Genomic DNA, 71855 nt, shown 5'->3' on the forward strand with positions numbered 1-71855 from the left:
ATAATACAAATATAAAATATCCAATCAATGCTTTTAAATGCTCTATCTTTTAAATTATTTTAAAATTATATATCTAATTTATGATCTTATATTTATTTAGTTAAATAAACTACTGATGTCTATGGTCCTAAATACATCATAACAATGTAGTGGTAGCATGTAATAATTAATATCATAATAGTTTTTTGAATAATTTTACATCATATTTTAGTTTAGGGTGTATGCAATGCTAATTTAAATCTACATATGTGGAAAAAAATGAAAACAACATAATTTAGTTATTGCTAAGTACATATGATTTAATTTCAATTTGTCAAAAAATCACATTTTTTAAGACTATTTGATTGGTATTTGAAAAGTGAGATCATAAATGTTACATAGATGCGAAAAGAATTATCAAAAAAATTTTCAGCTAATGATCTTGCTATAGTACAACCCCTCGATACATCATGATATTTATGGCCATTATGTATGTGTTTTCTTTTCCATATAGTTTTAATAACAAATGAATAATCAAGCAACATGTGTGTAATAATCTACTCATGCATGATATATTTTCTTATGGTTGAGAAATTCTAACATGTCAGGTATAATTGATGGAGGTATGTCATACACCACACTGACGTGGCTATAAGTATACTTCAACTAATTAGTTATTGTAAATAAGTTTGAAAAATAAATGCATCCTTCAAATTAGTAAAAATGTCTCATATGATTATGAACAATAGGTGTAGAAAACAATCCTGACATTGCACTATAGATATTTATAAAAAATATAAACAATAAATGGTGCTTTGGAATCTTGATGATATTTCAAAAAATGACTTTGTCCTGGTTACATATAAATTCCTCTAATTTTGACATAAAATTTGACTCCTCGGATTTATGCGACGGAGGGAGTATAAGCAATATAAGTCTATCTTTAGTTAGATAAAGTAGTCTGCTACATTTTAATGAAAAATAATTTCATTAATATATAATAAATCAATAAAGTCATCTATAGCACACAAGAAAAATGTTAGTCAAATTTTGGAAACTGATACGCTAAATATTCTAAAAAAATCACACATAGTACAAACAAATATGAACCAACTCCATTATTGTGACACAATTTTTTTCATAAATTTAAGGTTGTACGGTTGCCAATAATTTTAGTATAGACTTTATACATTGTAAGGGTAATCAAAAGAAAATCATAACTAATGTCCAAACCAATTATTAGCCAAAACATGTTTAAAATGGAGTAAAAAAAATTTCAACAATGTCATCCTAACATTTATAATAAAAATTAAAGCAATATTAAACAAGGTACCCGTGCATATGCGTAGGCTATCTTCCTACAAACGCTCTCAAATCATCACATGGAACTCCTACAGACGCTCCTAAGTCGCCACTTGACAATATAATAAATTGGTCGACCCATTATCTGTCTATCCATTTGTCGTGTGATTTCTAACAAAAATCACCCAGATTTTTTCTACCTTTAGATTACATCTAACGAACTACAAAAGAAAAAAAATACATATTTACTTACACATTATTTTTTTCAAAATTACAGTGCACTTACATGTCATATCAACTGAATTTATAAATGTAATTTTAGTTATATAGGACTGTAATTTTATATTTCAAAATATAGTTTTAGGTATACAATACTCTAATTTTATATTTTAAAGAAAATAACAAATACATATTTATATATACCAAAATTATAGTACACTTACATGTCATATCAACTGAAATTACAAATGTAATTTTAGCTATATAGGACTGTAATATTATATTTTAAAGAAATAACAAATACATATTTACTTACACATTATTTTTATCAAAATTACAATACACTTACATATCATATCAACTAAATATACAAATATAATTTTAGTTATATAGGATTGTAATTTTATATTTCACGATGACGAGAGGGATGGTGTCGCTTGCCGAATAGCATTGGCCGTACTGCCGGCGGCCGGCTCGCCAGTCAGAGGCCGCGTTGCCACCATGTTTCTCCATCATAGTGAATGCATGGGCTAGCTGACACAGGCCGTGAGCTACCGCTCACATCACAAGTGGTGCATAGCGGCCAAAAAAAATGTCAAATGCCATAGAAAAAATCACACGGGAGATGGACATCAAAATCAATTAAATTTATCAGATTTATCTTTAAAAAAATCCATGGCCCACCTCCCTCTCCTCTTCTTGCACCGGCCCACAGCCCACCCTTCGAATACGTTCCGTACGTAACATACGTACGTGCTCCTCCCTCCCCTTCTATCTGCTCTCCCCTTCTTCCTTTCCTTTAGTTATTAAAATTTTAAATAACCATAATTTCTCAAAAAATGTAGTCATAACTTTTAATTACACATAAATATTTTTACTCTTCTATATTATTGTATCCGTTGCAGTTCATTAACAATTAAAAGGCAATATAACCTGTAATTTAACTTGCGTTTTTATCATATCCATGCCATTAAAATTGTTATATAAAATAGAAAATATGATAATGTATCACTTCACAAAACGTGCATAAATAAGTTAGATCTATGATATGACAAATATAAAAAGAACTTAAATGGCGAGTAACATTAAAAAAAATCCTATCCTAACCTCCTTTTGATATACCATCTCAGTTGTAAAAAGGTTTACGAAGAACATGATAATGTGGATCATATCATCATATATCACTTAAAAATATAATTAGATATTAACTGTAATATCACAAAATAAAATAAATTAATTGTAATAAGCACTCCACTCCCAAAAAAAACACCTCCATTCTAAATATCGGTATATCAAAATAATGTTATCTTTTATGAAACAAAATAATGTTAATTAAATCTACCATGAAAAATATTTTGACATCATTATATGTTTAATATTAAAAGAAATCTATGATATTGTAAAATAAAAATATTTTAATTGCGATTAGCATTTCAAAAAAAATATTACCATCATTCTAAAATATCCATATATCCAAACAATATTAATTAGATTTGTCATGACAAATATTTGGATATGATTTTAATAATTAAAGTGAATTCATTATAAAAAGAAATCATCAAATGTTTTCTTCAAAACTTTATCGATATATCTTAATTAGGCAGAATATGGAGCATGTATGTCAGTATTTTCCTCTTCATTCTTTGGAGTTTAAGCCTTATTAATCTAATCTTTGTATAAAGTATATAACATCTAGCGTACTCGACCCATATATGGCTTACCTTACGTACTAATTTTGTATGACACTCAAACCCATTTTATCAATTCTACTTACAAACCGCTATTCTCCAATAAGTCAAGTATATTGATAAGCTTATTGTGTATCAAAATGACTATGTGAGATCCGATGAACAGCTATGCTATCATGTAGTGTAGGAGAAGGGCAACTGGCAATATAGATTATAAGAGATATAATTGTATATCAGTTCATAAACATAAATAATTATATTAGGTGTACAATCTCATGGTATAAAATTAAAACTATGTCTTCATGACTTTTCTTTAAATTGGAAAAAATACATGTATAAAACAAAATGATAAACAAAAATTGAAAAACCTCAATAATATACACCCTACATACAATTAAAAACGCAAGGCTAATCTATGTGGCATATAATCTATGTATTTATTGGTCGATTAACACATATAATTAAATAGAGAAAGTCTTGAAAACTTTCGTTATGTAAGCACAACATTCTACATGTAACTTATCATTAGTTAAGTGGTCATGTTATTCTTAGATATTGGATTATTTGTACATCTCTATTATGTTAATACATATTATAGCTAAACAAATTAGAAAAAAAATCAAGGAATTTCACAGGTAGTAGTGAACCATCGTAAGGTATTTGGGTTATAGCTAACGAGGAGGAAAAAAAGACTATGATATCCATTATTAATTAAAGGTATATATAGTTTCAAAGAAACCAACTTCATGGCGGCAACACAATATTTCTCATAGGTTCAAAACTGCATGGTTTCACACAATTTTAGTTTACAAATTTTTTTTGCTGCAAGGATAATTAGAAAATCATAGCCAACATTCAAAGTAATCCCAAATAAATTGTAATACAGTAGAAAAGATATTTTAATTAAAGCTCACCAACACAAACATTTGTAATAAAATTTCAAACACATTATACAAGATGCCCGCGCACCTTTCTAGTGAAACTAAAGTCTCAAATACTGTTTCCCAAAAAAAAAAAGCAGTTACCAATTTTTTTTACTGGATAAAAATTTGTTGGTTGGTTGGGATGGATACTTGTAGCACTCCTGATGGCATCCTCTGCAGCAAATGTGTCCTCACTGGTAGCACCAGATGGAACGATAATCGCACTCATGTGCTGGAGGCTTGAAAGGTGCTGCAGACCGAAGTCCAAAACACCACTACTGCAATGAACTTTCAGTAGCTTGAAGGTGAGGTGATACTTCTGTAATTCTTGCATAGCTCCTGGCTCGAACACTGGCCATATCCCAGGAACGAAACATAGAAGATATAATTCCTTGAGAGCTTGAAATCCTCGGTTGTCGATGACTATCCTTCCATGAGGAGCATGCCCTGTAAATACGAGGCGGAGAAAGAGCAGAGTGGAGATTCCTTTGAGTATGTTAATGTCACTCTTCTCCATTCCTGAGATGTACAGTTGCAGGTGTATGAGATTGTCAAATATGCTAATCCACTCTGGCACCCTGGCAAGAGTTTTCCCAATGATAAGTTTCCGGAGACGCTGAGTTGAGAAGCATGAACCCATCGATGAATCTAGAATGAAATTCTCATCTCCTTTGTAATTAATTCAGTGAGAGTGACTGCAGGTTGTGTCAGCCCAATTCAGTAAGGGATGATAGCACTGCTTCCCTGCATCGCAACTTATAACCCTCTGTCCCGACAGGGTCTTCAACAGAAATCGCAAGATCTCTCAGTTTGGTCAGACATTTAAGATCCTCAACGAATCTTATTGAGTTGCTTGAGATGTGGAACAGCTCCTCTAAACTTTGCATAGTTCCAATCCTTTCTGGTAGTCTCGCTTTAGTACTCACATATAGGCACACGAGTTTCTATAATCGAACAATGGTATCTGGAAGGGCTTGTATGGAACATAATGTGACATCTAACATCTCTAAATGTTGCAAGTTCCCAATTTCACCAGGAAGTTCAGTGATAAATTGAGAATGAAGAACCAGATACCTAAGTTGAAGCATACTTCCTAAACATTCAATGTGGTGATTCTGTAACAATGTACAATAACCTAAGTCCAACACTCGCAAAGATTGAAGATTCATAAAATATGGTACTTGCTTAGTAGACCCAAACACACTGATTGAACGGACAGAATTTTTGTTTGTTATGTTGGCTGGGATTACAGCATCTTCAGAATCGTTGAACTGGAGGGACAGTCGATGGATCTTTTCCGGCAAAGAGCTGCACTTTTGTCCATCTATTACTGTGACGAAATTATCTTCTTTCGACATGGAAATGATAATGTTAAGAACCAAGTCATGAACTTGACAAATTTGTATACTGCCATCATATGCAATGCTCACAGGTAAGATCATACTTCTATTGATAAGCTCGTTAAAGTAACTCTCCGCTACTTGGTCCAATCTGTTACACCTGTCTTCAGCAATAAATCCTTCAGCTATCCATTTCCTTATTAACTTTTTGGGGCTAATCTTCTAGTCCTCTGGATATATACTGAGATATAGTAAGCAAGTCTTCAAATGTGGAGGCAAATCATAGAAACTAAGTAATACTCCGTTCATTTCAAAATGTTTGACACCATTGACTTTTTAGCACATGTTTGACCGTTCGTCTTATTAAAAAAATTTGTGAAATATGTAAAACTATATGTGTACATAAAAATATATTTAACAATGAATCAAATTGATATGAAAAGAATAAATAATTACTTAAATTTTTTGAATAAGACAAATGGTCAAACACATATAAAAAAAAGTCAACGGTGTCAAATATTTTAAAACGGAGGGAGTGGTATCTTTTTCAGACCTTGTAGAGTATGGCTATTTTCCAGTGCTGAGCCAATAGAATTTAGCACCAACTCCCACTCTTCCTTTGTGTTAGATTTGGTTGCCAACAAACTAGCAATATGAAGTATGGCCAAAGGCAAACCACCACATTTTCTTAAAACTAGGAAGGAAGCCCGCGCAGATGCGCAGGCAATTTATTTTTGTTTATATAAAAAACTACTGAAAAAAGTCTTATATCATCATATTAACTATAGGAACAATAGATTACCTCGTAACCTTACCATAAAAAGAAGGGAATATTTATATTGTGAAATAGACCATATAATTTGATATAGTAAATGATAGTGTCTATCATATTCAAACAAAAATCACTTTGTTTTGGTTATATGTAAACTTACCATCATCATCCTTTGCAAACATAATATGAGTTTTGATGTTTTTTCTTTTATTATACATCTAATTCACCTATGCATGTTCATGGGTAATGTACAAGGAAATACTCTATATTATCAAAATTATTTTTACTAATTGTTAACACAATTTATATGAGAATGACATAATTAAAAAGGATAAAATATGATTCCATATGACATTTTTGATTGTACATATGTACATAAGTTTTTTTCGAATGGTAGTCTCTCGTATGTTCATTCTTTTTCATGTTTTTTTTGACAAATATTTTTCTCTCAAAGGAGGTAGGGTGTTCATATGTGTATTCATAGTGTGGGTGTGCACACGTTTATATGACCGCGTATAGTTGCCTTTCACATTGCTAGTCAAAAAAAATACTTTCAAGAAAATTGGCGAGGGTGGCAATAAGCGGCGACATGGCAGCGTGGCTTCTTCGTGAACCTCGCAAAGATTGGTCGCTACATATATGCATAATTTGAGGAAAACATTAGGGCCACAAAGAAAGAAATAGAAAACTACAAGATGGGGTGGACCATATACACACACTTCTTCGTTATTTTTGACATCTATTGTATATGTACGTGCATAGAGAGAGATTAGCTAGTTTTAAGGAGCGAGGGCTTATCTGAATAAATCTAATTTAATGGTTGAAGATAATGGATTCACCAGTTTAAGTGCAAATCGATGGCTAGATGTTTTGTTTTTCCCTTATATTTTTTCTAAAATTTCCTCCTATTTATTAGAGCATCACATGACATTTTACAAGTATTTGTAGAAGTATAGGAACGCTATTGCTCATACTCACAATCAACTTGCAGTCAACTATTGGTTGTTGTGATTTTGTGGCATCCTCTATATATCCATCATCTTTTTGTTAATGGGTTCCCACTTAGTATCATCCTAATTATTAAGTGAATTGTGCATGTATGTATCATAAACAATATAACTTGACGATTGTGACACTGGTTTGTATATAGAACTTATTACATACTATAGGATTTATCGGAGACATACGATTGATATATTATACTATTCTTGATTCACAAAGTATATTATGTACTACATATTTAGTTTTAGTGCATAGGTAATAAATTTATGGTTAAGTTCTGAAGTGCTTATCAGAGTGGCTACTTCGTTATTTATCATGACCACGTTTACCAAATTGCTAAATGGTGCGTATTTTACAAAATATTTATTATTATAGATTTTTTTTCTAAAAATACAAATAAACCCATTTTGAAGCTTGTAATATTTAATACTCAATTGATCTTGTGCTAATGACTTGTGTCTTTTCGTGTGCCCTAGATAAGCTACGTCAATGAGCTAGATCGAACGAAGGCTATGTAGGAGGAAAAGGATATTGACATGGTGTTAAATGAATATATTTAAACTTCAATTTTCTAATAATGTATGAAAAGAGTAAACATAATATGTAAAAATATATTTATGATAAATTTAGTAACATCCTTTTCCCATATCAGTATTTTTTACAATAGAGAGTGAGTAATTTTTCAAATTCTACACACACTTGAAGTTGTTTTTATTTTGGAAAATGTAATTTTAATTTAACAATCACATAAACTATGCTTTTTATTTATTTATATTTTTATGGGTGTTTCAATGACATGCGCTTAATTTGAATACAACTCGAAATAGCATATATTTTTACAACTTAAAGTATAGTTAATATTAATTTAAATTATTAGTTTGATTTTCCATCTAATCTAAATGATGATAAGAGAAAAATAAGGATGTGGGACCCGGCATGTGTATGTACTGTACATAGAAATAGTTGCGTACGTACTCTACGTAGGTACTTAAGAAGGAATACCTACAAACCTGTGCATGTATAGGCATTAAGATGTGGGCCTTTTTACAGATAAATATAATAACTAGTTTCTAAGATAGATCTAATAGTTGAAAATAATGGGTCCACCAGATTAAATGAAAACCGATTAATTAGTAGATTTGCTTTTTTTTATATAATTTCTATGATTTATTAGAGTGCTATATGTCGGTCTATGAGCAATTATAGAGTACTATGTGGCGGATTAGAAGCGTTTGTTGAAAGTTTATCCTCTTGATTACTTTTTCTCCCTTTTTCTCTTTATGAAAATATTTACAACAATAATTTATAAATAACCACAACCTTCTAAATTATATATTTATTTGTAACAATATATTTTAATTTGTCATAATTTTTAACTTTTAATTCGTACGTTCAATTTTTTACCTATTTTGGACCATTGTGTTATTTATGATAAAAATCACAATTAGAATTTAAGTGTATGTTATCTACTTCACTCGTAAAATGTATATTCTTCTAAGTTCTATTTACTATCCTTTGTATGTCATTTAAACGGATATGAAAAACTATAAAAAGAAAGTGACTATATATTATTTCATCCAGTACCACTTCACTTGCATGCATAAATAAAAGATCGACTTTTTAAAGCCTCACCAATAAGAAGAATGCCCGCGCAGCTGAAAACATATATTATTTTTTTTATTGTACGTTTTTTACCATATTTGTAGAGTAATAAGTTTTGTTTTTCTACTATAGAAAATACTATTTTAAAAAACTATCTATTTTTGTCTACTAACGCATCGCATACGTACATTTTTTTTTCTAGTGAACCGTACCTTTTTAATAGTTTTTTTTATCGTACGTACGTATGTTCTTTTAAATTTTAAATAATCAGTACCTAAAGTTTTTGTTTTCTTTTCAATTATGTGCTCGTACGTAGATTTTCTGGTATAGACGGTTCCACTCGTGTGCACTTTCCGGTATATACGGTTTCAACGTACAGTGTAGTACTCTTTTTTGGCTTTATAGCTGCACGTATGTTTGTTTGTTCTTTTTAAGCCAACAGTACTTAAGGGTTTATATATCCGATCGAAATATAAGTTAATTGTTCTCGTAAAAATTCTCATGTATAAAGCTTATATGTTACTCCCTCTGGTTCTATATTAATTGACGTTTTGGACAAAGTTAAGGTTAAACTTTTATAGCTTTCACCATCAATAACTTTAAAAATATTTAGTTTAAAGAAACTAGAAAAACATATATAGATTTGTCTTTCAAAACACTATAATAAAAGTAAACATGCATTTATTTATTTATTGTATATATTATAATAGAAAAATAAGGTCAAAGGTATATAGTGTGTCATTGTCCAAAGCGTCAATTAAAATGAAACCGGAGGGAGTAAGGGTGTAGCAATGACTTTTTAAATAGATCTAATCTAATGGTCTAAAATAACGGGCCCACCAATTTAAGTGAAAATCAACGGTTAGATTGGAAAATACCATGTGGCGGCTTAAGAGCGTTTGTAGGAACGCCACATGGCGGCTTAGGAGTATTTGTAGGGAGATTAATGGACTTTTAGTATGTAGTAGATAATAGATAGATAGATAAGAGATAATAGATAGATAGATTGCTTTTGAAAGTTCTACTAGATGTGATGGACAGGAGTGCTCACCATGGAAAATTCTTTTACAAAACAACCTTCTGGAGTCACTTTCACTTAATGGTTCCAGGCGGTAAATACTGCCTTTGAAGGTAGAGCAACATAACGCCGCTATATCAAGAATACGTGTAGTTGTAATTATTCTACTGCCAGAATTATTCTCAGGCAATACACACTTCAAGATTTCCCAAGCTGATAAGCTCCAGATATCATCAATGACAATTAAATACCTATGGCCCAAGTTCATACAATAAGTCCGGATACGAAATAGCAGGAAGAAATAACAGAAAGGTAGTAGAAATAACACAAACCTCTTGTCATGGAGAAATTCTCTGATCTTGTCAATGAGTTGCCTCTCATCATCCCTATTACCAGAAGCCCCAAGTCCAGAAAGCAAATCCAAAAGAATCCTCTTCATGTCTGGCATTTGAGATACAAACACGAAAGCAGCACAATCAAACTGCCATTTGATTTTCTGATAAACTTGTTTGGCAAGAGTAGTTTTCCCCAAACCTCCAAACCCTGCGATAGACACCATCTTAAGTCAATTAACAAATCCACAATCTTCATCAGCTGCATTCTCCCTTAGCAACTTTATAATTTTGTCCCTCGGCCCATCAATCCCAACAAGTCCACCTACCTCGGAATAAAGAGTCTCACTCCGGTGTCTTCTACCTAGAGTAGAAAAAAATCTGAACCGTTGATCTTATTTGATCCAATGGTTCAGATCTATTTCTACTACCACCACACTTAGTGGTAGTAGAATCGTGGAGGGGTACTTTTATCCAGGAAAAATTATCTGCGGAGGGATATTTTCGTCCTTCCCGAATCGCGCATCTGGAGCCGATGCGGAGAGAACCCTGCGGCTCCCATCACCACCTTGACGACCTCGCCTGCTCCACCGCCCTCGACGCCTCCTACTTCCTCGCCTCCGTCGCACTGGCTGCCTCAGCCGCCCTCGACGAGCTCGCATCTCCGTCTGGGATCGCCAGAGCTGCGCCCTCTCTGCCGCTCCCCCGCGTCGGCCCACCTTCCGACGAGTTCGCCTCCCGGATCTCCGCCTCCGACCCAGCACCGTGCCACCGGCCGCCGCCAAGACCTCGTCCACCTCGCTATCCCCTTCCTCGTCGTCGGCCTCCTCCCCCACGCTCGGCTCCAGCCCTGTCCATCTCCGCCCGCCGTTGATCCCACAGCCGCGAGGGCGAGCCCCCAATCCATCGCCTCCCAAGCGGAACCCGCAGCCTCCAGAGCCAATGACCACCAATCTCTCGACCTCCGAATCATCATCCAAGACTCCTCTCGCTGGCTATAGCGCTGCTCTCCAACGGATTAGCTGACATGAGAAGACTCTTTTTCTGCTTTGCAAGTCAGATTTGATTTGTTTTTCTTGCTGCTTGTAGGTTTGCAGCTCGAACATCTGCACTGAATCTTCTTTTTTGTTGGCCTCTAGTTCTCGAATAGTTTTTCTGCTTGTCTACTTAAGTTCTGCAGTTCTTGGTCATAATTTTTCCTCCTAGAAGAAGGGATTCAAGTTGAATGCCAGTAAACTGAATCCGGAGCAAGTGAGCTTGTTCAGAATGGCTGAGCATGACAAGGTGGACAAGCTAATGATCACTACGTCAATCAACGCTTGAGAGATTCCTGGTGTGCTATGTCCTGTAATTCCTGTGAATTCATTATCTCAAGATGGCTTTGGGTGGCTTTGGCTTGTTACTGATGGCCATGTTTTTTTTTCAAAACTATAGCTTATTAACAGCTTGTGGTTTTGAAAGTGCCTATCTGTATATATCATCGTTTTTGTACGTGGTTCAATGTATATTACTTGTTGTAATTGCAATTGTAAAGTCTACGTAAAAAACATACCGGATTATTCTTCCGTTGCCTTGTATCTGTCATTGCTGGATTGGAGTGTTTCGATTTGTCCATCGTGTGTAATATTCAGATATATAACTAATATATTTAAATTTCACATGAAACAATCAAGCTGAATGGAAACCAAATACCTACAGCAAGAAACATCTATGGAACGCGATGCACAAGCGCCGGCGGTGGCCGGACCTCGCGATCTGCTTTTCTTTTTCTTTCCCTGCGCTCTCCTTTTTGATGGAGAGCGACTCTGCTCTTCGATGGAGAGGGATCGAGCGACGCTTGACCATAGGACGCACAAATGAGAAAAAAATTAAGTGTCAGATTTACCCCTATTCGGTTTTAGCACTTTACTAATTTACCCTTTAAAATAAACGGTCGAGATTAATTCTACTTGGAGTAGAATACTGCAAGTAGAGGGCACCGGAGCGTCTCTCCGGAATAAAACGCTGGCAGGCGAGGGTCAATGGATTCACAGCCGGTACCCATGGACACAGATACATCAAGCTTATACCTTTTTCTACGATCGTTCACCTCGAGAACTTGGTTCTTGAGTTTTTCAATCTCTTGAGAAATAGTACAGCTTGAGAGCAGCTCTCTCAGTTTCAGGATATTGTTGATGATAAATCCTCTGATACCTGTAGGCTCATTGGATTTTTCACTCCGAGCCATGAAAGCGTCAATGGTGTCCTCGATGTCGTAGGCCAGCTCCCTTACCTCTTTCATCCAAGCCTTCACTTGCAAGTGGGGCTCACTCAACATCGCGTACTTCTGCATCACGGTGTTCATGCTGCTCAGCTCGTTTCGCAGGAACAGCACATCCTTCTCTACTGTTTTCTTCTTGGCATACTCTTTTTCCAGCATACTGGATAGCTTGCCGAGGAGAGACTCCATGACTCCTGTAGAGGCGCTCACCAGTGCACCCGCCATGAATTGCCTCGGTTTCTTGACAGGAAGGACAATATCAACAGCTAGGAAAGAAGATAATCAAGAAGAGTTGTGTGGAAGAGAAGATAATCCACTACTGGGCTCCCAGGCTATCAAACTTATTATGAAGTCAAGTCAAGTGAACCCATCTCATGGAGACTTGGACTTGTTGTGCCTGCAATTCAATCTATCCACCCAGGTGTTGAATAGAAATCATTTTATTTTAACTGAGCGCGTTTAGTTTGGAAAATATATGGTGGTATATAGTGGAAACATAGAAACTACCATTAGATCGAAAAATAGACTTTCGAGATTCGTTTACGTCATCATAAGTAAAAGTTTTACTTGCAAATACACCCATGAGTAAAAATTTTACTGGTGATATGAACAAATCTCCGATGTTCATTTTTTGATCCAACGGTAGTTTCTAAGTTTCCACTTCATATGTGGTTTACACCACATATTTTCCCCGTTTTGTTTACCAGATCAGCTTGAAGATTGAAATGGACAACTTTATATCTTTAAATTCATAGTTCACTTTCTCTATAACATTGTGGCTACCAATTTCCAAAATCATGTGGTCTAGTCTTGGACGAAAAGATTGTGTGCTCTGAAATATCTCCCATCTTTGACGTTGATGTGTCTCCTGCAATCTCAAATCACAAAACAATCCCTTCTATCTGAATAAATTTCGGTTAGCTTTGATGATTTTTTCTGAACAAATTCAGTTAAGCTTGTTTCTTTTGTTTTCAGTCTCACCAGTGATGTTGCAGTTCCCCCAATAACCATGCTGTTGTAGCCTGTAAAAAAAAATGATCCCTTTTACCTGAACAAAATTCAGCCGTTGAGGAGGGGAGAAAAAAACAAATCAGGAAACATTAGGCGAGTAATAATGGACAAACTTGGTGCAGTTGTGATGCGCAATATTGGGCAGTAAGAATGAGAAACGAAATAAAATCGATGCAATTTAACTGCTGCTATGTGGGATTGGAGGGATTTGGGCATCGAGAAACGAAATAAGAAACCGACGCGATTGTGATGTTGCGGTCACAGATCGGCGGCGGCGGAGAGGAGAAGGGGATGATGTGGACCTCAAGATGGCAAAATTGCGATTACGGCGGCGGCCGGCGATTGGGTTAGGGTGGGGTTTGTGTTGTGTGCTTGGGTGGGTGGGTGGGTGTGGGGGGGGGTGCTGGGCTAGCACATGAGTTCATCAAACATTCTATGCAGACGTTATTGTACATTTGTACTCCCTCCATCTATGTTTATGTTTTTAGGATATGTCACATCCACCTAAAATCCCTTATATTTTAGATCACACCCACCCAAAATTCCATATAGTTTGGGAGGGAGGGAGTAACCAACACTTAGTTCATCACAATATCAAACATTCCAGATTGATTGGATATTCCAACTTCTAGGTAAGATCGAGTTAGCTTGCGTTTCGGATATTCCGGGATGATGAACATTCTGAACTCAATGTGGTAAGTTTCCGATAAAAGTTAAAAGCAAGGGGAAAACTTCAATTTGCCAGAATTGCAGACAATCCAAAACATTGGATATTCCAATATTTCTTGAAAGCTCACAGCAGAGAGTTGGGTTGGCCCTTAAAAAAAGAAGAGGAAATTCCGAATGATAGATACTCCGACAAGATTGTTGGGTATTCCGACCAGAAAAGCAATGGCACTTTAAGAAAATTAGTCATTGAGCACTAGTGTCAAACTCAATTATATATATGTGGCATCCCTTTTAATAGTATAGCATATCCTAACTCTATAAAGATAAAGAGTAAAATGGTTTACCAAGAAGACATGCCTGGATACTTATTTTCGTGCTAACAATTGGACAAAATAAAGCATTAGATAATTCTAGTTGTGTTGTCATTAATTGTCCAAATCAAATAGTGGGGGCTTGCATGCACTTTCGATTATCTTAGTAAGAAAAAGCATTGTTATTTTGGCATTGCATTAGTGATATAGACCTAACCAACTATTTCATCACATCCTTTAATTGAGAACTTGTAGCTAGTTGTGTTGTGGTCATCCACTCAACTTCGCAGCTTCAAATGTCTTTGTGTTGACTTTGTGTTTGGTTGAGTTAGCTTTCCTCCCTTGGGAGATGCTCTATTTTAAGCCCCTAAGGACCTGTTTGGGGGAGTTTTAGATTCTGAGAAGCAGCTGTTTGGCAGCCAGCTTCTGAGAATCTGGAAAAGCTCTGAAACCTAGCTTCTCCAGCTTCTGGCTTCTTAGTTCATTTTTCAAAATCTAAACTGTGGACTGTTTGAGGCAGTTTCTAGCAGAAGCAGCTGGGACAAGCTCCCCTAAACAGGGCCTAAGACTATCTCCAACAGGCTAGGCTAGGCATAGCAGTACCCAAACCCAAAATACGTGCTCCAGGGGCTACTGTAGCAGGAAAAAACATGGTCCAACAGGCTACCATACAAAGGACCTATTTTGCGTGCCAGGCGAGGCGGAACCCAAATATGAGCGTCCTCTCTCCTCGACCGAAACTTCATCGCAAGCCCGCGAAGGAAACTATCTGCATTGCAGGGTTTTCTTTTGCGTTCCCTGTTGGAGAAGGCAAGAAATAGGTGCATGACCTTTTGCCGCAGCGTGACGCATAACGTCCAATGGGTCTCCTGTTAAGGGCAGTATTGTTGGAGATAGTCTAAGTTGCCCTTTGTCTAAATAGACTTTGAGGGGCTAGTTAGGATACAAATCAAACATTTTAATCACCCGATGAACTATTTCTTACTTTTAAGTGAGGGGATTTATTTAGTATTTATTTAGCACATGTTTATAAGTATATCATTGACATTACCCAAATTAAGGATTTATGGATTTCTAATCTACCGCTAAAATAGATATATGGATCATATATATTATTTATATGGTATTTAGAAATACGGTTAATTATATTATTGTAAAACCGATAATTTCTATAAAAAATACGACAAAAGCAGTTGGTACAACATCAAAATCATTCCATTTCGCATATTTCACTATTTTGTTTTTTGTGTTTGTCAGTTATTGTTTCCACATGGTTTAATTAGTATAACATTTTTTTTAAAAAAAGTATAAACGTAGACACTCACAATAAATGCACACTCATCTCGCACCCAAGCACATTCTACCTCTATGACCACATCCGGAAAACTAGACCGACATATCTTGAGATTGATAAAGTCACCACAGACACCTCACTGTTCACGGGTACGTTATTTATCATTAAAAATAATTAGCAGTAAATATAAACACCCGTGTTAAATTTAGAACTTGAACTTGGATGAATTGATTCCACCATAAGTAATCTAGCTGTTAAACTACACTCACTTCGTTAATTAGTAGAATACCAAAAATGACTGTCAGTAGGTTAGGAACTTCTGCTACCATTTTCGGCCCCTTTGATTCAAAGGAAATTCATAGGAATTTTGGTGGATTTCAATCCTATAGGAAAATTTTCTATAAAGCCCTTTGAAACAAAGGATTGAATCATATCCAATCCTTTGAAATTCCTATGGAATGGACAATCCTATAGAAATTTTAGAGAAAATTTAGCAAGAGCTTCAACCTCTTGGTAATTTTTCTTTAAGACTATCTCTCTCATCCAATTCCTGCGTTTTTCCTGCGGTTCAATCAAACGGTAATTCCTGTATTTTTCCTACGTTTTGCAATCCTCCGTTTTATACTTATATTCCTATCGAAATTCTACGTTTTTCCTATTCCTACATTTTCTCAAACCTTCAATTCAAAGAGCCCTTCACCTCTGGATGCAAGGATCGAGGAGGTTGCCCATCTCCGATAAACTTCAGGGGAAAGAAATTTAAGCCTAATGTTAGTGCCTATCGGCTATCATCTTATCATCTATGTGCCTTCAAGTTTAAGACCGGAGTATACTTGTCAACAGTCAACCTTCTTCCTCTTTTGCCGTGTCCTGCTCCTCCACCAAACTCACCTTTTTCATAGCTATAGGTTCGAATCTTCCACTGCAATGATATGGTTAATTAACAATGCATATGGCCAAATATTTGCAACACCCGTTTCTTTTTCTTCTTGTGCACCACGGCACCAAGTCAAGTCAAGGAGGCACACTATCATATAAATAAGGGGACAATTGCGTTTTTTACTCTATTTTAAAGACTAACGGCTAATTTGGCCCCTGTTTTTTCGAGTTTGCTCATTTGATCCTTTTTTAGAAACGAAGATAAGACTTGGCCCTATTCCGTGAAGGCAACATGATGTTGTTAACTCAAGACAAATATTCCATTTGTACCCTTATGAATTTAACCCAATTTCTCAAAGTATTTTATTCAATGCAGTTTTGTGCACTTATTAGTATATATTAAATTGCCTCAAACACAAATACATGGCACAAATTTATGTCTACCAAAAACAAAAATAGGCAAAAAAAAACATGTCAAGTGGCAGGACACCGCGCAGCTGACGATGATCACCTGAGCCCATCCGTGCGGAGCAGCTGCCGCCACCACTCCTCACTCCGCCCACCGGCTCTGCTGCTCCGACCCTCCGCGAGCCACCATGCGCCGCCGCCGCCGGTGCTCCCTCCCTCCCCACAGAACCGCTGTCTCCCCACTAAAGTCCACCACCGCCACGCCGCCTTCGCCGAACCGTCGGAGCAAGATCCATCGCACGCGTGTCTCGGCACTGCGCGCATGCCTCAGCGCCACCGGATCCGTCGTCTCATCACCGAGTCTCCGCCGGATCCACCCTGCCGCCTTCGCCCCTCCTCCTCATCGTCGAGACGCCGCTGTCACTCCTCCGCCTCGTCGAGCCGCCGCCGGCCCTTCTCCTCGTCAAGCCACCGCCGCTCCTCCTCTTCGTCGAGCCACCACCATCCCTCCCATGTCGCCGCCGCTGTCGCTCCTCCGCCTCGGTGAGCCGTCGCTCCTCCTCCTCCTCTTCATCTAGCCACTTCCATCCCTCCCATGCCATCGCCCCGTGGCTGTCATTGCACGAGGAGGGTGGCGGGAGGAAGTTCCTCTCAAGGTCTGGTGAGAGAGAGGAGAGGCAGAGGATAAGGATTTCAAGCTCTGGTGAGAGAGAAGAGAGGGAGAGGATAAGGGAACAATATTGATGTGTACAAAGGGTATTTTGGTCAACTGTGGCTCATAAAAAACTTTTTTTTTTCTATTTTCTAAATGAAACCCTAACTGTTTTATGAATCCACGGTCAGATGGCAACTCAAATTTTAAAAAGTAGGGTCAAACAAGCAAATTTTAAAAAGTATGGTCAAATTAGTAGTTATGCTTCAGAACAGAGTCAAAGAAGCAATTGCCCCAAATATAAATGGAGGGAGTAACTAAGAGTTGTCCTACAATGCCAGTGAGAATAATTCGGCCAAAAGATTCGCGTCTGAAAATAGGTTTTAGAATAATTAAAACTTAATTAATCATATACTAATAGCTTTTCGTTTTAAGTGCGCTAACTTAATCTTCATCTTCGTGAGTTTCAAACACCACTAATTTGTTTCCAAATGAGCTCTCCATTTTTAGTTTAAACAACACACATTTGGGGCTAGAGGTAATCGTTGGGGGTCTGCTTTTCATCACTATCTTGGTTCGTGGATAATCAGGGAGACAGTGAGACCGAGGAGTCGTCTAAACGTTAACGAGGCAAACAAAAAGAGCAAAGTTTAGAAAATCCTAAGCTCCATGATTAAAGTATGAAAAATATTGTAACGTGTGGCACATAATCGCAGGTATCATTTCAGTATATCAAATAGAATTTTGAAAACAATACAAATTTAAACTATCAATCTTAGTGAAGAACTTAATTATGAAAACTCTCATATATACTTATGTTTTTTAATGTTAAGTAAATTCATACTCAAAATAAGTGTCAAGTTCTGTGCATCTTTAAAACTATAATACCTAATGATGTCACACGCCATGCAACATAATGGTTTTACGAATTTAATCACAAAACATAGGTTTTCTGAAATATTACTTCCATCATATAGTAATTGCATTTCTAGACAAATTAACCGCAAACGCAATTTAGCACACTAACCCTAATAATTACACCGCTGTACATTTGAAAGGAATGTTTTTCATATGTAAACTTAATTAAAAAGAAAGATTGGAGTGCACATTCTATTTGTTTGTTGTGTTCCATGTTATCGTAAACTAGATGAATATCCCGCTGCGTTACTGCGATTATTAAAACTAAAACAAATTAATACTTATGAATTTTGAAAATAAAAATAATTAAGAGTGCATGGTGTTATCAGAAAAGAAATAAGAGATAATTTGAACCATAGATTTATCATTCAAAGGCTATAAATAATTGAGGTGATGTGGCTTAATGAGATAAGAGAGAAATGACATTAACTGCACTTAATGAGGATGAACTATATAAGTATTCCCTCCATCTCAAAATATAAGCATTTTTTTTTACTCTGGCACGGTCTCCGAGATGCTACTTTGATTAACCATATCGATGTTCTAATAAAAAAAAGTTATATATTATGATAGTTTGTTTAATGATAAATTTAGAAATATCAATTTTACATGATTTATCTTTTTTATATTTTTGCTATTAATACTTAAAGTTTAAAATGTTTGACTTGTCACTATGCTAAAAATGCTTATATTTAGGGCGAGTATATATGATTTTTTTTGGACAAATTTTGAATGTGCAATCATTATGGGACGCAATTATTACTGAATTAAAAACGAAGACTTTGTCCCCTGAAGTCGTGAAGTCCGGCGTCCCCTGCTCTAGTGCTCTCTAGTTTTATACTCCATCTCGCTCGCTCACTCATGTCACTCGTCAGCCACTTCCGGTGTCCATCCAATTCCCCAGCAACCGCGGCGCCGATCGAGTTCTTGGGCTCCGGCGGCAGCCGGCCGGTGTTGGGCGCGCGACGGAGCCCCGGCCACCTGCAGCTAGCCGTACAGCCGCCGGCGGCCGGTGTATACAGGTATCTCTCTGGATTCTGTTTTTTTTTCTTTTTTTCTTTTTCTTTTGGATCGAATCGGCCCCATCGCTCGCTCCGAGAAGGCGGCGTTGATCCGCGCCAGCGCCACGGTTTCGAGGGGCTGTGTGTGCCCCCGATTTAGCGGAGGAGGGCACGGTGGTTTCGAGGGGTCCCGAGAAATTCGTGAGTTTTTCATCCTGCACTTCACTTTGTTTTCTTGCTTATCGCCGTGTTTGGTGTTGCTAATAGCAGTTATTACTTATTCTTATTACTATTACTATTATTATTATTACTCACTCCGTTTTATAATGTATGTGTTTAGATTTATTAGTATCTAAATTAATGTAGGCAATGTTAGAAAGTCTTACATTGTGAAACGGAGCAGGTATTATTTTTGGAGTAAATTTCAGAAATGGGACAAAGTTATGAAAAACCACGGGTATTAATGACGAGTGGCACATAACCACATATGACATATTTATGGTCTCATTGTTTTCTAAAACCCAACCTTTATTGGAATTTTGATAAATTCCAGCATATCTATGGTTTAGAACTTTAAGTAAATTCACGCTTAAAGTGCATAAGGGTGATATTTTGTGAAACTTTAAAATCATAATACCTGACAGCGGCGGAGCCAAGGCCCGGCCAGCACAGGCAGGCGCCTAGGCTCCGCCACATGCATCCATGCATTAGAGCTAAATATAGCGTTTAGCCATTAGCCTAGCTTCACATACACCATTAGATTAGCACTAATTATCATACTTGGTTATTAGCCAGCGGCCTAATTTCGCTTCTTATTCATGATAAAATGCTATATGTATTTTTGTTTACTTGTTAATTTGTTATCTATCGTTAGGTTTGCCCATGCCTAAAAAAAATTCTAGATCTGCCACTGATACCTGAGGTTGTGTCATGTTATAAAACCTGTGGTTATTTACAACTTCACCAAAAAACACAATGTTTTCTGAAATTTGTTCTTATTTTTATTATAAAGATGCATAGCCACCACTACGGGGTTTCCCAAACCACCGGGGCCGGGGTTACCGCGACCCAGCGGTAAGCACGGTTACCGCGCAGTAACCACGGTAACCGTGAAAAACCGTACAAAACCGTGCAAAATTTATCAAAAATTCAAATTATATTTTAAATTTATTTCAATTTAAGGAGGTTACCGTGGTATTTATATTACCGTACCCCGCGGTAAGCCCGGTAACCGTGGTAACCGCGCGGTTACAGTCGGTAAGTCGAACCCTGCCACTACCCACTGTTCTATATGCACACACCTGTAAGCAAGTCCACTTAATAAACACAAAGTGACGGATGTCAGAAGCAAATTTCCAACCTCACTATAAAATAGTATTAAAAGGGTACTTGTGTGCTTGCAATATTGTAGGTATAAGTATTGATCCCTGGTGTGTGAAGTCATGTATGAAATATTTTGTTATATGCCATTTTCGAAGATGGCATTCAGATGTGCAAGTGCACAAACAAACTATAGTTGTGGTATATTAACCTGTCAAGCTATTAGCTAAACTTGAGGGGAGGGACCTAATGTTTTTCTTTGAACCAAGTGATGGGACCTAACCTTTACAGCCTGTTTGGCAACAATTGGGAGGAGGAATGAGAGTTCAGTTAACCAGTAAAATACTCTCTGTGTATCTTACACTGGTTTTGGGCCAAAATAAAAAGAAAAGAAAAGAAAAGCTTCCAAGCAGGTCCTAGTATGTTTCCGACATTTTCTAGCTTATGTGAGCTAGAAAGTAGACATGTTCAAACGTTATTCTCCTTGTGATCTGAAACTTAAAGACTCTGTGTACTCAATCAAGTAGGATTATAGGAAGCTACTTAGTTTGCTTCACCTTGAGGTCTTGTGAAAATGTTGTTCATCATTTTCTTTTTGTTCACATACATGATGGATGTCCACTATTACTGTTTTCGCATTTTGGATTGAGTTAGCAATTATTCTGAATATTTTGCAAAAAACTCAACATGAATAGAATTCCCCTTACATGGTGAGTGATTAAACAGCTAGATGATGGTGGGAGCAACGGTTTCAGCTTCAGCGGGGGTGATGAACTCTCTGCTTGGGAAGCTCTCCACCTTGCTGGACAAAGAGTATACAAAGCACAAAAATGTGGAAAAGGATGTGATGTTCCTGCAAAGGGAGCTACCCAGCATGGAGGCTGTGCTGCAGAAACATGCAATGCAGGACGAGCTTGATGTTCAATTGAAGGCCTGGGTGAGTGAGTTGAGAGAGCTGGCATATGACATTGAGGACTCCATTGATGCTTTCATGGTGCGCATTGAGCACTATAGTGATGAGTCTGCTGGAATTAAGGGGTTTATGAGTAAGAAAATCCACAAGCTCAAGAAGCTCCGTTGTCACCATAAATTTTCGGCGGTGTTTCTTGAACTAAAAGAGCGTGTCGTTGAAGCAAACGAGCGGCGAAGAAGATATGAGGTTGATGGGTCCACATCTGGAACCACAACCAGTGATTGCTTGTTGATTCCCGGTTGCCAGCACTCTATTCTGGTTTAGATGAGCTTGTAGGAATCAAGGGTCCAAGGGATTGTATAATCAAGTTGCTAACTTATGAAGCTGATAGTGGCCCATCAAGACAGCAACTCAAAGTAGTGTCCATTGTGGGATGTGGAGGTCTGGGCAAGACAACACTTGCCAATCAAGTCTATAAGGAAATCAATGGCCAATTTGATTGTAAGGCTTTTGTGTCTATGTCCCAGAAACCAGACATGAGGAAGATCTTAATGGATCTACTATCTCAAATACTGGGGAATGGTAGCCCCATGTGCTTTGATGAACAGCGACTCATTGACAAGCTTCGGGAGTTCCTAAAAGATAAGAGGTATTAAAACTGAACTTTATTGTTTCATAATTGCAAGATAATAATAAAATTATTGAAAAAAAACTGCAATTTTTAAAAGTATCAGGTGTTAACATTCTGTAAAAAAGTCCAAGTCAAGACAAACAGAGAGAGATATTAAATGTGAACTATACACAATACACATATGTGTATACATCCCTTACATGGTAGAAGAGTCCTTAAAATCTTCATTTGTGCCTTAATCTTTGGACATGTCTGAGACATATTAGATCTGTCTGGTCTATGTAATTTCACCTTATCAATACTTAATTTTCCTTCTTTTTTAAATGACCTATTGGATTAGTGTTAACCATGCCATTTTGTAGTTTCGTATTTTTATACTCTTGTTTCTTCTTTCGATCTTTAAATTTTTTTTTCCGTAGATTCAACTGGATTGTAGTTTTTATTTATAAGCAAGTGACATTGTGACATGGGGATACTGTGAAATAGCTATTGACAATAAATCAAATATTAAAGTCCCTACAAGAGATGATAACAGGAAATTAGGAGTGAACTTTGAACAGTTTTTGAAAATGACTTGGTTTTGCGCCTTATCTAAAGCAATATGAAATATGGTTTTCAACGGAAACGTACACAGCTAGTTGTCATGTGCCATGGAATATTAGGTACAGAGCTTATTTGTATTCCAGTTAAGTATAGGCCCTATACTTTTAGAGTAAGGCGTCTAGTGAAAACGATGGCATCTGCGGAGTCATGTGAAGGAGATTGACTTGAGTTTTTAGCAATTACATTGTTAAGTTCACTATGACAGCCCGGCCAAAAAAAGTTCACTATGACCATTGTATTTGTTTTAAAGCTCCATGGAAGCCCCAATTGATGCAAAAGACAAGGCATTGTGTTCAGTTAGCTGTTTGGGAGGGCAATGTGTGCTTTATTTTGTGTAGAAGGACTGCTATATTTTTTTGTGTTGTCTGCATACTGCTTATTCCCAATTTCAAACAGATGCATCAATAACAATTTTGCGTCTTAAGTCACCTTAGAGAATTTGGTCAGGGCTTCCCCTCATATACAAGTTTCGGTAAACCTTGGGACATTTTGTATGCCATTCAGATATGTCATGAGAAAATCAGACCTACATAAAACAAGTACACACACAGATGCAGTATTATTTTAGTAAAAATATATACATGTAATAAAAACAGTTCTTATAAACTGTTCACAAATTTATGCAAATAGGTTGTGATGTTTATATCATAAGAATAATAATATAGTTTTTAATATTTCAGAAACACCATTGGCACCTTGTAACTGCTGATATATCTCTCAATTCTGCTAAGTTCTACCTAACGCTTGATAAAATGTCACCAAAATCTGTACAGGTACCTGATCGTTATTGATGATATTTGGAGCACATCAGCATGGGAGATTGTGAAGTCTGCATTTCCTGATAATAATCTTCGCAGCAGAATAATTACAACAACGCGCATCATGGATGTAGCTAAATCATGTTCTGCTAATCTCCAGGAATATGTTTACACCATCAAACCACTTAATCATCAAGACTCTAGCAAGCTGTTTGTTAAAAAAATTTTCCCTTCTGGGTGTGGTGTTCCTCAACATCTGAAAGAAGTTTCGAATGCAATACTGAAAAAATGTGGTGGTTTGCCACTGGCTATACTTATTATAGCTGGTTTGTTGGCTAGTAAGTATGATAGGAAGGATGAGTGGGAGGCAGTGCATAATTCTATTGGCTCTGAACTTGGCAAAAATCATACTTTGGAAGGATTCAGAAGGATTTTGATGCTTAGTTTTTATGACCTGCCTCATGATTTGAAAACCTGCTTCTTATATCTAAGTATATTCCCGGAGGATGACCTGATTGTAAGAAAACAATTGGTGTGGAAATGGGTTGCGGAAGGGTTTATTAGAAAAGTGCGTGGTAAAAGACCAGATCAAGTTGCAGAGAGCTACTTTTACGATCTTATCAATAGAAACATGATCCAAGCAGTGGGTGTTCAGTACAAAGGTAACATATATGGTTGTCGAGTTCATGATTTAGTGCTTGACCTTATCAGATCTCTATCAGCACAAATCAACTTTGTTATCGCGATTGATGATAAAGGGTATGAATCTTCTCCTAGGAAGATTCGTCGGCTGTCCTTGCAAGCTAGTAATTTGGAAGATCAAGAAATGCAGAAACTTGTGAGTAATCAATCCCATATCCGCTCACTCATTATGTTCAGGGCCTTTAAGAAAGCACCTGATCTTTTCAAGTTCCATGCTCTGCGTATTTTGGATTTATCCGAGTGCAATTGTTTGGAGGACCACCACATTACATGTATAGTGAATATGTTTCAGCTGAGGTATCTGAGCCTCCCTTGCAGAATCACTGAACTCCCCGAGCAAACCGGGAACTTGCAACATCTAGAGGTACTGAACATCAGGCGTTGCATGATCAAAACATTGCCAGAACCCATTGTTAAACTTGGGAAACTCATGTGCCTACACGTGAAGTCTGGGGTGAAACTGCCGGATGAGATTGGGAGAATGCAAGCTCTCCAGGAGCTGGAGAGTATCTCCATCCCATGTAACTCTGTGAGGTTAATTGAGGAGATTGGTAGGCTGACAAGATTGCGAAGACTTACTGTTGAAACAACAAGCACTACTGAGAAAATGGGAGACCAAGAAGTGAGGTTCAGGGAAATGTTGGTCAGTTCCCTCACCGAGTTGGGCAGAAATGGCCTTGAGTCACTCTGTATCAGCTACCCTCATGGACAGAACTTCATCCTGGATTCATTGTTTGGCTCTGGCTGCTCTCTTCCAAAGTTTCATGAGCTTGACATAAAGAATTACCTTTGTTGGGTTCCAAGGTGGATAACTATGCTTAGTAGCCTTGTGCACTTATGCCTATCCATGTATGATATTGACGAGGAAGATATGCGAGTTCTGAATGGCATCTCCACCCTGCTATTTCTCCATTTAGAATTAAGGAATCCACCTGAAGAGAGGCTAGTCATTGGTTGCGATGGACTCAGACATCTGAACGAGCTACATGTGTTCTGCCAACATTCCACAATGCCATTGACGTTCGCGCCTGGAGCAATGCCAGAGCTCCACCGTTTACGCCTCGAATTCGGGGCGAGGGAGACGTTGCGCATGTATGGTGATTTTGATTTCGGCATCGAGCATCTTTCGGGACTCCGGGATATCAGAGTTGACATTAACTACTACTCTGGTGGCACTGACATGGATGCAGAAGCAGTGGCTGCCAAGGATGCTATCACCACTGCTTCCATCATCCATCCAAACCGCCCCTTACATGATGTCCGAATGCATGTCACCATGATGTTTACCCTGAAGGAGGCTGCTCAGTCGGTTGGGCTCCAAAGCGCCACGAAAGAATTGAATTTAGGGACGGATTTTCAGCGCACTTTCGTCCAAATTGGTAATGAAACCTCTTTGCCAACTTACTACCAATATATGTCTTTCCTGCTTGTTCAGTTTAGTTACAATTCCTTTTGTTTTTAAATCCATCAGAAGACCTTGATAATCCAGAAGTTCTGCGAAAACTACAGCAGCTATTATCACCTGAGTCTTCGACACGGAACCAGTAGCTTGGGACTTGAAGAAACAACGTATGTATCTTCTGGAAATCTGGCCATCAAGATCAGGTGCGAGTATGGCAAATTGATTGAAATTCGTATAAAAATCCAGGAGATTCGCAATGTTAATGTGAGGTATCTAAGAATCTGGCTTGGAAATACTCCCTCCTTTTCATATTATAAGTCATTTTGTCTTTTTTTCCTAGTCAAATTTATTTATATTTGACCAAGTTTCTAGAAAAATTTATCAACATCTACAACACCAAATCAGTTTCATTAAATATAATATTAAATATATTTTGATAATATGTTTGTTTTATGTAAACATGTTACTATATTTTTCTATAAATTTAATTGAACTTAAAGAAGTTCGACTAGGAAAAAAATCAAAACTTATAATATGAAATGGAGGGATTATCTTGATGTGGGATAAAGGCAGGAGCTCTACCATATCAATTGAAGTAGGGCGGAAAAAATGAGTGTCATTTTTCTTTTACAAAATAGAAGTCAAGAGGAGAGCCAAAGTACTTTTTTTTTATAAAGGAAGCTTTTATTAATCGTCTGAGATTACAAAACTATCTTTATCAGTTGTACTTTTACAGAATAGAAGTCACGGTGATTTGAGGTTTCAGCCAATGATGGTTACAAGCGGCCATTATGAGCTCTCCGTAAATTTGCATCCCCATTTAGCTTTTGTGCGCTTTCTAGATTAATGTTCTTTTTTCAAAGTCTTCTAGTATAAACTTGCATGACCATTTATCATCATACAATATTTGTGTATATGGAAAACGATAGGAAATGTGATATTCTGGTCCAATTAGGATACGGCATGTGTGACCCATAAAAGTTGTGTGTGCATGTTAAGTATCATATTGCTAGTTTAGTAAGAGTAAAACCAACTTATAAGGGTTTGTCTCTCCCAACGTAACACTTCTGAGTTAATCTTTTTACACAAAATGAAAACGAAAGTATAAGTGGGGTGGTATATATTGGCCCTCTTTGTTTAGGCTTAGGCTTATTGGCCTAGACTTTTAAGTCAGCTTATTGGCTTATATGATTTATAAGCCAATGGATTTAATGTCCTAAGTTTAGTGGTGGAGTCATACATCTATCTCATATAAGCCAAAAAAGCTTCTCCAACCTAGCTTTTGGCTTAATAGTGTTAGAGTGGCTTATGGCTTCAAAAAAGCCAAATGAAAAAGCTGCTTGTTTGTTTTGACTTAGACTTTTCAACTTATAAGTAGGCTTATAAGCCTAAACAAAGAGGGCCATAAATGAGTCCATCCGTCGGATAGGCTAGACTGTGCGGTTTTGGAGGGTAGGTAGTTACAGGGGTAGGTAGTTACAGGGATTGTGCCGGATAATGTTCTTGTCTTACAATGGACTTGTCACTGCCTTCTGCAAACTGATCCCTAGTCTGATGTTTTCTGGATAATACTAGGGATTGGGTGATCAAAATGTTTTATTTGACCGTCTGAAACATCGAACTTTTTGCATTTGTCTCGTGAAACGAAGAGTTAGTCATTCAAACATTTAAAAGAAATGCGAAACACAGGTGAACGATTTTGCTCTTGCGCATAAGACATTGAATTGTTTATGCATCAGGGGCTCTCCTTTTCTTCTCGATGATTCTCTTCTTCCCTTCAAGCAGCTGTAGGAGCTCCTTAGAAATCAATCTTGATATAATCAGAAAATAAAATACTTAGAACTTGTAAGGAACATTAGATGCATCTCATGAAAAGAGACTTGTTGTGATGGACACATGTTGCTTTCCTCTGAGAAAAAGTCAGTGTCTGCACATTTCCTGTTTATGCATTCCTTGACAAAAACGAAGATGCATCTACATTTCGACAGATCACAAGAGTAAATAACTCGACACATGCGTATAGGAACAAGCTTGGCATCCTGTTCGGCAACTCATTGTCTGGATTTTTTATATTTTGGCTATTTTCAAAAACTTATTTTGTAAATAGATCTAAAAAAAATTATCGTAGGAATAGACCCTTTTCGCGATGCCAGTAACCATGCATCAAGATTCAATATCTAGGCGCCAGCGCCGATATCCTTGTCCCCCAGCAGCTGAGATGTGGAGGGTCGGTGCCAAACATATTGGCACTAAAGATCTATTTGTAAAATATATTTTTTTAAAAAAGGGTTAAAATGTAAAAAGTTTTTCTTACAAATAGGTTCATATCACCAAAGAGACTGAGTGTCTATTTGTAAGAAAAAAATATTTACATTTTGACCCTTTTAAAACTTTTATTTGCAAATAGATCCTTGATACCGATCTCTTTTGCACTAATCCCTTCACATCAGCGACTTAGCTACCAAGGATGGTGAGGACATCACCATCAGTGCCATTGACACTGAGACATTAAACCTGAGCATCAATAACTCTGGCGTCGAGAAGCCTCACCCCTTCTAATTATTTAATATTAGGTCCTTCTCTAATATTCGCGTTTTTTATATCCTCGAATTTTGGTATGGATCATTTTCATACCCTTTTTGTTAGTTGACCATTTAATTCCTATGAAAAGGTCTATTTTGTCCATAGGTACAGAAAAAGCATATAAATTTTGTAGAGTATATTGTTTGAATGTAAAAAATATGTTGTACGAGACTATTAAATTTATAAGTTTGTTATGCGATATATTTATGACAACATTTATTTTTAGATGTGCATAAAAATAATATTTGTTTTTTAATTATTAAAAAAATGTACATATAGCATATTTTCTTACACTAGTACAACAGATTTTCCATCTGTTTTATATTTTATTTAAAAGAAATATTGTACTACAAGGCTAATTGTTTTTAACATTAAAAAAATGCTACACATAATTTTCTTGAATACTATATTAAATTTTCTACATTTAATGTTTTCTCATACAACAAACTTATTATGGATATTACATTCACGCAACAAATCACCATCAGTAGTTTTCTCAAATTTCAAACATTCCATGCATGTCCAAGGGTACAATTGATTTTTTTTAAGAGAGAATCTACTCCATGGCACTAAGTTTACCACAGTTCAACGATTTTCACTAACATTATCTCTTTCTAAAATATACCAGTGACTTTCTCAATTGTTCTACAATATATCATTGGGATAGATTTTTTAATAAAAAAATCCAAAATACCCTTAGATACATACAAGGTTAACAATTAATTTATCTTATTATAAGTTTTAAAAAATATGAAAAAAAATGTAGCCTCCTTACAAAACATGGAAACTTGTATATAAGATTTTCAAGTTTTTTTTGGTATATTTATTTTTTAGAACAAATATTTTTCTGTGGTATAAGAGAGAGAATTTGTTTACACAAAATATAATAGCACAAAAATATCTTATGTACCATATGAAAGATTATTTATATTAAATACACCGACAAAAAATATTTTATATAGCATATAACAGATAAGTGATATTTAAAAAAATAGAAATGCAAAAAACTTGAAACTTAAATACAAAATTCCATGTTGTGTAAGAAGGCTACATGAAAATTTTCATATTTTTTTTGAAACTTCTAATGAGATAAACCAATTGTTAATGTTATATGTCCATACAGATATTTTTGGGTATTTTTGAAAAGAAAACCCGGTTCAATGGCGTATTGTAGAATAATTTGTAAAGTAGCCAATATATTATAGGAAGAGACAAAGTCAATGGTAAATTTTTAAACTCGGACAAACTCAGTGGTATAGAATAGATTCTCTCTTTTTTACTTGTTAAACGGTTAACTAACAAAAAGGATATAGAAAAGATCAAAAGTAAAATTAAAATTCGAGAGTATATAAAAGAATGAGTAAAACTCAACGACATTGACTAATTTAACAATATACAAGGGATTTTCTCTAATTAGAATATCCTAAGAACATTCTAACCAATAGTCTATGCAGCATGGACCCTCTCACTCTCCCTTTCATTTCCAATTTTCTGCCACAAAGTTTTGCAACACAGTTCTATTGTTTCTCTAATAAAAACAAAAGCTATCTACTTCAAATATGGAATATTTACTCTTTCCATCCACTAAATAGTCCTTGATTGGATAACAAAGGTAAATGCTATCTACTGCAATCTGAAAAAGAAAAAAAACACCTAATCATGCTGCACTAGCACGTGAAGCTGCTGAGCTTTTTTTTTTTTTTGAGAACTGCTGCTGAGCCTGAAACTCGGCGAACAATCCTAGAATGCTGGAGCAGCAAAAAAATCAGCCAAGTAGCCAAATGCTGACGAAAATTCAATCTTACACAAACACTAATCCCATCAAGCCACCAAGTTGCCAGCTCTCTGAATGCGTTTTTTTTTTAACAAACACTACAATACAAGTGTAAAAATAAAAACAATTTGCTCTGCGAATCAAATTATGGAAACAATAAGGTTTGATTACTTTTTCCATATATCAAATTCAGAAATATATTTTCCATTTCAACTTATCATCCATTTGTAATTGTTTCATACTTCGATCTACCCAAAAAAAAAATGAGCTCCCAAGTAGTGGGAGAGGAAAGTGATCGTAATGAGCCGATGACTCATAAGCAATGGTTTGGTTAAGAGAGCGTAACCTGTCGGAATTGTAGCGAAAGCGACTCTTAATAGGACAATTTTCACTACTTACGGAGATCCGAACTTAGGTGATTTATCCATGACTAGGATAAAAGTCAGATTGAAACTATCCTGCTTGATGTATGGACATGCTCTTAACTGGGAAAAAAAATCAGGGAGCACATCTAAAAATTAGGAATCATGAACTGATTGTGGCCTAAAATCGTAGCATGCACCTCCCTAAAATGGTCTCCAAGAAAATAAGATGCATGCTGTTGATTTTAGGTGCCCTAAAATCCTTCGATCACGAGCAAATAAAAAGGTCAAATTAACTAGCGAGCACAACAGTACACAACATGCAGATCGGAATGAACCCATTGCAAACGCAGTACCAGGTAACAAATCAACTTCACCTCTCCGGAAAGACTTCTCTCTTTATGGGAAGTAAGGCAGCGTTCGAGAGGGTGAGAGAGTGAGTTTGTTTGTTTCGTTTTCCGCGCGCACATTTCCCAAACTACTGTGTTTTTTTACAAAAATTTTCTATAGAAAAGTTGCTTTAAAAAATCATATTAATCCATTTTTGAAATTTAAAATAGTTAATACTCAATTAATCATGAGCTAATAGCTCACCTCATTTTGCGTATCTTCCTAATCTCCTCAATCCCCTTCTCCTCAAACACACCCTAAACACACCCTAAGACATGTACTAATAATGAGTGTGACTGATTAGTCGCACGTGCAACAAGAAATATAATTATTATATGATTAATTAATAAAAATGAAAAATAAATTTATTTGATTTTTTAAACCAACTTCTACATAAAATTTTTTATACTAAATTAACAATTGGAGAAACATGCTAATAGAAATCGAAATCGAAGAAGTAACCAATCCGTTCACTTTAGAACAGAGTAACAGACTCCCTAAGGAAAGGAGATCAAGAATTCAACAGAGATGGGCCGACCCAAAAATATAGGGTATGTTCACTTTAATATCATTTTTAACCTTACCAAATTTGAGTATTACCAATTTTAGCATAGTTACCAAAATTTTGGCAGGATTTCTTATATAGTTATCAAAATTTGACAGCAAACTAAATGTAACCACTTTTTTGACAATTTTACTAAAATTTGGTAAGGTTGAAAATGGCATCAAAGTGAACATGCCCATATTAGCCTACAAAATTTCAGGTACTGTGTCCTAGTGGATTCCAGATCCGACAAAGAAACAAAAGCTCATATTCGTGCACAAATCTTGAAGAGAAATGGACGGCCACAAAATTCAACTAAAATTTGTGCAGTTCCCAGTCACCTGAACACTAGCAAATACCAAATATATACATGTATAATTCTATCTACTACTAAATAGTACAGTAAGTCCTAAGAATCCGTCTGGCGAGATCATCTGCTCCGCTTTTCTTGTAAATCAGATGCAAATTGAACGCAGCCTCTCTTCGTACATCGCAATACCCTGGCTTGAGATCCTGCTGGGCACAGGAATTCTCCTCGTATGGAAGCCTGGGAATAGGGTAATCTTTCACCTCAACGGCTAAAGCCTTCTCGTAGTAAATTGCTGCCAAGGTGTTGAGGCCAACATGATGATACGCCCGAGCGATGTTGTACAAGGCTTCCTACAAGGCGAAAACATGATTAACAATGTACCTTAATTTATCTGTAACTGCTATTTATTCAACTTGAAGTCCTGTTTAACTGACAAGCTAGTTTTCTGTTTTTTGTGGTTGCAAGAGAACAAAATAACGATATCACCCCAAGCACCTAAACCTCAAATATCCAAAATAAAGGTGTGCTCTACCATCTATTTCCAGACTCCTAGCCAACTAACAACCATGAGATTTGATTATGGATTTGCGGCGTAGCAATGAACACTGAACAAGATGGATGCAAGGTGGCCCATAAGCCCATGTGGATGGGAAGGTTGGGCATTGCGCACATTTCGCAAATTTTGGCAAGCACCCGTGCATGGAACAACACAAGAAGCCAGATTTAAGCAAAGAAAAGAGTAACAGAGTGGATGTAAAACAATTCTGTGTTTCTTATCCCACTTGCATTATATTAACCAAAAATGTCAGAAATGGTAAAAAATGGTAAACTTTGAAAGTAATTGTCCTGAAGGAATAGAAGATCTTTTTGGTGGTACATAGAGAGTTTGGTTAACAATTGATGGTAAATAGGGCATTTGTTTTGTGTAAAGACCAAGTGTAAACAATTCTCTCTTTTTTTTTGTGTGTAAATAGGGCATATCAAGCTTGGTGTAGCAACCAAGAGTGCAAGAAGGATTTAGAATTCCTATGTATGGCCTTATTTCAGTGTGCATTAGTATTGCATACTGAAAATCAAAGGCAAACCCAACCGAAACCAAATGCAGGACCAGACCAGGTCACCTTCCTCGATTCCTCGATTGCTGCTGTAAGCCTTAACACCAGCTTTTAACCATGGGCTCCTATAAGTAGGTCAGCTGAGGTGCTCCCAGTCTGGTGTTATAAATTATTCCACCCAGGCACTGAAGTACGGAAAGCAAGTAACGGATGCATATGCTTCTGCCCTGTGATTTGTTTAATCCTGTGGACCTGACCTGCCTTTTGGGGCGACATGCATCACAAAGCGCTTACAGCCCAGGCCCAAATGATGCAAGTGCTCAGCACTGCAGGCTAACCCCAGCCATTAAATTTGGTAAAAAAGGAAAAAAGCTCGGCCACTAAACCCATAAGGAAACAGTTGAGCCTTACTAGCAGCTTAGATGCTGAAAATACTAGAGCATTATCCATATGGATTATAAGGACAAAACCTGGCTGTTGTCACAAAGACGCAGATATCGAAAGAGGAATGCCAAAGCTTGAACGATGCACTGGTTCTTATTCTGAAGCCTAAAGCCAAGGGCTAAATTAATTAGAGCAGATCCTGCAAATGATTGAACAGCTACAGTTAGTACTCTTATATGTTGATACGTGTTAATGTTAATACTTAATGCCATTGTTTTGGTGGCATACCAACACAGAGATTTATAAATGGATTTTCTGGGTTCAATTTATAAGCTTCCAGATAATCACGAGCAGCTGACTGATGCTGGCTGATAGCCGTAAATCGATGGCCAGATATGATTATAGGAGGCACACAGTCAGTCTTTTCTTCTCTTGTCCGTAGAAGAAATTTATGATGACGTGAGAACCTATCTTCTATTCTGCAAAGAAAATGTGAAATTAGAACAAGTGAACAGCTGCTTTTGATTTCAAAATTTTCATGGTGCAACTCGATATATACAGACTATATTGTTTGAGTATTATCAGAGAGTAGTACAACGGAAACTGGAAACTGAGGAGCCTAGCAGGGCAAGAGCAATGTCATACAACACCAGAAGGGCTATTGGGGAAGTCCTAGTGGATATTGCATATAAAAAAAATAAAAATGTGTTGAACAAAAGCATGTTCTAACGAAAGTGGAGATTAAAGCACTACCTGTTTTTTTTTTGAAAGCAGGGATTGGAAAACTAGGACTGACCAACAATCAGCATTTTAACAAGCCAGGTGAGAGGTTTCAAATTCGGAGTTGATTAGGATTCAACTGAATATGCTAGGTATACCATTTTCAAATACTCTGTCAAAACATGAAGAATTGACAACACAACTCAGCCCTTTTTCATGGTGTTTATGCCAAAAAGTGCAAAAAGGCAAAAACCAATCAGCCAGCTCTAGGATACCTTCACCCAATTCACAGCTGGGTTTTGTGGCTACATAAGATTGTTCAACACTGTTTATCGCTATAATCTAACTGAAACGAAATTACTAATGCTGGCAAAAAAAAAAGTAAAAGGTCTTTCAACCGGACAAAAAGGAACCAAAGGCCTATGCCCCACAAATTGTATACAACATGCAAAATACAGAACATATGTAGTGTGACCAGTATAAATAAATGCAAAAAAAAATCAATCATAATCATTCCAACTAATAAATGCAAAAATTCAATCATAATCATTCCAACTATTACCTTGATGTCACCTTGTAGTATGAGTTCCATGCAGCAAGGGAATATGGATGCTGCTGAACTACATAGCGGACATAATTAAAGCCATGTCTAGGGTCTGGAGCTCTATAAGCTATTTCTGCAAAATTGCAAGAACAATAATATCAAGTCAAACGAACTGTCATAAATATTACCAAATAACCTGTCTCGATTTTCATAATATAATAAGAAATCGATGAAGTGTCAGTGCGTGCTACTCAATCACTCATTAAGAGTGTCAACAAAATGACACTAATATAGTTGCAATTGGCAACCAGATTCACTCATACAATATCACCCTGGTCTCATTCTTTACCATTTCCTGCCCCAGCAGCACCTCTCCATTGGGCCTACCCGCCACTCCTAGGTACAGCCAGAACATAGCACTTACGGCAGAAGGCATGGGAATTCCAATGTGGAGAACTTCAAGACCAGCTCTGTGTCCCACATCAGTTAACTTTTATTATGAGGTGTGAGGTCATTCTGATGGTTGCAAATCACATAATTGAATGGAAGTTCCTAGTTGCAATAGTTGCTTGTTTGGTTTTCCCACACTGCCAAATTCTATATGTTTTTCTCTAGCTGTTTGGTTAATTGCCACAATTCTGACGTGATAGTCTTTTTGCCCTAGAGCCCCCTTTCATACACCTGTATGCCTAAGGTGTGGCCAGCAATTAGTTTTATTTACCAAACCTTTTTTTTAGAACATGCAGGAGATCTGCGATTAACCAAACCTTTGACAACATGTGAAAGGGAAAAAAAATTAGGAAGGTTCAAACCCATCACTTCTTGACATCCGTATGGATGGATGGTGAGCTTACATCAACTGGGCTACTGCACTTAGATGATTAGAAAGGGAGTTAACTTTTTTCAGAACAGAGCAAAGGATTTGATTCTTTTACTGGACCTTTATCTGGGTGAGCCAATCTGTCACATTTCCCAGACTGAAGCAAACCATGTTAATAGACAGTTTGGCCCAATCTGACCAGTGGAAAGGATGATCATCACATGGGGAAAAAAGAGGTTAATCATTTGAAATGAGAATAATGGAAATGTTGGATCAAAAACTGAAATCTATAGTATGTCGTCAGTTACAATGAACTAACTGCATGTAGCATTTTATCAATTGAATAATACATAGAGCTGGGAATAGATCTTACGAGCACCCAAGGATCTGAGCTCCTCTTTGTTCTCATCAGCGAGAGTATCATTTCCAAGTTTAAGAGTACGGTTGATAACTTGTAGAGCCTCCCAGTATCGGTGAAGCAAAGCTAATGTTTGGCAAAGCTACAAAACCAAGGCGAAGTTAATAGCCAGAGTATGATCAGAAAAGCAGCATCAAGAAGTGAGCTATGTCAATGTAGAACAGACATCATGGAAACAATCAAACAGTTGGCCAAAATAACAGGGTACATATAAAACATGCCTGCTATTATGTAGAATCTTATTTTACCATTGCACATTAAGCTATGAGCACTAAAATGTACACCACAACTTAGTGTTTGTGATGTAAGCAGTATGTCTTTGATGGGGCAATCACAATAGGCCTATAATGGTGAACTAAGACACGATTTACTGAGGTCCACAAACTTGCATGGATGTGACATCTAGGTCCTTGTACTCGAATTTAGGTGTGGTGGGTCCCTAAATTTGCATTACAGTAGCACTTAGAACCCCATAGTTGTAGGCATATCAATTTCCAAGTCAACTAATGTTTGTAGTTGACATAACCTTGCAAAGACTACCAATGTGAGCAGCTCATGCATGTACAAAATTAATCACAAGCCGGGAATAATTACATCTCCAATTCCTTCAGTGCAATACCTCAAAAGCTCAGAATCACAGCTTCAAATCAAGTACGAGAGGGGATTTAGAAATACAAAGAGGCAAACATTAGTGGTTAGCACCTAAAACTGAACACAGTACCAGCAAGATATTCGAATATGATTATATGAATAAGGTGCGAGGAACAAATGGAACCGAAACTTATTTAAGACTGAAATTGTGCTGCAAAGGGCCTACAGTCTATTAAGTAGGACTTGCTCAAAATGTTATGAATAAAGCGAAGTGTCAATTGCAAAATAAAACATTAGCAAAAAGGGGTAGGGAAAGGCATCTGCCAGGTACGGACATGTAACACAAGTTGATGGTTCTCTGCATTCGTAAGTAGACCAGATATCGGAGGTATTTGCTTCGACCTTTGCTAAAAATATCAAACAAGGAAGGCATGAGTAATTTGGTTTGGGGAAGAAATACTTCCAAGTAGAAACACCAGCATAGAAGGAAACAGATACCAGATCATCTTTTATCGTATCTTCATTCGAAGCTGCTCTTTTCTCTAGCAACTTCTTTGCTCTGCTTGCCTTTTGTCTAGTAAAAAGTTTAACAAGCGTCAATACAAACACAGAAAAAAGATACGTCAGGCAAAGGTGAGGTCAATAATAAACATGGCCCTAAGTAATTGTTGAATGTAATCAAATCAGAAGGCAGCATGATAACTGATAAAGAACTAAAGACTGGTGAATATAGTACATGAATTCACAGTTGCCACTTTCCTGGCATCTGGGTCAAGTGGAGGTCAAGATATAAGGTCATGGGACCAGGTCACGGGTTGCTAAAAATGTGGGCCATATGGGGGTATTAGTCTTCAGTATTCACGACAGTAGTGCAGGATGCAGGACGTGATCCTCATGAATTAGTGACCGAATTATCAAGCAAGTAGTTACAATATGATCCAAGAAAATTTCTACAAAAAAGACAACAATAGCAAAGGAATAGCTAGGAATAGATTGTTCTAGATTGTGTGCATCATCAGAACTGACATGGAACTCCACCTGCTACCATGCGTGCAAAATACATTTGTGGACTGTGGTTCTGTGTATTCTACCTAAAAGGCCAAAGCCTATTTATGGCTCTCAAACTATTCCCAACTCCTTTTTTCATCCTTAGTTTCTAAAACCACGCAAATAACACCTTACACCCTATTCTGTGGTGGTTTTTGTTGATAAATATTTTCGGTTGCATGGACTTGTGATAAACTAGTCTGATAAAAATAAAAGATAAGTAAATTGCATCGCCGGCACACGAACTTGTCAGGTGGGTGCAATCTAGTGCACGAACTTGTAAAATGCTCGTTTTGGTGCATAAACTTGTCTGGTGCGTGTGGAGGAAGGCGACACGGCTAATCTTATTGATTTAGGGGCTGATTAGGATACGATGTAAACATATATCTGAGAAGGTTGCTAGACATATACCTCTTCAATAAAAAATAGAATAAGATATAGTGATAGTAGAAAAAGATTAAAAAAACTGAGCAATGATATAAGGGTTAGAAATATACGAAATTCATCATTTCCATGATGAATGATAAAGTAGAGACCAAATTTATAAATATTGCATGTCTTATACATACTCACTACTATGCACGTAATATCTTAATAAACATCAACTTCGTAAATAACATTGCCAAGTTATTTTTATCCTCGTTTGGACAAACTAGACAAGTTCGTGTACTGAAACGAGTATTTTACAAGTTTATGTACTAAATTGCACCCACCTAACAAGTTTGTGTACCACTAATGCAATTTACTCAAGATAAGTAAATTATGAAATAATAGCATGCTTACAACTCTGCCGGTGATGCTATTGGCCTTAATCCTTGAAACACGCTTTCTGGACGTTGTTCAGCTAACACTTTGGCTCTTTCATATAGAACATTAGTTGGAAGTTTTTTAGCTTTCCTCACCTGATTGAAATGTCACAGAAAATACATAACATGACCTTAACACATTAAGCTTCATACCCCAAGAGCAAACCATAAACCGCTGGGCATTTAGACATATTGTTATCAAGAAACATAAAAATAACTTGTATATCTCTACCACATATTAAAGGAAGAATAAACAAAGATGTATGAGAGGACCACATCATCCTATCTCTCCACCACCTGTTATTCATCCATTAAGGGCAAATAGAAAAGCACTACATTGCAAATAAAATTATCTAGAAAAGCGTAAAAGTGCACAATAGAAAAGTGTAGGTTCCTGAACCTACCATGGTTGCCATGCCATGTGCCAATGTGTACCCCGTTTGGTCAACCAAAAAAAGCATTACACGTATATAAAATTTACAGAAAAAATAGTTGCTTCATAGTCAACACATGAACAAAATCCTAGTTTACAAAATGTCAACTCAACTATTGCAGTAGTACCCAAAAAAAAAAGTGCCCCAAGTCTCACAGGTCTACACAAATTCTGTATTAAAAAGCAACACAATTTGATCTCATAACAAGAAAAATATTTGGAAGAACAAACAAAATTATTAAAAACTAACACAATATTAAACCCAGCATATGTGCCTTCCTAATCAAATTCCTGGAAAGCCAAGAAACAAATCAAACACATAAAGCTATTTAACAAATTTCAAAGTGATTCAACTTCAATTAATCTTAGTAGAAAGTTGTTGTGCGCCTGGCTAAAAAAGAAAAAGAAAAAGAAAGTTGTTGTGCATGAGTTACACAAAAGCAAGCAGGCTGATTTCATAGCTCATATAATTGATAAGACAGTAAAGGAAAAAAACATCAGGTGGAATACAGATCAGCAAGAACAAAAACAAATACTAACACTGTCCCAAAATATAGCAACTTTTCCACCTACCGCTTCTTCTCAACCAATCACAACTATCCCCCATTCAATTTCCCCTATCTCCTTAATCCCCATGAAAAACTCTAGAAGTGCTTATATCTTGGGACAGAGGGAGTAGATGTGCAATCATTGATCAAGTAAACTAAATGTGAATCAATGTCTCTACCTTTCGATTAGCATACTCAATATTCAGTGTTTCAAGAATGGGTATAAGAATGGTGCCCACAAAGTCCTCGAACATGCCTTTATTGTAATATATGTTCGCAAGGTGCATCTTTACTTTCCCATCAAGCCACCATGGCTTCGGTTGATCTGTAGCAGACTTTGACCCTACAAATGCCATTAAAAAAAACTGAACAACGAAAGCAGCTAATTGCATTGAACAAGCTAGGGATAGTATACCTGAATTGTTAGGAGGAGAAAGCAAAACAATAGCTTCGTCACTCTTATCCACATCAACAAAAAGAGAGGATAAAGTTATTCGCACATCAATGTTGTCCTCCATTCTTTGCAAGGCTATGAAAGAATAAAGAAAACTACATCAAAGATTCAAAATTGATAATAATGGAAAAAACTAACTCAAAAGAAATTAAATAAACAAAACCTCATGCCGAGGATGTTGAATTCCCAGCATTAGGGGTAACCGCTCCTTTACATAGATTCAAACCTCACATATGTTCTAAAAATTCTAAATGAATATACCTTCCAAATTCACAATCTTATATGTTATGGACATTGATTCATGGATAGGATAAGGGTCTGAAACAGGGATAAAGGTGAGATCGCTCTCATCGGTGTTAGCCTTGTCCCGATCATCAGGAGACACTAATACATAAGTTTAGGCCTAGCTTGATCAGAGTCTCCTAGTGATCAGGACGAGCCCAGCACCAACAATAGCAATATTGTTTACATCCCAACTTTGAATAATTGTCATTTCTATTGCACAAATCTCAGAGCAATTCAAATGGATAGTATAGCAGGAGTACATGAAAGTCCAGAAATGTGGACTTACATTTCTCAAAAGAACCTTAGAAATACATGTAACACCCCAGCAACTACAATAAGCCTGAGACGTTACTAAACAACCATGAAACAATGCCAAAACATTGAAATTCTGCAGAATCTTCTCACAAAGAAAAGTATTATGGAAGCATCAATATATATATATATGATATAATCTAGAGCCAACAGCATGCTAACAAGTAAAAACAAACTAAGCAAAGTTAGATAAACCAAGTTTTACGTCTCAAGTGTTCATTTAAACTATTAACTCCATAAGTACATCTATTCTTCATAAATATGATAGCACAACATTTAAAAATTAAATAGGAACATGGCGTGCAAAAGTTTTGGTACTCCCAACCTCTAAAGTAGGCATGCCACATCAAATACCTGGAAAGGCTGTAAGGGTGTGAGGATAAATCTCAACTAGCGAACAGCTTTAACAAATTCTTTAAACTACAAGTTCATTAGGTCATGATATAAATACAGGAGTACAAGATCATTTTAAGTAATTGTCATTCTGTCAGACCATAATGAAAACGAAATTTCCGTTTTTCTTCTAGACGAATACGATATTGCTATCTTTTAAAGATACTTTAGGATCTAGGTATTTTACTAGTTAGTCCTGGTAAAGCTCCCAGACGGCGTATTTTTCGAAACGAGGTCCTCAGTAACGAGACATAAAGACTCCTTTTTTTTTCCTTTTTTTTCTTTTTCGTATAAAATCCAAATGAAAACTGAAAAAACAAGTTAAAACTTGCAAATAAACAAACTTCATAACTTCATGAGTGAAAATAAAGCAACATTGTGAGAAGCAAACACATCTCAAATATAACTCCAATTGTATAACTTCCATAGGAGAATTGCAATAAGTTATGTAGAGTGGCTTCCATAGGAAAACACCTATTGCAGTTTTGCTAGATGTTATACAATCGGGGTTATCTTTGAGAAGAGTTGCTTCTTGAGAAGTTATGCAGATGTGGCTTTACTTTCACCAATGAAGTTATAAAGTTTATGTAAAAGTTTAACTTAATTTTTTTAATGAGGTTGCACTCTCGTATTTAAATAATCACCTAATGAACTTGTAGCTTAAATAAACTGTTAAAGCAGTTTGCTTGCTGAGCAATCCTTCTAGGTACTTGATGTGGCATGCTTGCTTGAGGGGATGGGAGTAGCAACACACTTCTGCACGTCATGTTCACATTTAATCTTTAAATGTTAAGTTGTCATTTTAATAAACCATAATGTATTTATTGAGTTAATAGGCTAAATGAACACTTGAGATGTAAAACTTAGTCTATTTATCTTTGTTTAGGTTGTTTTACTTGTTAGCATGTTTTTTGCTCCTGATTATATTACCAGCATCTTAGGCTTGTTGTAATTGCTAGGGTGTTACAATATTTTTTTTATATTTGTTCTGTTTTGTCTTAGGCTTGTTGTAATACAATTTTTTTTTCATTTGTTCTGATTTGTCTTTTCTGTATGGCCATGTCATGTCTGCATTTCTCAGAATCCTAGAATGTCTCGTGACTCTTGTCTATGATTTAAGAAACTCAATCTCCATAAAGTCCATTCAAATAACAGTCACCACCCCTGACAATAGAATTTATTCTCTCTTTTGTAATACCATATTCTAACGATTTTGAGAACAATGCATAGAATCTGGTGTAGGGAATGCAAAGCAGAACAATTATGGAATATTATGAGAATATCAGAAAGCAAATTGATTCAGAAAAGAAGAGACAGGGCATAAGATCCTCTCCATGTAATACTACTTTCAAAGCTCCAACAAAACATTGCTGTGACGGATTTTCACCAGCATTATCTTTTTATGTATATCTTAACTTCTTAAGCAATCTCAAGTTTGCTACCAAAGAGGAAGGGTTTCATGAAGGAAATAGAACAGAACCTTTCTGAAAGTAAGGAATTGCTTTCCTTTTCTCCCCTATGACCATGTAGCATTGACCAACTTTCACATATGAACTACCCTGAAACAAGTTATAGTATATCAAACTAGAGAAGGGTGAAGGAAATAAAATATACATACAACTTCCTCAATCCCTTAATGGACTAGGTGATTGCGATGGTGTGCTTTACACCCATCCTTTCATTTCCAAAATATCATTTATTGATGGATTTCTGTAGGCATGTATTTATAGAATCTTTTATGAAGGATTGCATCCTTTGTACATGTGTAAGCAAGTGACTAGTTGATCCATTGTGAATTAGAATGTTTTCTGTAGATTTTTAAATACCTTTTTTTTATGAAGCATTAAAGCAGACAAAGCCCATTCCCCATTCCTGATCATGGTACCATTATCAAGCCTTCTAAAGAGCATGTACATTCTAATCAAATTTGGAACATTTGTGGCTAGCTAGAAGATCTACATGCTGTTAAAAGCACATTCTCAAATGATTAATTGATTTTTTTATCATATTTATGTTCAAATCAGCTAATAGGAACTGCTTTGCCCCCAACTTCTTTCAGTAGCAGTTGCCTGGCTTCACCTCTTCTGGGTTACGTAGTTACATAATTTTATTCCACTATAACTCACGACTAATGGATAGGTTCAAATTTATTATGTTGAGATGGGCTTCCTTCCCCTTCCAAAAATTATACTCATTGGAATCAAACCAGATGTTTGTTTCCAATTACCAAGTCTATCATAATCGTATTATGCACTTATAGCATTACCTTGATAAGTTATATATGTCAAAAGATTCACAGGATTGAATTGATCTTCTGAAGACTTCACAGCATTTAGGAAAAAGTTCGCTTAACACTTTGTGGTTAGTCAATGTGGACAATGACGTGGTGGGTGGTGTTGCTTGCATGACACACACACCAAAGCATGTTTCACCCAAGTTTGCCCAAGCAATCACTTTCTTTAGTCAGCAAGCCCAGAAACCACCTCCAGTGCTATTTGTACTTCTTCTCCAAGCTATTCTGCTAGTTAAAAAATATTTAACTGAATCCATCACCATGTCACTGTTCTCGTCATCGTCCACATGGGGAAAACACTTACAATACAACTCCAGGGGGGAGGGGGGGTTTCAAATAGTTGTTCATGCGTTGGGGAGTAGAATATCAGGTTTTGTACTTCAGGGGGTTAAGTAGAGGTTTTGGCTTTTTGCCATTATTTATAAATCATATGGTCCTAATTATCATTTGTTCCATGCTTAATTGAACGCTAGAAACATGTAATAGTGAAACAGAACTTCAAAATGAAGCAAATCGGCTACTTACATCATTATGAACAGCAACATCTTCAATCATCAGGTAAAACTTTATTGCATACTCATATTGTCCTAAATTTTCGAGAGTGCTAGCAACCTCCTTGATCACATCGGTGTTATCTTTTGAACGCTCCAGATGCACATTCTGAAGAAACACCTGCACAAGTAATACCAATTCAATAACTAAGAAACTCAAAACTATACGTTGAAGTAGTCTTGGATACAGTATATACACAAGCACAATCTAATCTTGCAGAGTACAACCTGTTATCAGAGCAATTTATAGTCATATCGAGGATTTATAGTGTCTAATAAACCAATGGTAGCAAAAGGTGGGTTTTGACTAATCAAGGATAAATTATGTCAAGTGTGTGCTATAATGGAACAGAACTGGGACAAACCTCGGCATGCTTCATATCTCCAAGATAAGCATGGCAGATTACAGCTTTTGCCTGCAATTGTACTGGCAAATTGTGTTGAGATCCAAACACTATATGTGCTCTCTCAATCAGCCTCAATGCTTCATTATAGGCATTATTTCTCAGATAAAGGGATATCAGTAGATCCAGATGATTCGAGTCGATGTTTGTAGTTTGAGCATTCACATAATCCTCCAATAAATTAATAGCTTTATCAATTTGACCACAGTCCCTGTACATCTGGACAAAAAAGTCACAAAGCAATAAGTGGAAGTCTAGAACTAACTCAGCAGTCCATATTGTTATGTACTGGCTTCAGTGATTAGATAGCAGTTCAGATATATGAGTTCTTAGTTGTGTCATGTGCATCCAGGTGTCTAGAGTCAAGTCTTAGCAGTTGGCATCCAGGAGTCCAAGAGTCTATAGAAGTTAAGAGCCCTCATACTTGCTTGTGCCTTAAGCTAAATAGAGATAAGTGTCCTGTTTGGATGGTGCTAATTGGTCTTGTTTACATGCATGTCTAGGGACCTATATGTTTGTATTCATTGACTCAAATAGAGGCATGAAAGATCATTATATCTGTATCTCCCTCTTGTCCCTGACTACAATGGTTCCCTGCCGCTGGCTACCAGGAAGAACCTCATTCACCAACGCTACTAGCCCATAAAAGCTAAAATCAATTTGTAATTTATATGCACCACAAAATAACGCAAGAATTGTTATAAGCAAATAAACCTGTGCTGCTGCTTTACGAGCAACAATGTTTGAAGGATAAATTCTGACTATCTGCTCGTATATCTCTCCAGCTTTCTGATAGTCATGCAAAGCGCGATATATATTAGCACAATCAAACTTCAGTCCTACATCTTCAGGATCTGCTCTCATCGCTTTTAAAACACAGTGTCTTGCTAAAGCAGCATCTTCCTTTTTCCTGACAAATATAATAAAGTAGTCAATATGGTCCGTTATATTATTATTTCTGGCCATTGTATGCCTTACCTCCAAGAAAAAATTATGCTAGGTAATCAGCAATTAAGGTACTTTGGGTTCATGTATTAACAAGAACTAGAGGCTTCCTGAAAATTAGTATCATAAAACATAAAAGCAAAATTGAGGTCTGAGGATGAGACCATATTACTGAATGCAACATTTGTACTCTGCATAAATCAAGCTAACTACTGTAACAAATTAAAAGTTTATGAATAGAATTAAAAAAATGAAACATAGAAAAAGGAAAAAGGATTAGCATTAACTCACAATGCCATGTCAATGAGTTTCTTCCACAAAAATACATCCTTTGGAGAAACATATGCAGCGAGCATTAGAAAGTTTATGGCTTTATCTAGTTCACCGCACTCTTTATAAATGCTACCAAGTAGATGGTATGAATTTGACAAATTCGGCGCGATCCGCACAACCTCATGTAATATAGGAATTGCCTGCAGTTTAGTAGAGTAGACAAGGTAAAGGTTACTGTCATCCTAATCAAACAACATAATAGAAATTGATAAAGTTAGATTGTAAAAATTTCTAAAAATTCTATAGTGTTGAAATCACATATTTTATGGTCATAACTGCACAGAACCCTATCTTTCATGCCTAATGTTACTAAACCCCAGGTTTCTTGGTCATAAGGTTCTGGAACAAATGAGTCTGTAACAACTAGATTAGTCAAACTGGCAGTGATACTATTTACACTGCTGGTTTTTCTGATGAACCGGACTTTCCTTACATCAACAATTAGTTTCACCTAGCAACCCCCATTGCTACCACAATAAATTGTAGTTTGGTTAAAGGTGGGATTTCACAAAGGATTATGAGTCTTAACAAGCTAAGGCTGTGTATTTGACAACCTGCCCTTTCATTGATCTGTTGGTTGTAGCTGAAGGTTTTGAAATTTCTGAAATACCCTCAATCAAATGGATGGCTGTCTTGTTTGATGATTAAGGATTAACATTACCTGGATTTTTTTTTAATCTTCATTTACTTGAAATTATTGGTATATGTAAATTGACTGCAAAGATAATGGTTGAATGCGGAATCTCATGAATTTAACATTTTCTGTCTTGTTCCAAGAACAGTATATCTGAGCTGTGTTTTATCCAAGAAACCAACAGGAAATCAATAAGAAAACTTATAGTATGTGTTATAAAGCAATTCTTGCAACACAGGAAACTCATCTCCAGTAAGAATCTGACCAAATGGAGCAAAACTCTTAATTGTTCTAATCATCAGCGAGCAATTGCATCTATTCTTATAAACAAAGGAAACTTCTAACTCAAATGGATATAATAAACCAAGCCTATTTTTTGGTGTTCCACAAATCTGTTTCTTCAGAAGTGGTTCATCAGATGCTCATAAGAACTCCAGAATCAGAAATCCGCTCTGTATTTCAGCGACTTCCAATATCTAAACTTGAATAGTCAAGAAATAGCAAGACGAAAAGTCACAACTTTATGTTCATTGATCATCTCCAGTTCCTAAGGAAAGATGGGAACAGGAATTACAACAAGAGTTAAACATGACACACAAGCCTTGGAGAACAGAAATGTGTTCACATGGCATTCACATCTTTGATGAAGATGAGGTGACTGCATGATGGTGCAGACCTTATCACCCCTTGAAACTGCCATGCCCCGATCTAGTTTCTAGAATAACTAAAAAAAGGTTGTTCGTTCTCAATCTTGTTTCCTTAGTAAAATATCCTGCCTGTTACGCTTCCTAGCCAAGTTTTCATGCCTAGCGCACCTAATCAATAGTTAGGCACAGAGCCCCAGCCTGCCACCTGACCAGCGCCTAGTACTTGGATTAACACGACTACACAAGATTATAATCAAGCATAAGCAGATCAATTACTAATAATCCTTGTGGAGACCAGCTCATATAATCTTTGAAGACACTGAGAACTTGGACAGATTAAGGTGAAAACAATTCCAAAGCATACTCCATAACAAAAGTTTGTACCAATAGTAGACAACGAGGTCAAATGAACATGCAAAATTCCAAATCATCCAGCTGATCCATTTAGTGATCATGCAACTTATGAATGACAAGAAGAAAAAAGAGAACTTCCAGTCTTTAGCTAAATCAGAAGCAACAGTCACAATATTGCCACTAGAAAAATTGAGTTTGCCACAACAACACAAATACACAATAAACGTCCTTCAAACCACTTATCCAAACATAGAGCATGTAATTAATATCCCCCAACAACTATTGATTAGACTAAGAAAGATAGAGATTAGACCTCCTTAAATCTGCTCTCTGTAAAAAGCAGTGTGGCATCACCCAATTTTTTAGTAACTTCAGGACTGTACTTATTCCTTGTTCCTTTCTTTCTTCCCCTTTTCCTGGCCTGATGAAAATGAAAATATAAAAAGTAAAAAATTATGTTGATCACTTATGAACTGCATTGAGAACAACACTCAATCTCAAGTGTAAATTAAAACTTAGGCATTTACACCAAATATTTTCCAAATCAACTCAAGAATAGTTTCTACAAAGATTTCATTTCTATAAGATTCAAGACAAAAATATACTTGTGTTGTGCACATCGTAGTCAATGCTACAAGGGAATTTTTTTTGCATCATTTGTGCTGACAAATTAAAAAAATGGTACCATACATCTTTGGACCTTCTTTTCCTACGAAGGCCAAAGCCTTCCATTAGTTGGTCAAACACAGTCGCTGCTTCCACTTCTGAAAGCCCATCCTGCCTTGGCTTCTTTGAAGATGCATCCCTGGATGATGACCAAGACATTGAAATGTATACTCAGGAAATGCAATTGCTTTGCAACACGGTATGTGATGAGGAGGTGATACAATGCCTGGAACAGACAACTTAAAACAGAACGCAAAGACAAAAACAAGCTTTAATTATACTTCGCAAGTTCAAAGATCATGACATGAGGAGAGGTGATTGATAAAACTAAATAGAAAAGAAAAAAACAAAGATATATTTTAAGAAGAAATGCACGATTTGCTCATGAAACCACTACTAGACTAGAAGATTAGAGTATAGAAAAACAGTAGCATCAGTGGAATTACACCAAACTGTAACGAAATATAATTATAAAGCTACTTAGCAAAGAGAAATTATCTTAGGGAGCAGGTTCAACGAGATCACCTTTCGGTTCGCTCCTCGGCGAGGGCCTTGCGCTTGCGCGCGGCGAGCGCCTCGTAGTCATGCACGCCGGCGTCGGGGGCACTCCGCTCCGCCATCTCCACGCACTGCATCGCCTCCTCGGCGTCGCAGAACTCGTACTCCTCCTCCTCCTCTTCCTCTTCCTCCTCATCCCCGTCAGGGTCCTCCTGCCCATCGGCCCCCGCCTCCGCCCCCGCCGACCCGCGCCCTAGACGGCGCTCCTCCTCCGTGTCCGACATCACCGGAGTGCGACGGAATAGAGGGTTCGGCGCAGCAGCGGCGAGCTACCGGGGCCCCGGAGGCCGGAGCTGCGGTTACCAATGTTAGTGAAACCTAGAGGCGGGAGGCGCGGTGGTGCAGGCGAGACGCCGGGGAGGGAGAAGACGAGAGGTCGACGGCGATGCTGCGGCGGCGGAGGACGGCGGCGGCGGCGGCTGGCTAGTGTGGGGGCGGTGCGAGGCGGGGGAGAGCAAATATGGGCCGGATTTAGTGGGCTTATGGGCCGTAAAGCCATGCGGATTGATGCGAGGCGCCAGATCGGAATGGTTTAATTACTAAGTTGATCGAAAATATTTTAATCTTTTAAAAAGCTAAAACACAACCAAATCATCTTCATGAAACATTTTGCTACAATGTATGAAACAAACGGTTTAAAAAAATCGGGTGTTGTTTCACCATATATAAAACAATGTTTCAGCAAATAGCGAAAGGATGTTTTAATTCACGGCAACATTTAATCCATACAAAGTGAAACATTATAAGTACACTTGCTGAATCATTGTTAGCGGAACAAAGATTGAAATAGATTCCCTTAGTAGAGAGTTTTCATAATATGTGGGTAATTTGTTGCAACGGGGCACGTGGTGGGAACGGCACGGAGGCCCGGGAGGCGCGGGAAGGGGCGGACGCCCGATTTTTCTGGCACTGATCGGGTGCCTGATCCCTAGCATTTTCGAGATTGATAGCCTCAACGGATCTTCAAGTGCTCATTCGGAATTCGGAATGGAGAAGCAACAGGGAAAAATTGAGGGCTTTTTTTAGTTTGGAGGACAAAAATAAAGCTCAAGAATTAATTTTATGTGAGTGTTATTCGTTTTGTATAGGAAAAATTACGAATTACCCCCTAACTATTGCGACAGTATGAATTACCCCCCTAACCACAAAGAGAAAATTCCCTTCATACCCTTGAAATTTTAGCCAATCCTTTCTATGCCCCTGAATTTTCTTCACTCCCTTGTATACCTCTGAATTTTGATTTGGATCCCTTCCATACCTTTGCCGTCAATTGACCGTTAGTTGACCGTTTAATAGGTATAAAAAGTCAGTTTTACCCTTTAATACGTGAGGAATATGTAGAAATTTGTAAACTATATTGTTGGTAGTATAGAAATTTATTGTGTGATTATAATATTTGTAAGTTTGTTGTACATAGAAATTTTAATATATATTAAAAAAGTATGTGTAGCATTTTTTCTAAATGATAGACATAGTTTTGGAAAGCATTCCTATATAATATATACAACATGAAAAAATGTTCAACTACCATAAAAATGCTACATATACTCTTTTAATAAGTAAATAAATATTAGTTTTTATGTCATTATGTAAAAATAAACTTAGCCATGAATAATACCTCATACAATAAAATCATAAATATAATAGTCTTATATGACAAAATTATACACTTCAAACAATATAGCTAGTCTACAATTTCCAGATTTCCTTCATGTGTAAGGGCAAAATGGTCAGTTTCATAGAAATTAAACATTCAACTAACTAAATAGGCATGAAAGGGATCAAAACCAAAATTCAGGGGCATAAAGGGGGTGGGCAAAACTCAGGGGCATAGAAATGATTGGTTAAACTTTCAGGGGTGTAGAAGAAATTTTCTCAACCACAAAACCAGACATATTAAACCTCGAACTATTGTAACCGGACAAATTACCCCCCCCCCCCTCGACTCAATCCAGAGTGGTTTTGATCGTACGTGGCGCCGATGTGGAAATCCAATCAGCAAAAATAAAATAAAAAATATAGGGCCCACAGGTCATACTAAGCCCTTCTATCTGTGTGTTGTTGGCGTTGGAGGCGGCAGCGAGCAGCAGTGGGCGCGGCTCTGGTCGGCGGCGGGCGCGGCAGGGAGGGGGAACCGGTCGGTGGCGACGGACGCGGCTAGGCGAGTGGCGGCGGGCTAGGCAAGGAGGGAGAATCGGTCGGCGGTGAGCGGCGACGAGTGTGGCTGGGAGTGTGCTCCAAGCGACGACGGGAGCGGCGGAGAGGAAGCTTTGGTCGTCTTCCCCTCCGATCTCCCTCCCCTCCCACCCCCCAAATGGCGGATCCCGGTGACGCCGCCATGCGCGCCGACCTCCCCTTCAACCTCCACCTCCATCTCCATCTCCACGCCGCTTCCGCCGTTGTCCCATCGAGCCCGCCACCAGTCGGAGCCGCCCAGTCACGGCCGCCACCGCTCACCACCCAGCTTCGACCACGGCCGCCGCTGTGCGCGGCGCCGCGTCGTGCGTGACGCTATGAGCACCACCGTCCACGCCAACTGCCTGCCTGCCCGCCCCCGCCCACCGCTCGTCCGCGTGCTGTCATGCGCACCATCTTGCGCCGCCGCCCACCTCCAGCTCCAACGTGTCGGCCTGTGAGAGAGTGTGTGTGAAGAGAGATGGAAGGGGAGTATGACAGGTGGGTCTCACATTTTTTTTAATAAATAAAATGCTGACTACATTGCCACACGTACGCCACATAAGACAAAACCGCTCTAGATTGGGTCGAGGGGGGTAATTTGTCCGATATTGAAAGTTCAGGATGAGCAATGTCTGGTTTTCGGGTTCAGGGGGTAATTCGGTCGACCGCGATAGTTCAGGGGGTAGTTTGTATTTTTTCCTTTTATTTTTATATGAATGTAAGTATAGTAAGACTAAAAGAAATTTTCTTTCCTATAAGTCGTAGAAGTGTGCATGCATAACTATTTCTCTATTTTTCACTGTAGCATTACTCGGATCACTGAAAATCGGTTCTATACGTTGGAAAATTTTCTACCCTAGCGATATCACGGGAAGACCACAGGGAATAAACCTCACTAGGCTATGTGCAGTTGTGTCCAAAATGCTTGGGTGGGATAGTAGCTACTAGCTAGCCTCACGTGAGTATTGTGACTCGCTCTGGAATTCACGCCTCAGCTGGACGGACACAGCCACAGGAAATGTCAAGAATCAAAATCAAATGCAAAATACTGCATAATTCAAATCAGAACAATTCGGAACTCTCCTAAAAGCAACCAACTAAATACTGTATTTTAGTTCAGACAGCGGATGCAATTGGCTTCAGTTTTGTCTCACAGTGGTGAAAGAGATTATCTGCATGTTAAGTATAGGGAAAATATCTTCGTTCCTGAATATAGCAAATTACGGCCTCATGGAGAATAAGCGAAACGGTATATTTACAAACAAAAATAATTTATGAATAAAACTTTTATATACGTATTCTTAGCGATCTAAAAGCAAAGGCTGAAAAATAAACTTCGATAAAAAAAACCCTAAAATCAACTTCAAATTTAAAGTTGAAAATTCAAATTTTAGTTGATAAATATAAGTATAAGCGAAAAGATAAGGCCATTAGTACTGATGGGATGTAGTATATATACTAGTACTTATTATTTTAAAAAAATATGTGACTGATGGTGTGTTTGCGAGTGACCAGCATAATTGTAGTGTAAGTTTTAATTAAATTGTAAAAGTAGGATTTGACTGTTTTCTGTTCTTTTGCAAAATGTGGAGCCATGATACAGCTAGTCCCAAAATATTTATCGCTGAATCTTAAAATATGCATGCATAATTTCCATGTTATTCTATTCATATTGTTTGTTTCAATAGTCACACTATAAATTTTGTATAATACACATCATATATGAGAATTAGGAAGTAATTACTTACCTACTAGGAAGGAGATAAGAGAGTAGATAACAATCACAAAGAGAAAGATCAAGCAAAATGACTGAAATCAAGAAAAAAATGATGCGCCATATTTTTAGCTAAACCGATTAATTTTTCTATACTTTAGAGCTTATTAAACTTAGGACCGAGCCTATCAACATTCACAGGGAAATTATTGAACGTGAAAAAAAAACATGTGAACAGAAATACTAGAGCTACCTGCAAAAGGAACTAAACTCATTGCCTTAAAAAAAAGCAATAAACAAACATGAGGCCAGCAAGGCTCTACTAGAGTTCAAGCATCAAACCAAGCACAACAAAACAAGGTATAAAACTATATAACAGTAGCACAGAAAAAAAAAATCTATGGACAAGGCCTACCCAGTACCCACCTCACCCTGCCCTGCCATCCCCCCTTGTGATGTGTGAATGTCTCTATCTTACTTGTGATAGCCAGTATCCTCACCTCACCCACAGCCCACCAATCACAGCACTCCTTTGTATTCTCTCTCCTACATGCACTCCCCTCTACAAAACCACAACCAGCATTTTTTTCTTTTTTCACAATCCCCTTGACAGCACAGAGGCAACAGCAAAACACACTCTCATCAGTGTCAGGTCTCCACACCACACCCAAGTACAGGTACACACAAGACAATCCTCCCACTGAACTGAATCCCATCCACTCCTTTATCATCATCACCATTTCCCTCCTTCCCTTTTCCTCCCCTCATTTCCATTTCCAGTTGCAGCAAGAGCTGCCTCCTAGCTCTCTTCCTGCCATCCATGGCAAATGCTTCCCTCCAATCCTTTCTTCTTCACCACCACCATTCTTTCCTTAGCAATGGTATCCATGAGGGCTCCTCCCCTTCTATAATTCTCAAGCTCACAACAAACAGCAACAGCAGCATTTCATTCAAGCTCTTCTCCAACACCACCTCCTCCTCATCATCATCAGTGACCACCACAGCATCAACCCCCAACTCACCGGTGACCCCTGCTCCGGTAACAGCCTCGTCTCCGCCACCGCCTTCGCTGGAGCTCCTGGGCGCCCAGCTCGCCGAGAGGGATTACCGGCAGGCCGACGAGACCACCCGCGCGCTCCTCATCGAGCTCGCGGGCGAGCCAGCTCGGCGCCGAGGGTACGTCTTCTTCTCGGAGGTGCAGTTCATCTCCGCCGATGACCTCCGGGCCATCGACGCGCTCTGGCAGGAGCACAGCGGTGGCCGGTTCGGGTACAGCGTGCAGCGGCGGCTGTGGGAGAAGTCGCGGCGCGACTTCACCCGCTTCTTCATCAGGGTTGGGTGGATGAAGAAGCTTGACACCGAGGTGGAGCAGTTCAACTACAGGGCCTTCCCTGATGAGTTCATCTGGGAGCTGAATGATGACACGCCAGAGGGGCATCTCCCTCTCACCAATGCCCTCAGAGGGACACAGCTCCTGGGCAACATCTTCACACATCCTGCCTTTGAAGAGGAGCAAGAAGATGAATTAGCAGCAGAGGAGAATGACACACCTGATAACACTGGTCAGAGTAAGGATGGCAGCAAAGGGAAGGAGAGGCCAAAGTTCATGAGAGATTTCTTCAAGCCTGACTACTCCTTTTGAGATTGGGGGGTAATTAAAAAGCATGGGAGTTTGTGATGCAGAGATGCTGGTCATGGTGCAATTGATTTAGAAAAAAAAAAAAAGGAAACATGTATCCGTAGTTCATCTGGATTGTTATGTCCTGTAAACATGCGTGGGAAACTGCACAATATATTATGAATATAATTGTTTGAGATGTTTGCTCTGCACATGAATGATGCATGTAAAGAAGAGAGAAAAAAATAGAATATTCTAAGGGATGCATGGATGCAATGCATTTGCATCCTGCACTCTTGCATGTATATAGATTGTAGGGCAATGGGCCAATGGCACTTGAAATGCATGCATTTCCTTTCGATGTGTAACATCCTAGCAAATACCATAGGATGATTCACAGGTATCCATATTCCCTTCTTTTGCATCAACCGTTGCACAGTTTGCAAAATGGCGATTTCTTGTTGGGACAAACAACAGGGACAAAGTTTGCTTTGCTCATCAAGGAGAGCCATCAGTTTTAAGCTGATCATCTCCACTTGTTTCCTGGCAAGTGATTGTGATTGATGTGACCTAGACTGACCTTGGTGATATCTCAGGAATTAAACGAGTCTCAAAAAAATGGAAGAGCCTTTTCAGGGAAAATACCTCTTATGAGTTATGACAGCAACAACTTTTTTACATTTCACGCACAAGGACACAGCCTTCGGGTATGTTGATGTGAACCATCACATGTGAGCCGCTCATCCATCTGCATGTACAAGCATGCTCCTGGATTCTGAAATAGAAGTAAAATAAAATTAGTTCTATGTTTTTACCATGGAAATGATGTGTTATATCAGCAATGTAAAGCATCACTATGTAACTGACATGCAAGTGAACATTGATATTACCTATCTCATGTGAGATTTAATGCTTAAAATTTAAAGTTTCATGTGTTAATAAATAAGTATTGACCATTTTCAAAATAGTACATGCGTAAGGACTTCCAATGATGCAAAGTAAGAAATGTAGAATTCTGGAATGATTAAGAATCTAAATTAGTTCAATAAACAGATAACCATTACAGCACTACTACTACCTAGCAAACAAAAAATCAGTTCATTGCTCATACCAAATTGCTTGGAGCCTCATCTACAACTTGAGCAGGTTGATCTGGTCCAAGATTGCTGAAACAACCACTTTTGCATCTCATATATTTCTGCAAACTGGTTTGAGGAATAAAATATGAGCAAATATATTTCTACAACAAGTATGATCTGATAATGCCAGAGAAATAAAGTGTCCACACGAAAAAAGTTGTGTTGCGCTAGTGTGTGCATGGGAAATTGTTTATAATCAACATGAGGATGTGCTATCAACCTGTTGAATGTAATCCCGTAGCAAGAACCATATGGAAATATGTAGCATGATACTATTTGGCAAGCCAGTATGAAGATAAACACAACCAAATATCTCATTCATAAATAGTGTTGTTAACAGAGTGATCAATTATCAAGTTGATGCTAGCAAAATCTCAGAAAAAAGGTTTTTTTTTTCCTGAAGAATACTGCGGATCAGCAGTTCAGCACAACTTCGTTTTCCAGCCAAGCTGTCACACACGATGTTAAATCCATTATGAATAAACAACTACAGTGCAAAATATTCAGATTCTGCAGGAATTAGGCTGTACTACGCTACTTTCTTAGCTTTCGTAGTTCCATTACAGCATTACATATATTGCAACAAGCAGAATTTTTGTCTCTGAAGTCTTCAATAGTTATGTTGTGCTCCATTTGTTATTTTCCTAGTCACATGTGCATCACAACACGATATGAAGATTTACATGGCTGTCTATAACTAAATTACTCCAACAAGGAAAATGATAACACCACATTCTAATAGAACTGGGAATAGCAAGTAACCACTGTGGCTCTAGGATAGAGCAAAACAGCTAGGAGACAATTGGTCACCCACAAAGACTAACTACATTCAGACAATCGAAAGTTCAAAAAATACAAAATATAGACAAGTTATGAAGTATAAATAAGTGGGGAACAACTTTGTTACATTATGTTTTCAAAGTCAGGCTACAAAAGCAAAATGTGTTGGTGATGGCAGATTGATCATTTGATGGCAATTGAAACTTGAAAGGCCATGTAAATACAAAACGATATTCAAAGGTTTTCAGTTAGACAGATTAAATGCTCCAATTTAAGTAGTCTAATACTAACTCTTTCAAGTTACTTTCACCGTAGAAACATTCCAATACAAATTAAGTTGCTGATTATTCAACCACAGACCAAAAAACTGGGTGTACATGTAATCATGCAAAATCATTATTAAAATATTATTTACTTCAAAAACTCAAGACAATCAAAATGGAGCTAGCTACTTCGACTAGTCAGTTAAACTTCAGTTATTCTGGCAGGATTAGCCATTTTAAGGACAATAAAAAAAACTACAATTTTCTACTGTGACACATAATTTGAAGATATATCATGAACAAAAGAAAAGAGACAAGTAAACTTACATCTCACATTTGTTCAGAACAGAAAGCCTGCTTGGAACACATGATTGTCCTTTTGCTCTGCACACAGAACTACAAGATTCGCCCCTCCTGAAATCAACATTGATATCATAGAGCAATTGTGAGGGTGTTCCATTCACTCTTCCTATATAGTATCTCTTAAATTGGAAAAGGCCTTACCTTCCTATGCTGATGTTAATGCCATCCAGCCTTGGTCCAGAACCAGAATCAGCTGATCCTGCAAAATAATTTTTTATAATCATTTCCCCCCTACGTAATTAAAGAAAATTGCAATTGTACTAGTAGTGAATAAATGGTAGCAGCTTTTGTGCTGCCTGGGCAAGCTCAGCTCAGATTAAGCTCGAAACTTAAAACAACATGAATACAATGAATCTTAGTTCATCGTAAGTAATTAACATACTCAGAGGACCAGGGATGAGGCACTAGATTGGGGATAGGGAGAGGTGATCATGGAGAGGTAGACCAATTCACCTTTCTTGCTTACATCATAACTAATAGCCCACCACCTTATCTCTAATATAACAAGAGATAGAGATCTTAAAAAGATCATATATTCAACCGGACTCATCTTATCTCAATAAACCTTACTAATGCTATCTAAACTAATGAGCATACATCGAACTAGATTACTGTCTAATTCGCTGGTGAATTTCCCAGACCTGCATCCTGTTATGGCCCAATGGACTGCAAGTGTTTTACCAGACTATTGGCCTGCCATAACATGCAAGCGACATGTTCTGATATCTTGGTTCCTTCATTCTGTGAAGTTAAAATACTGTTGTCTCGGTTCTTATTTAGTGTTGTAACTTAGTTTTCCCCACAAAAATGTTACAGGGTCACACATTCTCTCGCCTTGAAGGGGAATGGAGCCCCTGACTTTGTTTTGGACTTGTTGGCCAGTGATCTAGCTGTCACATCCATTTAATGGACTTATTGCTGAAAGAAGGTGATTTACATATAAATACCGGAAAAGATTATGATTTATGTAGTATAGCCACAAAATACAGTGCCAAGGCTCATATCCACCCCTACTGGGCAGTTATGTTTGAATCTCACAGGGTAACTGTAATCCCATCTACCTGACCAATTAATATATCCCTTCATTTCAAAGAACAAGAACTACTTTGAGGGATACAAGGACTGAGGAAAGGATGAAACCAAGAGATAAAGGACTTAAAATGACCATATTACCTAAACTAAAGCACCTTGGAAATATGAGAGGATGAGCAGTGATATGTTTCTAATCAATACAGTAGTAAGACTGAAAAGAATCAACAACTTCACATGAATGTCTTCTATTTTGCAATAAAAAAATCTAAGCTTTATAAAAAGAAACAGAGAGGGCACCGGACATTATCATGAACAGTAATATACCAAGATAGCTAGCATTGTAATATAACCAATCAAAATGTGCATACCTGAAGAATTCTGCTGCAGCAAGAAGCAATGATGGAAGTCACTTGCATACGCATTTTCATGTACCTGGTTGATTAAACAAAACTTTGATTGAAGAAAATGCTGTTTATCAGAACATTCTAGCACATAGATTTTGTGAATTGTTGATTTATAACATGCTAGCATGACAAGCACCACCAGGATGTAACTGCACCCTGAACCTTGGTTCCTTATTTCATATATGGCAGGTAAAAGTGGAAAACCATTTCATAGAATATTATGAACCGTTACAATAGAACACTGCAAAAAAAAAAAAGAACAGTACCACACTTGCAGAACTATGGCGGCATCTTCCCATGCAGAAATCGAAGACATTTCTGTAAGTTCCTGGAGATAAATAAATTGTGAACTCCCAGCACATTCTAGTATGCTACATCCACCAATCGATATCAACGAGATCTTACCAGAAGTAACTGGTCTAGCTACCTTCAACTTCAGCACATCTGTTTCCTTGGTCTGTCCAACATGAGTGCAAAATTTAGGAAACAACTTGCCAAACCCAGGATTATACGTAATAGAGAAAATTCAAACTTACTCTTGAAGGATTTAAGCAGCAAGAAACACAATATTCATAAGAATCACAGCACTGTAAATCGAGTTTGCAACCCCTGGTTGGTGCCATGAAGATTGTTAAATTTATAACTGTACCCATTTATTGCGGTGCAGAGCTGAAAGTGAAGTGAGCAACAAAAGATAAGAAACTCACTGACAGGAAAAACGTGACCCTGTTCTTGGGCAACACCGAGACCATGGATCGATAGATAAGGAAGAACATACATAACCTAAAAAGGAAGTAATTATCAGCGGGGGAAGTCTAGAAGGCAAATACACTGCTTACCAGGCAGTATATGTGAGCAAAATGAGATGGGCAGGGTGTCCTACCATTATCATCTGATATCAGGTGCCGCCCTTGCACAGTGCTCCTGCACATGATGGGTGCTGCAAGACCAATGTCCTTCCTGCACAATATTCAAAATCAAGCCGCATCATTAGATATACTGAAATAAATACTCCAACATCCATCCTATATTCAGGATGGAAAGAAAGCATGAATGGCGTAACAGTTTGGGCACGCTAATAAGCTTGACACACATGGGTCATGGGTTCAAAGGCCACATGATGCCATATACAATGAACTCTGTCCCAGGCTACTCCCAGTTCCAGAATTCAGTTGAAAGCACAATTAGATAAGACAACCCGTTAACTCGTAGTCTCGTACCACAGTATTTAACTGAACACCTGCACTTCTATAACTCTATTCTGCACTTTGTAGAGGTCATGTATTAGTCAGCAAGAAAATGTAGGCACAAAATTGCATTTTGTGCACTGGTAAGGTCTGGGCATTACTAACATTCATCAGGAAACCATGGATGTTAGCAAGGCACTAGTACATACACGAACCCAACAGAGCCACCATTCCTCTTTAACCCAAGCATATTTCTCCCAAATTTTCCCTCCATCCTTGCCAGCTCCATCCATCATTTCCCACTCTTTCACTCCCAATCTAGGTTGATGTGTGCGTTGAACACATAAAGCTCACGATTACAGAAACAAAAGAAAAAAAAAACTTTCTGATTTGGCTAGGTATACATGCCAAGATTTGAAAAAGGATCATCGCCAAGCCGAGTAAATATCACAAGGAATCACCCGTGCGAGCTAAGACGGACGCACAACAATCGGAACGCACCTTAGACCAAACAGCAAACAGGGAGGAAAAAATAAATTCAAATTACGCCGCATTTTCGGGAATGCTGAACGTGGTGGGGGAAGATTAAACTTGAACGGGATCTAGCTCACCGTATGCCGGCGACGAGGCCGGGGAGGCAGGCGAAGAAGGCGGCGCATACGATCCGAGGGAGGAGGTGGAGGAGGGGGAGGGCGGTGGTCGCCATCTCCGTCTTGGTCGAGGAGATCGGGTGCAGAGGAGGACGCAGGACGCCAAGGAAACCTACAAGGGTTTTGATGCAAAGAAAAAAAAAACATGTGGGCCATCTACGCGCAAAAAAAGAAGAAGAAATTCCAGTTCAGCTTTTCGACGGAGCGCCGGATCCGGATCCCTAGACTAGTATGATATTTTTCCGCCAAATGATTCGCACCGTTTTGCCAAACTTTTTGCCATGTTTTGACAAATTTTAATCAAATTTCGATTGCCTTTTACTCCCTCCATTATCGTCATATTTTGGCTTGACACCAAGACTAAGGCCCTTTTGTTTAGGTCTAGGCTTATTGTCTTAAACTTTTAAGCCGGCTTAGTAGCTTATATGATTTATAAGCAGGTGGATTTAATATCCTAAGTTTAGAGGTGGAGTCATACATCTACCTCACATAAGTCAAAAAAGCTTCTTCAACCTAGCTTTTGACTTAATAGTGTTAGAGTGGCTTATGGTTTCAAAAAAAGTCAAATGAATAAGCTGCTTGTTTGTTTAGGCTTATACTTTTTGGCTTATAAGTTGGCTTATAAGCCTCAGCAAAGAGGGCCTAAGAAAAACAATCGTGCTTATAATTCTACTCGTAAGCGCTTATCAGCCAACGGGCCATGCATGCCTCGGCCCACGCTTCGGCTTCGCGTATTTAGCGGCGTGTGCGGCAACACTTCAGCTTCACGACCGCAGCCACCACCCCCAAAACGCTTCGGCTCTGCAAAAATCAACACAAAGTAGATCAAGTACATGAACATGTGTTAAAAATTAAAGTAGCAATTCAAAAACACTATCAATATGCCTAGATATATTGTTTTCATATAGGAAAAGGTAAGTGATTTTCAACATGGATAGTTTGACATCTTCAAACTCCTCATTGTCAGAAGCCTTGGCAGGAATCTTGGCAAATCCAAATCCATGATCATAGCCATGGCTGATCCAAAGTATGTCCATCGCTGCGTCGTTCATGTCCTGATTGTGATCTCCATATAAGCAAGGAACCATGATAGGAAGCATCAAAGTTGAGACGTGATGAGCCTGCTTGTGCTCACCTTGGTGCCATGGTGATGTAGAAGGGCATGTGCGACGTCTATATCCATGACTACCTCGCATACAACCACGACGACATTGAGCTCGCTCTCGGGGACAGCAACTACGACACCATTGAGCTCCATCTCGGCCACAGCCACAATCATCGCCATTGCTTCATCATGTGTGCCCAGGACGATGTTGACCTCGCTCTCGGTCACAGCAACAGCAGCGTCATGGAGCTTACTCTCGATCACATCATGGACCTCGAGCTTTGCCACAGTCACCGCTTAGACTTCCACGGCGACAATATCTGCAACGTCGTGGAGCTCCCTCTCAGCCATGATCACATCTTCCTTGCGTACGGCCACGACGGTGTCGACCTCGCTCCCGACCACATCAACAATAGCGTCCTGGAGCTTGCTCTCCATCAACCCATGGAGCTCGAGCTCGGTCACGGCCACCGCTTGGACGTCCACGGCAACTTGGGTATCAGGAAATTCTGTATCACCGGCAAAGGAGTCCTCCACGACATGAACCTCGTCGAAATCATACAAAATCACCTCGGCACCATGGTGTTCGCTTAGAGAGTTCACTTCCTCGCAAGTCATGGCATTGGAAACGTATTGCTGTGGTTATTAGGATGGAGCGAAGCGGAGAAGAGTTTGTCTTGTAGAAGAATAGGAAGGAGCAATTGATCTACTCGATGATCTGTTGCTGCGCACGCGGAGCAATGGTGCAATGCATTGGCCGGGCAACGGCGCGTAGTACTCCCGAGACACATGTGCAGTGATGGATTAACTCCATGAGCAAACTGAAATGGCGAGCACGGAGTACTATTTTAAATTTGCATTCTCGAATACCTTTGAAATTTCAATCGAGATCTACTTCCGTCCTGCGTTAAAACCTCAAAATTTCGTGGTTAGCTATATGCGGTATAACTAATGAGGAATTATTATTATTGATTGAGCTGTGATATATTTTAATAAGAATACATTAACAATATCATAACTTATGAGTTGCATTTGATACCTATCAACCATGTGACACACTTGCACGCTATTTTCTAAATACAAATGTTGATTTATCGCGTGCCATGAGGCTATTTGCTATCATTAGGTCATGCGACTTGTGAATGTTTCATTTGGTATGTTTGTTTGTTTATATCCGTTCTATTTGTGTTTTGTCTGGAATTATGCATTAGATGACATAAGCTTACTAATATCTGCCAGATCTATTACAACCCTATGCATAATTTTACTTATATCCTTAGGCATCAGAAGAAATAGAAACTATATGAAGTTGGCCTGTGTCATATAAATGCAACATAGTTGTCCCATTTAGTGTAAACAACTTGAGTGACACATGCTAGATTTACACATAGAGTGCCTAATAAAATTAATGATACATTAGGATAATTTATAAAAACTAAGGAATTAAATTGCACCTATCTTGCAACTGGAAATATCACAGTACATTTTAAGTTGTACAATGGCAATATGCATATATAAATTGATCTTTTCATACTAACTCTGTGATCTTTAGGTTAAAGTAGAGTGACATTGGGTTGGGGTGAACTATATAACACTATATTTTGGCTTAGGGCAACAGTGTAAAACTAAAGTATAGTTTGAACCTGGTGTGAGAGAGAAAAAATAATGTATAATAAAATCCACAAATGTATATATATTGATATCAAGTTTTATAATAGACATAGATTACTTTTCATACAAGTCATCTATGATAATCCAAATGTCTCGTGGCCTAAAGAATTAAGTTTCTAGTGTTTGATATTTTTTTAAAAAAAAATCATATGACTCATATGAACTAATCACACCCACATCACAATTAATTTCTAATAATTATACGTCTGACCTTATTCTGAAGATTAACCATCAGCTTGACTCAATTTTCTTTAACTTTGCTCATCTCTTTTTTAAAATGAAGCTGACATTTTGCCCTATTCTAATTACAACGTGGGGGAATACAATTAGAAAATAATTTAGAGAATGAAGAAAAATGAAATATCCCTTGACATAAAATACAACTCATCCTTCAAAATATCGTCAAACATACAATTTTCCTTTAATTTTTTTTACCTATTCTCATCATCGTCAAAATAGCTTCTAGAGTTTTAATCGCTAACACGACCTCCACTAATTAACAAAAGGAAATAGTAATACCCAAGCGAAAAGGAAACAGAAATACCCAGCATGAAAAAAATCAGTTGCTATTCGAATATAATAAGTACTCAATGCCTTTTGTTCGATTACAGATAACTAAACCCCGTTGAATTCAATGTTGTGCAAATTCGTTTCAATCGTACTTTACAAGGAGAAGAAGGTACAATGTTCTGAACGTGTGAAAGAACAATGTCCCACGCTGCAAACCGCAGCACCACAAGCCAAGGGCCACGATTCCAGATCAAACGCCACAAACTAAAAAATAAAAAAAAAATCGGAAGAATAGAGAGAGAGAGAGAGAAAAAGAACGATGAGAGCCTCCCCGAGCGCGCCCACCTCCCACGGCTCCGGCTAAAACCCTAGAGCGCGCGCGCGCGAGCGCGGATGCCCCTCGCTCTCCTCGCCCGCGCCGCTCTCTCCTCCACCTCCTCCTCCATCGCCATGGCCACCACGCGCTCCTCCTCCTCCAGGGTGCTTCGTGCCTCCCGTGCGGAGCTCAACCCAGGTGAAACGCTCGTTTCTTTCTTCTTCTCCTCTAGTAGTACCTTTTCTTGGGGAGGGCGGGGAGGAGGAGGAAGCTCTTGTAGCCTGTTTCCATTCATTGTTGCCATTAGGGGTATTCTAGATTGACAGGTCAGATTAGTATCCGAATATATTTGGGCATTTAGGTATTCCTTTTCTGGATAAAAATGTGAAAAAGTTGAGGTATTTCTACCTTGGTGAGGTTATTTCTTGAAATGTGGCAGATAGATGCTTCTTCCAGTCTTTATTGAAGGGTTGCTACTGATGGGAGGGGTGGATTGTCCATTTTGTTTAGTTTCTGTTTATAAAGCTGCGTTGATTAAGTGTTGGAAGTTTTGTGGTGTTATTGTGCGTTTGCTTCTGGAAAGTCATCCTAGAAGGGGAATTTTAGGAAGGGTCATCTCATGATTTTTTTTTCTTTAATTGCCAACGAAAACTAGCTTTTAGTATGATATATGTATTTTATTCTGCTTGTTCTTGATGGAAAAAAAAATGAAATGAAAGTTCCTGATTCGATAACAAAGGCGCGAGCAAACATGGTGGCTAGGTGAGACCTGCTCAGAGAAGCCTCACAGCAGAGGTTAGATGCAGTTTTGGGAGGTCGGTCAACTGTTATGCACCCATTTCACTTGTTTATGTGGTTTAGCAGCCCTTCCTAGATACATTTGTGCTTCCCTTCAGCCCTCACATGGTCTGCAACTGCAAGAGGCAAACCACAATTACGAATTGGGGCCAGAGGAGCTCACAATAAGAAGCATAAAGTCCAAGGCGGAGGCTGGAGTTAACTGTGTTGACCCTGATGGAGATTTACCACTCATGGTTCTTTGCTCGAATGCTTGGGCAGCTTTCCTCTGTTTGAGCAACGAATGGGTTGGGTTCCTTTGCTTTTGTTTTGGGTTGATGATATTCATGCGTTTCTCAAAGTGTCCAATTATTTATCAGGGCATTACTCACATAACATAGTTTGCTTGATGCATGTTATTTCCTGAAAGTTCAACTTTAATTCCCATGACTTCAATGTAGTCGAATTACCTAACAGTTTCATACTGACTCTGGGAAAGTATACATCCATTAACTGCCAACTTAATCTATCTGCCAACTCTGGGAAAGTACATATATGGATTTTTAAAGCAAGTTTAGTGTAAATGTGTAATTGATTATTTGGTAGTATGCCTTTTCAGGTGCTAAAGAAGTGAAACGTGAATCCAGTGTTTCTTTTGACTTGACCAAAACTGAAGCGGTTGCTTCCATGAGAAGCAAAAATGTGAAACGGGTGCTTGAAGTAACTGGGGAAAATATTAAGAAAGAGGTTGGTGTGCACCTCTTCTTGGATTGGTGATGTTTTTCTCTCTATCAATGAAACAAGGCAGAGCTTCTGTCTTTTTTTTTTCAAAAAGAAGAAAGGAAGACGTGCCTACTGACCAAACACCAGGCCATGTCTTTGGTAGTTCTATTTTAAAAAAGTTTCCTGCATTTCTATTATTTCTGTCGGCTTTTTTGTCCCCACAATTTAAATTCTAGTCTCCTTAAGACCAGTCACTCTAAGATAGTATGATGTAAATACACCTTTTCTCTTCAACTGCAGTTGTGCATTTAGCACTCACTTTAGTAGTTGCTCCTTTTCTGCCCTGTTGGTTGGTGAACTGAACAGAACAATTTTGCCCATATGCAGGTTGATATCGTTCCTGACATTGAAGATTTTCGATATGGCAAGGCATCGCCATCTTTAGGTAAGAACTAAGAACAGTTATACCATATAGTTACCAAATTATAATATTCTTAACACTTTGTTCCATGTCTTGCAAAAAAGCTTACTTTTGCTTTCTTCAGTTAGGTTGGAGAAAAAGGTGAGAGTTTCATCTGCTATAAAAGGTACTCAGAAGACTACCTGATGAGAGAAGCTATGCATTTCTTGTTTAACATCTTTGTAATTTTCTTGTTATGTGTTAGTTTCTTTCTCTGCCAGCTGATATCAAGTTAAATCTGTACAAACAATATTGACAATACTTTACTGAAGTTTTCAGTTATATATTTTATATATTGCTAAAATGTTTATGCTGCTCTGGATTGCAAAAATAAACAATCACTAGATTATGACTTGCATCATCTTAACCAGAAGGCAATATAGTACTACATATTGGTTCATACATGATGGCTATTCATTCCTCAATTTCCCACACACATCATTCATGGAATATCTAAATCTGTTGTTAAGTTCAAAATTTTCATTGCATGTTCACCTACTATTAACAAAAATAACAATCCTAGCTGCCAAAAAGCTGCCAGGTTGGTAGCAGAATGTTCAACATCAGATTCAGTGTATCCTTGTGACACATATTAGTGATTATGTGGCCATTATGGCATTATCAATTGCTCTACCGTTTAAACACAATATATGTCAAGACAATGATTTGTTGTCTATTGTGTGAAATTTTTTTCATACATTTATGCAGTTGGAGCTCCAGAAAATTGGGAGGCAATCCTTAAGGGTATTAAAAACATGAGGTTATCTGGCGAGGCCCCTGTAGATACAAAGGGCTGTGAAAAAGCTGGTTCTCTTCTTCCACCCAAGGTAGGTTTTGTGTTTGCATCATCTTTCTTTTTTTGACCAAATCCTTGCATCATCTTTCAACCTGAGTGTAGTATCTAGTGCAGAGCCTATTTATTGTGGTCAGACCCAAGTTCTCCAAATGCTCATTGTAGGTCTTGCACAGGCATAGTGCATATGTGATTCCCCTATTTTATTGTGCTATGTTGCCATATCAAAATTTTAGTGCAAGCGGTACACTTGTCACACTTCACTACTATGAGTGTTTCCTGCCACAGAAATCATCTGCATATTAATATATTATTACTCCCCCATCCATTTAACTCCATTTTTTCATTGTTAAAAGGTTTTCAGCCAACTACTATTGTGTAACTCTTCTTCATCCATGTAATCATATACACATTTCTTTCCCAGGAAAGGAGATTCGCAGTTTTGATATCAACCATGATGTCAAGCCAAACAAAAGATGAAGTTACACATGGTATGTCTCATGAAGATTTCTTTTTTGGAATTGGTTATACACTATTTTTGCTAGCCTTGTTATAGTTTTCCTATAGCTAAAATGTGAAAAATGAAAAAGAGCATGTGATCTATTCTGATTGGAGTGTTATGCATACTCTGCTGTGCAATGGTTCAGATGATAATATGTTCTTAATAATTGATTGGTAGTACAGAACTTCATGCTATGTGACCATCCTGTGTCTATACCCTTCCATTTGTTTCCCCATTGAACTAACCTTGTCATAAACATCACTTTATGTACCACAACTATGTCTGTTTGCTGCATCTGTACTATATTCTTTCATATAAATGATTATTGTATTTTGGATCAATTGTTATCAGCTGCTGTTGAACGTCTATCTGAGAAAGGTTTACTTGATCCGGATGCTATTGTCCGAACAGATGAGGCCACACTAGCGAATCTTATCAAACCTGTAAGTTGCAAGAACTGTTTGGTGGGAACTTTCCCAACTACAATAAATTACTGCTCTGAACTACCCAATATAAGGATTGATCCTACAAATGTACAAAAGAATATACATGATCTGCATATCACAGTATGGGCTCTAGCAAATGGTAACAAACCAAACTTTGAATGCATGCAATTTAGTTGAAGCATAACCTTGATTTGGACCTCAGAAGACAAGAAGCTAGCTAGAGCTGTACCTGCTTTGTTAATTGTACTGTTATAGTTTCTTGCTGGAAATTACTCAGCTCAGCCTTTGACATCATACTGGTTATTGTTTAATCAGGTTGGATTCTATCAGAGGAAGGCCAAATTCATAAAAGAAGCTTCTAAAATTTGCCTTGAACGTTTTGGAGGGGATATTCCAGATTCTCTGAATGAGCTTCTTGCTCTGAAAGGAGTTGGTCCTAAAATGGCTCATCTGGTAGTAATACTCATTATATAGTCGAAATATAAGCCTATTTAGCTTCACAATCCCTTTTTAATAACAAAAACTAAGCAGGTGATGAGCATTGCATGGAAGAATACTCAGGGAATTTGCGTTGACACTCATGTACATCGCATATCTAACCGTCTTGGGTGGGTTTTCCGAGAGGGAACAAAACAGGTAATTTGTGAGTTATGTCTTTTGTGCCTTTGAAGAAAACAAATTATACATAGGGAACATCCATTTTGTCACTGACAAATTGCCCCTTGTTTACTTTGCTCAGAAAACTACAACACCCGAGCAAACAAGAATGTCTCTTGAGAAGTGGCTACCAAAGGATGAGTGGGAACCTATCAACCCATTACTGGTATGAATCGGTTCTTTTTTCCACCGCTGATGTTCAATTTCTACCATGTAAATAACTACATAAGATAGTGTCATTTGCTTTTAACACTACATATCTGAATCCTACCTAAACTGCAGAAATGTAAGTCTTATGTAAATTGAAATTATTGTTTTTAAAATCATGCAGGTTGGATTTGGGCAAACAATCTGTACTCCACTTAGGCCCAAATGTGACATGTGCGGCATAAACAACATCTGCCCTTCAGCTTTCAAGGAATCATCAAGCCCAAATCCAAAGCAAAAGAAAATGAGGTCATCTTAGAACTTTTTGGCAGGGATGCCTTGTGTACTTTGTGTACATGCATTATTTACTGACCTGCTAGTGCTGGAATGCTCTTCTAAAAGGTTGGCATATTTATTGCCTGGATGACCTTCCTGCAGCCATCTATCATTTTGTATAGCCATTATGTAGCATTTTGTATAGCCGTAATCTATTGAGACAATGGGTAGGGACACATTGATCTTGCCAGTTATTTATTATGGGCAAACAACTGGCACTTGGTAGGAAAAAGCTTTTGTAAACAGTATAACTAGAACAAAACGGAGGACGTTCATCAATTACCCTGCATTTGCCTCTGTTTATTGCAGATTTGCAGTTCTCATGGCGATCAACATTGCCGATCTCTTGTAGAAATGAGAGTTAATCCATGGAAAATGTAAGATATTTGAATAACAAAATGTGTTCAGTTCTCATGGCGATCAACATTGCCGATCTCTTGTAGAAATGAGAGTTAATCCATGGAAAATGTAAGATATTTGAATAACAAAATGTGTTCAAATCAGAAAAAAAAACAGGATCTTCGCAAGCACTAAAATGGGACTACAAGAATATGAAGATAACTTTTGAGATTCCTAACAAAGGAATTAAAGTGCATCAACCATAAAAGAATTGAGTGCGTAAGATTAACTAAGCTATTCCTACCATCTGTCTCTCTACCAAGATGCTAATAATAGGTTTTTTTTTTTCAAAAAAAAAGATAAGAAATACTATGACAGTTTATCCCTAGCTAATGTATACACAAACACAAAAAGATAGTAATAGCTGAAAATGCAGCAGCCGTAGTAGTAATCCTAGACAGTAAACGCCGGCGATTTCAGGTCCGGCAAGCCGGCGCTGCGCCGGCCGACCACGACGACGTTCCCGTCACCGTCGGCGTCGACGATCACCGAGTCGCCGGCGCAGATCTCCCCGGCGAGCATCTTGTCCGTGAGCGTGTCCTCCAGCAGCCGCATGATGGCCCGGCGCAGCGGCCGCGCGCCGTAGCTCGGGTCGAAGCCTTGCTCGACGACGAGCTCCTTGAACCTCTCCGTCACCTGCAGCCCGATCCCCTTCCCGCCGATCCGCCCGGTGACCTCGGCGAGCATGATCCCGGCGATCTCCTTCACCTCCAGCTTCGTCAGCTGCCGGAACACGATCATCTCGTCCAGCCGGTTCAGGAACTCCGGCCTGAAGTAGCGCTTCATCTCCTCCTCCACCATGTTCTTGATCACCCCGTACCCGCCGTCGCCGCTGCCATCGCCGGCGAACCCGAGCTGCCTCCCGCCCTTCTCGATGACGCCGCTGCCGACGTTGGATGTCATGATGATGAGCGAGTTCTTGAAATCCACCGTCCTCCCCTTGCTGTCCGTGAGCCGGCCATCGTCGAGGATCTGGAGCATCATGTTGAACACGTCGGGGTGCGCCTTCTCGACCTCGTCGAACAGCACGACGGCGTAGGGGCGCCGCCGGATCGCCTCCGTCAGCTGGCCGCCCTCGGCGTAGCCGACGTACCCCGGCGGCGAGCCCACCAGCTTCGCCACCGTGTGCTTCTCCATGAACTCGCTCATGTCGAGCCGCACCATGGCCTCCGGCGAGCCGTAGTAGTACGCCGCCAGCGCCTTGGCGAGCTCCGACTTGCCGACCCCCGTCGGCCCGGCGAAGATGAAGCTCGCGATCGGGCGGCGCGGGTCGCGGAGCCCGACGCGGGCGCGGCGGATGGCGCGGCTGATCGCCGTCACGGCCTCGTCCTGGCCGACGATGCGCCGGTGCAGCGACGACTCCATGGCGAGGAGACGGCTCGACTCGTCGACGGTGACCTTCTCCACGGGGACGCCGGTCCAGCTGGAGACGATGTGCTGGACGTCCGCCTCCGTCACCGTCGGCCCCGGCGACTCGCCGGAGTCCACCGCCGCCTTGCTCATCTCCTTGCTCTTGTCGACCAGCGACATGATCTCCGACTTGAGCTCCACCTCCTCGCCGCGAAGCGCTCCCGCCTAATTTTTGTCGAATTCAAATGAATTAAATTTTGATTCGATGTTCTTATATACCAATAAATTTACAGGTTGATTGATTGATTCAACGAATTAAAATTTGTATTTATAAAAGAAAATTACCTTCTCGAAGTCTTGGCTTCGGATGGCTTCGCTCTTCTCTGCCATGATCTTCTTGAGCTTCTTCTCGAGTTCTTTAGCTTCATCAGGTAGCTGTCAATATGGTAAAAGTGGTCAGATAAAAAAAATTGTGAACATTATTAATATGATGATTGTGCACATTAGGATCGATTCATCAAAATATGATGATTGTTTCTACCTGGGCATTTCGCAGCCTGACAAGAGAACCTGCTTCATCAACCAAGTCAATTGCTTTATCCGGGAGGAAACGATCACTGCAAACCAACAAGTCTGTCAGATGAAGGCAGTGAAAAGAGGCACATAGCAAAAAAATTGCTCAAAGATCCACATTTCGTAACTTAAGAAGTCAAAAGATGCAATTCTTACAACACATTTAGAAGAACAAAAGGCGTATTCACTGCAAGCTAAGGCTGTCAGACGTGAGAAGGCAGTGAAACAAGGGAATGGAACAGTTGAATTTATAACTTCTCATGAATCATCATTTCATAACTAACATAAAAAGGAAATAAAAAGATGCAATTTTCAAGACATGAAGAAGAAAAAAAGGCATTCTAAACCTAATATTCAACTAGTTGGTAGTACTATCATGGGATCCAAGAGTTTACATGATCCATTAATCTTAAATTCTGGCGCCTCATCTTTTCAGTCTAGAGTAGCCTTGAAGAAAATTTCAGTACTATGACGAGTAAAAATAGCAGAAAATAAATTAATATACATTGTGAGATGCTTAAAGCCACACTGATTATCTTGCATGAGACCTGCTGCTGTAACAGTTCTGTTATCACAATTCACAAACCTGATGTACTGGTATGAGAGCCGAGCAGCTGCGATCAACGACTCATCAGTATACTGGACCTTATGATGGATCTCATATCGCTCCCGGAGACCTTTGAGAATTCCTATGGTCTCATCAACAGTTGGCTCAGGGACCTTGACAGGCTGAAAACGCCTCTCCAGTGCTGGGTCTTTCTCAATGTGCTTTCTGTATTCATCAATGGTAGTGGCTCCAATACACTGACAGTAACAAAGTTACCTTGAGCACTTGGCAAAAATTAAATGAACTAGAAGCTCATGACTGATTTTATAATTTGACAAGTAATTTTAATGAGATTCCAGAGTAAATATTTTAGTGTTAATTAGTGGACCTGTGGTAACATAACTCAGACAAGGTAACACCGGAGGTATAAAATTTACACTAGAAATATGGTACTTCCCAATACCTTCTCAAGGACTGTGAAAAATTCTAATTTGATAGAAATAAAAAGAAACAGATTTCAATAGGTAGTTATTGTGTTTTTTACAGAGAGGTCAACCATGTACCTGTAGTTCACCTCTTGCTAGCGCTGGCTTCAGGATGTTGGCAGCGTCGATGGCCCCTTCAGCTGCTCCAGCACCCACCAGGGTGTGAACTTCATCAAGGAAGAGAATTATCTCACCATTCTGCTTCACTTCGTCCATCAGCTTCTTCAATCTCTCCTCAAACTCACCACGGTATTTTGTACCAGCAACAAGTAGACCCATATCAAGGGTGATAACCTGGAAAGGATTTCCTACAGTGAGTAATTTTTCATCTCTACTAATGATGTCATCAATTGTTCAGATGTGCATGCAGGATAGATATCAAATCAAGGAAAGTGTCCAAGGTACTGTTTACCATGCTTCCTTTCTGGTAATCTAGAAAGGTAACTCTTCGCAATCTCATAGTGCTCAAATTGTAAATTCTGATCAGTGAGAACTGAAACTACAGTAGAATGCCTAATTATGCTGATAAATTCCAGTTCCATAGATAAAGCCAACATGAACAGGAAGCTTACATTGCTACACATTTTAGCTTGCAAGAAATTGGTAACAAACAAAAACAGAAGTATACTGAGTCTCAAGAGATAGGACGATCACAAACCGTTT

At 38.3% G+C, this 71855-nt stretch overlaps 6 protein-coding genes and 1 pseudogene across 8 annotated transcripts in view; 3 read left to right on the forward strand and 4 right to left on the reverse strand.

Annotated features, from left to right (window-relative positions):
- Positions 1-3362: 3362 nt before the first annotated feature.
- On the reverse strand, positions 3363-12903 carry LOC107279297 (disease resistance protein RGA5-like; annotated as a pseudogene).
- A 6542-nt stretch (positions 12904-19445) lies between these two features.
- LOC4350251 (disease resistance protein RGA5-like) lies at positions 19446-26716 on the forward strand. Its single transcript, XM_015762094.3, is given in 5 exon segments — positions 19446-19781; positions 21627-22122; positions 22125-22462; positions 23821-25886; positions 25979-26716. Coding segments are annotated over 4 exon segments (2970 nt in total). The 5' UTR covers positions 19446-19781; positions 21627-21633; the 3' UTR covers positions 26056-26716.
- A 5100-nt stretch (positions 26717-31816) lies between these two features.
- LOC4350254 (uncharacterized) lies at positions 31817-48573 on the reverse strand. Of its 2 annotated transcripts, XM_015761989.3 has the most exons (18): positions 48035-48573; positions 47534-47648; positions 47157-47264; positions 45167-45348; positions 44645-44840; positions 43892-44149; positions 43501-43647; positions 42163-42241; positions 39654-39767; positions 39418-39581; positions 38235-38353; positions 36903-36978; positions 36740-36811; positions 35769-35895; positions 34594-34708; positions 33600-33790; positions 33398-33510; positions 31817-32222 (listed from the first exon to the last, which is right to left on the reverse strand). In XM_015761989.3, exons 1-18 carry the CDS (start codon positions 48289-48291, stop codon positions 31953-31955), a joined length of 2703 nt encoding a protein of 900 aa, XP_015617475.1. In that variant the 5' UTR covers positions 48292-48573; the 3' UTR covers positions 31817-31952. The 2 variants fall into 2 exon arrangements, with proteins under 2 accessions (XP_015617475.1, XP_015617476.1); XM_015761990.3 differs by lacking the exon at positions 39654-39767.
- Positions 48574-52779: 4206 nt separating this feature from the next.
- Positions 52780-53789, forward strand: LOC4350255 (tetrapyrrole-binding protein, chloroplastic). The gene has a single exon (XM_015762532.3). It carries the CDS (start codon positions 52780-52782, stop codon positions 53599-53601), a length of 822 nt encoding a protein of 273 aa, XP_015618018.1. The 3' UTR covers positions 53602-53789.
- Positions 53002-59525, reverse strand: LOC9268994 (uncharacterized). The gene is made up of 12 exons (XM_015762530.3): positions 59357-59525; positions 58442-58518; positions 58266-58341; positions 58095-58167; positions 57964-58015; positions 57825-57886; positions 57523-57586; positions 56264-56321; positions 56087-56173; positions 54689-54782; positions 54223-54352; positions 53002-54120 (listed from the first exon to the last, which is right to left on the reverse strand). Exons 1-11 carry the CDS (start codon positions 59449-59451, stop codon positions 54260-54262), a joined length of 831 nt encoding a protein of 276 aa, XP_015618016.1. The 5' UTR covers positions 59452-59525; the 3' UTR covers positions 53002-54120; positions 54223-54259.
- A 3441-nt stretch (positions 59526-62966) lies between these two features.
- LOC9268162 (endonuclease III homolog 1, chloroplastic) lies at positions 62967-68127 on the forward strand. 2 transcript variants are annotated; one of them, XM_026021452.2, is made up of 11 exons: positions 62967-63195; positions 64381-64521; positions 64885-64942; positions 65043-65084; positions 65666-65784; positions 66175-66241; positions 66604-66695; positions 67014-67151; positions 67230-67334; positions 67438-67521; positions 67687-68127. In XM_026021452.2, the coding sequence occupies exons 2-11, from the start codon at positions 64462-64464 to the stop codon at positions 67819-67821; spliced, it is 900 nt and encodes a 299-aa protein (XP_025877237.1). In that variant the 5' UTR covers positions 62967-63195; positions 64381-64461; the 3' UTR covers positions 67822-68127. The 2 variants fall into 2 exon arrangements, with proteins under 2 accessions (XP_025877237.1, XP_015617926.1); XM_015762440.3 differs by having other exon boundaries at positions 64394-64521.
- Positions 68128-68360: 233 nt separating this feature from the next.
- The window catches only part of LOC4350258 (chaperone protein ClpC3, chloroplastic-like), a 5505-nt gene continuing 2010 nt past the window's right edge, over positions 68361-71855 (reverse strand). Inside the window, exons 5-10 of the mRNA NM_001423186.1 lie at positions 71851-71855; positions 71271-71486; positions 70747-70964; positions 70129-70204; positions 69933-70022; positions 68361-69812 (exon numbers count right to left, since the gene is read on the reverse strand). The exon at positions 71851-71855 is cut by the window's right edge and continues 181 nt beyond it. Of these exons, the coding sequence (NP_001410115.1) occupies positions 68631-69812; positions 69933-70022; positions 70129-70204; positions 70747-70964; positions 71271-71486; positions 71851-71855 (1787 nt within the window). The 3' untranslated portion in view covers positions 68361-68630. The remainder of the gene's footprint in view (positions 69813-69932; positions 70023-70128; positions 70205-70746; positions 70965-71270; positions 71487-71850) is intronic.

This window comes from Oryza sativa, chromosome 11, assembly GCF_034140825.1.
Source record: "Oryza sativa Japonica Group chromosome 11, ASM3414082v1".
NCBI lineage: Eukaryota > Viridiplantae > Streptophyta > Magnoliopsida > Poales > Poaceae > Oryza > Oryza sativa.

Coding starts and splice junctions, on each gene's coding strand:
- LOC9268162 (XM_015762440.3), top strand. CDS start 63,075: ATGCCCCTCGCTCTCCTCGCCCGCGCCGCTCTCTCCTCCACCTCCTCC. Junction 64,943..65,042: donor CAAGGCATCGCCATCTTTAG/GTAAGAACTAAG, acceptor TGCTTTCTTCAG/TTAGGTTGGAGAAAAAGGTG. Junction 67,335..67,437: donor TCCGAGAGGGAACAAAACAG/GTAATTTGTGAG, acceptor TACTTTGCTCAG/AAAACTACAACACCCGAGCA.
- LOC9268994 (XM_015762530.3), bottom strand. CDS start 59,451: ATGGCGACCACCGCCCTCCCCCTCCTCCACCTCCTCCCTCGGATCGTA. Junction 58,519..59,356: donor GGCCTCGTCGCCGGCATACG/GTGAGCTAGATC, acceptor AATATTGTGCAG/GAAGGACATTGGTCTTGCAG. Junction 56,174..56,263: donor ATTAACATCAGCATAGGAAG/GTAAGGCCTTTT, acceptor TGTTGATTTCAG/GAGGGGCGAATCTTGTAGTT.
- LOC4350254 (XM_015761989.3), bottom strand. CDS start 48,291: ATGTCGGACACGGAGGAGGAGCGCCGTCTAGGGCGCGGGTCGGCGGGG. Junction 44,150..44,644: donor CTCGTAAAGCAGCAGCACAG/GTTTATTTGCTT, acceptor TTTTTTGTCCAG/ATGTACAGGGACTGTGGTCA. Junction 34,709..35,768: donor GCTCAGATCCTTGGGTGCTC/GTAAGATCTATT, acceptor GCAATTTTGCAG/AAATAGCTTATAGAGCTCCA.
- LOC4350255 (XM_015762532.3), top strand. CDS start 52,780: ATGGCAAATGCTTCCCTCCAATCCTTTCTTCTTCACCACCACCATTCT.